Source organism: Micromys minutus (genome assembly GCF_963924665.1).
Source record: "Micromys minutus genome assembly, chromosome: 5".
In the NCBI taxonomy this organism is placed as follows: domain Eukaryota; kingdom Metazoa; phylum Chordata; class Mammalia; order Rodentia; family Muridae; genus Micromys; species Micromys minutus.
Window position 1 is genome coordinate 56,372,966 of NC_137974.1, and position 72,089 is coordinate 56,445,054.

The 72,089-nt window shown below is 46.3% G+C and overlaps 1 protein-coding gene across 1 annotated transcript; it reads left to right on the forward strand.

The window, feature by feature from the left end:
- Positions 1–15,931: 15,931 nt before the first annotated feature.
- LOC308421146 (natural cytotoxicity triggering receptor 2-like) lies at positions 15,932–24,644 on the forward strand (the record flags this gene model as incomplete). Its single annotated transcript, XM_080917444.1, has 5 exons — positions 15,932–15,989; positions 16,231–16,563; positions 18,076–18,130; positions 19,841–19,971; positions 24,539–24,644. The coding sequence occupies 5 exons, from the start codon at positions 15,932–15,934 to the stop codon at positions 24,625–24,627; spliced, it is 666 nt and encodes a 221-aa protein (XP_080773570.1). The 3' UTR covers positions 24,628–24,644.
- Between the last annotated feature and the right edge of the window lie 47,445 nt (positions 24,645–72,089).

Consider the following 72,089-nt stretch of genomic DNA (forward strand, 5'->3'; position numbering starts at 1 on the left):
ATGATTGTATTTTAAATAAATAAATAAACAGAGTTCATTAAGACTAAGAAGTTTTACAATTGTTGCTTTATACCATGTGGCCATCTTACAAGCCATATCCTACATCCAAGTGGTTGCCAGCCAAGAAGATGAGCCATATGGTCGCTATTTAAAAAACATTTGTTTTCTTAATAGCTCTATGTATGCATTTTTAAAAATTAGTTGTATCCAAGTTACATACACATATACCCTAAACAAGTTTAATTACATAGAGAGAGAGAGAGAGAGAGAGAGAGAGAGAGAGAGAGAGAGAGACAGAGACAGAGACAGAGACAGAGAGAGAGAGATGGCCATGTATAGAATTTTAGTTATAAGCCTTTTGTTATAAGTGTAAAGCCCGATTTTATTGCAGATTATATAGATGCTTTAACCACACCCAATGATCTTACAAATCAATCCTGATATACAGACTGTTTATATAATGGTCTTAGATTTCTTGAGAGCAGAATGGAAGGAAATCATAAAGATTTCTGAGAGAGGAAGTAGATGTTGAGGCAGGAACAAGGGCATCGTTTTCTTTAGACTGCTTCCTGGTGTCTGGAGGTGATGGCTTCCCTGGGAACCCTAAGAAAATTGGGAGAGCTGGCTTTTAACTTAGGATCCAGGCTCTGTGGGACCATCTGGGAATAGGAAATTGCAGGCCTCACAGAAACAGTCTGTGAGGCTGGACCACCTATGGCTAGCTGCTTTGAAGCTGTCTTATATGTAGATTTTGAGGAACCATCTGGACCTGGCAGAATACTGGGACAGATGTGTGTGCACGTGCGTGCAAAGGTAAATCTTGTCAGAGCTGTTTTAACTTTATTGGTGTTTGGTCATTTTGCTCTGAAAACACACATTTTGCTCTGAAAACTTTTAAAAGTGACAGTGTAGGGACATTTTAATATTAACACATATGTAAAATGAATGTATACAAATCAGGTTATGCTCTAAGGTTGGTGCTCTAAGTCTAAGCATGTGAAAAACATCCACCAGACTATGTTTTTAAGAATTATTTATTTTCTGTACATGGTACACTATAACTGTCTTCAGACACACCAGAAGAGGGCATCAGATCTCATTACAAATGGTTGTTGAGCCACCATATGGTTGCTGTGAATTTATTTATTTATTTAATTTATGTGAATACATTGTCACTGCCTTCAGACACACCAGAAAAGAGCATTAGATCTCATTACAGATGGTTGTGAGCCACCATGTGGTTGCTGGAAATTGAACTCGAGACCTCTGGAAAAGCAGCCAGTGCTCTTAACCACTGAGCCATCTTTTTAAGTCTATTTTTTATCTTTAATTGGCTTTAATCTTAAGCTACTCTTTTAAAATCAATTTAGACTGCATAACCAAAATCTAATAGAGGGTTACATATAACAAACCCATCTGTGCCATATGGAAAAATGGAATGTAATAATAAGTTATGAGGACCAGGTAGCAAAAATGACCCATTGGCTACTGCAAAGATACCTGTGTCTCCTCAACCTACCCCTCTTATAGTCAGAAGATTAGAAATAAAAGTTTTGAGCCTTATTATCTATATACTTACTATAAGTACCATAACCAGTAATAGATCCACAGCATTCAAAAGATTTTTAGACTGACAAATTATCACCCCTCTTTCAGCCATTCTCCTGTTGTTCCCACAGAGAAGAACCAGCATTCATCTTCCTTACTGTCCTTCTAGTCTCTTCCTTTGCACCTTCCATCAGCAGCCAAGATTTTCTGCAGGTCCCCCATGGTCAAATCTGATCTTTATTAAATTTGAAGGAATTCATGGCTTTTCATTTTCTGTGGAAATAAAGGCATAGTCTCTTCCCCAACACATTGCCAACTTCCATTCTGAGGCTGACACATCCTTAGAGTATGTAGGTTGATCTAATTTTGCATTTCTTTCTAAACTCCTGTGCTTTTCAGCAGCTGTGCTGCCTGTATCACCAACATTTAAAAGATCTAGCATTAACAAAGCATCATGTAATCTATCACTGAGAAATCTCATATCCCTCTTCTGTTTTATAAGTGTCTCCTTGAAAGTGTAGTTACAACTTTGTATGATTGTTTGACCTGTAGCATTGTAGAGTATACCTGTAATATGCTTTATGTTATAATATGTAAAAAGTTGTTTCATTTTATTGGATGTATACACTAGAGAATTGTCAGTTTTAATTCATAAAGGTATCCCAATAATGTCTGTCACTTCTTTTAAATGTGTAATTATAGAACCAGCCTTTTCAGAACTCAAGGCAAAAATCCATTAGAAACCTGAATAGATATCTATTGTATGATGAATGTACTTTATTTTTCCAAATTCTGCAAAATAAAAGATATTTATTTGCCAAATTTTATTTTCTTGAGTATCTTTAGGGTTGCTTCCAGCATGTAATGGAGCTTGATTACCCAGAGAACAAGTAGGAGAATTTTTTAATTTGCTTGGCTTGCTGCCAGATTATAGAATTTTTTAAGCTACAATTTACATTATGTCTTTTATACAATTTTGAAGCTTCTGGTATATTTCCTATTAATTATTGATCTGTCTTCCCATTTCCTAGTGCCAATGGGCCTGGCAGACAAACCCATATGAGACCAAATATGGGTTGTATAAATATGTAGTTGTATAAATAACAAATTAGTTCTGAATCATTTGGAATGAGTTCAGCATTGTCTATATGTAAAACAACTCTTTCTGCATATTGATAGTCAGTAACTATAATAAAGGATTCTGGAAAAATCTAATAGAACCATGAGAACAGCATATAGTTCTGATATTTGAACTGAACATGTGGGCTTTGAATTACTTCACTTATATTTCCTGACTTATAACCCATCATTCCAAATTTATTGGCATCTGTATAAAAGGTAGGAGGAGCTATAAAAATTGGTGTTCCTCTAACTATATGAGGAAGAATCCAACTCTTTTTATAAACTGAAGTTGTTTGCTTTGGGGGTAATGTTTGTTAATTTCTTCCAAAAATTACTGAAAGCTTTTTGCAGATCTTCATTGATTACCCATATTGAGGTAATTTCAGCATTTATATAAGGCACTATAATCTCCACTGGATCCGCTCTTTATAATTGAAAAAGTCTTATTCTTCCTTTCACAATTAAATAAGAGTCATTTTTGTATAGATTTATTTTTTTACTCTGTTCATGTTCCCAAAAAATTTATTCTATGATATTACCTTCTCTCTGCATAAGAATTTCTGTGGGAGAATGAGTAGAAGATAAAATTTCTCAAGTACAATCAAGCTTGGGAATCCAAGCAATTCATACATTCATCTAGTAATCTGCTTTCTACAGAGCCAGTTGTCTCTGGGAGATAATTTTCTTGGAAAATTAAATTCAATCCAAATTTCCTTGTAAAATTTGAGTAAGTTACTTAACTTTTGAGTAGTTAAACCAATGATGGTGTGTAGCCAATAACTTCTAGCAAATTTTGAAAATCATTAAGAGTTTGAAACTAATCACTTCAGATCTGTAATTTCTGTGGTTAAATTTTCTTATATTATATTCTTACATAACTTACCTTATATTCTAGATAGTTGATAGAATGTCCTCTTTGTATTTTGGGGGTGCTCAGGAGCAATTTGTAATCATCCACAAGGCAACTTGGCAACTTTTTTTTTACTTCAACAAACTTTTTTCTATGTTATCTGTATTGCAATCAACCAGCAAGATATCAACCAGATAATGATAAATTATAGATTGAGGAAATTGTGTACATATCATTTCTAATGGTTGTTGTACAAAATAATGGCACAAGTGGGGCTTTAACATTGCTTGTGGCAAAACTTTCTATTGATATTTTTCACAGGCTGTTTATTGTTAAATGTGGGCATAGTGAAAACAAATTTTTCTCTGTCTTGTTCTTGTATGGCTATAATAAGAAAACAACCTTTTAATTCAATCACCTTAATAGGCCATGCCTTAGGTAACAAAGAAGGTAAGAGGAATCCAGGTTGTAGAGAACCCATATGCTGAATTGCCTTATTTGTAGCTCTTAAATCAGTCAACATCTTTTGTTTTCCAGAATTCCAGAAAACAAGTATTTTGACAAACATCTAAAAATCTCATATTCTACCCATTGGAAATGCTCTGTCCCTGTTAAGTGGGTTCTCTGTAAGTTTGGAGTAGTGCTGTCTGTCCTATCAGGCACTAATTTTTCTTCTTGGAGTTTAATAATAAAGACACAGAGCCATCTGTGTAGTGCAAGGCTGTTAGCCTCTTTGCTGGAGCAGTTCCTCGGCTACCCATCTAGACTGTACCCAACTTTCTGCCCTGCTCCTCTTCTGTCCCTCTGCCCTAGCTGCAGCCATCAGCTCTGTATTCAATACAGACCACACTGCTCCCTCATACAAAAAAAGCTATTAGCACAGTGAGAGAGCTTCCACAGGTTACACACTCTGAACCAGTCAGCAGCAGCACAGCAATCCCTGCCCATCTCTTAGTGTAGCTAGTGCTTACATATAGTCTCCACCCTTACGTTTTAGTGTCTGTGGTACAAGATCGTTGCCCGTATGCTATCAAAGGTAAGTGTAAACACCAAACCAGCCACAAACCCTTACCTACAATGGTGTCTCTTGCAAGACATGCTAAGGCAGTGGTGGCACAATGACAGTGGGAATAACCAACTGATAACTGATTTGACTTAAGACTCACTCCACAATAGAGTGCTCAGGCCCACCACTGCTTGGGTAACTAAAAACCTGAGACTAGAAGGCCCAGAGACCTAGATTAATACCAAATAATACCAGTCTTTTTAAAAAAAAATAGTGGTAAAATGACTCCTGATGACATTCTGCTCTACTCATATACATCAGTGCCTTGTTCAGAAATCATCAGAAAATCTTCCTTCTGCAGCAGATGAAAGCAAATATAGAGACCTGCAGCCAGATACTATGCAGAGAGGGAGACCTTAGAATACACAGCTCTATATGGAATGTCTCCATCAAATCCTTCATCTCAGAACTCAGGGAACAAATGGAAGGAGAGGCAGAAAGAGTATAAGAGCCAGAGTAGGGAGGACATCAAGAAAACAAGGTCCCCTAAATCAACAATGGCAAATCTCATATGATCACGCAGAGACTAAAACAGCATGCACAGAGCCTGCACAGAGCCTGCACAGGTCTGCACAGGTCCTTTGTACTTGTGTTATGGCTTCTGGTTTAGTGATTACATGAGAGTCCTGAGGGTGTGAACAAGTGGGTCTTGTGCCTTCTCTTGGCCTCTTTTCCTTTTATTGGATTTTTTTGTCCAACTTCTATGTAACAGCTTTTGTTTTTTTATATTTTATTTTGTCATATTTTTAATTAATGGTTTTAATTAATTAATTAAAACCTAGCCATTAGGGTAAAGATTAATAACTGAACTGTCTTATATACCTGCTGGGAGAAGGAAAAAATGATTTTTTTCTCAATAGAATGACACAGGGCATATCAACCACTCCAGGGCAGGCCTCCTGTTCAGGAGAAGTTGACCAATACACAATAGACTGTGGCTTTTATTTGGTTACAGTTTGGTAATGGTTTGTTGTAGCTGCTGGTTGGTTGGTTTCTTTTGTGTTTTCATGTGTGTTTGTGTATGTGTTTGTGTGTCTTCTTGATTTTAGGGAATTTTTATTGTTGTATGTATCTTTTGTTTGTGTTTTAAAAAGAACTTAAAGTTGGAGGGTCATGAGGGGAGAGCATCTAGAAGGGCTTAAGGGAAGGAAAAAATATAATAAAAATATACTTAAATTTAAAATCGGTTCAATAATAAAAACTGAAATAAAAATAATTACCACTGGACCTGATTTTTTTAGAAATTGCTGTTTGCTACTTTTTTATTTTTGCTTTTGCAACATTTTATCAAGTATGGTGTCTCACGTACTATTCTATTTGATTTTATTTGTCTCATATTTATAAATTTCTCCCCGCAAAGAAAACCCCAATCATGTTCCAACTTTAGTTGCAAGACCCTAGGTAACAAATGGTGTAGTAAAACTTGGGCCTAAAGTATGGGTGTTGTTTTCTCTACACTGTTCATACCAAATCTCCAATGTCAATGTCACCTAAAATACACAACATTTGATTTCTAGAAGCATTTTTCTATGTTTTGTCGAAATTCCTTAATATACTAAAACTTACAAAGCTGTATTCCTGAGCTTTTTCTCTGATTATCAGTAATAAAGATTTGTAATAGATTTTGACTGTCTACTTTAGTATGGACCACTAGATAATGCCAAGACATTCATTCATCTAGTGCATTCATCCATCAAGCATTCTGTGGTTAGAATGATATTTTTAATATAAAATGAATAGATTCTTAGTGAGTAATGGAATTTGATTTTTTCTTTATTTTTTTCTTAAAGCCTGCTGTCTTCTACTTTTTAATTTTTATTCTTAAATTTTTTACATTTCAAATGTTATTCCCTTTCCCTGTTTCCCTCTTTCCCACTTCCACCTCCTCCCCCAGCTTCTATGAGGGTGTTCTGCCTCCCACCCACCATCTCCCACCTCACTACGCTTGAATTTCCCTACACTGGGAAAATGAGCCTTCACAGGACCAAGGGCTTCTCATCCTATTGACAGCAGACAATGCCACCCTCTGCTGCATATGGGGCTGGAGTCATGGGTCTCTCCATGTGTAGTCTTTGGCTGGTAGTTTAATCCCTAGGAGCTCTGGGGGTTCTGGTTGGACTCCAGGGAACATAATAACCCTAATAAAAATGAGGAACAAAACTAAACAAAAAATTCTCAACTGAGGAATATTAGATGACTGAGAAGCACCTAAAGAAATGTTCAACATCCTTAGTCACCAGGGAAATGCAAATCAAAACAACCCTGAGATTCCACCTCACACCAGTCAGAATGGCTAAGATCAAAAACTCAGGTGACAGCAGATGCTGGTGAGGATGTGGAGAAAGAGGAACACTCCTCCATTGTTGGTGGAATTGCAAGCTGGTACAACCACTGTGGAAATCTGTGTAGCGGTTCCTCAAAAAATCGGACATAATGCTACCTGAGGACCCAGCTGTACCACTCCTGAGCATATACTCAAAAGATGCTTCAACATATAACAAGGACACATGCTCCACTGTGTTCATAGCATCTTTATTTATAATTGTTAGAAGCTGTAAAGAACCCAGATGTCCTTCAACAGAGGAGTGGATACAGAAAATGTGATACATTTACACAATGGAGTACGACTTACCTTTTTAAAATGATGATTTCATGAAAATCCTAGGCAAATGGATGGAACTAGAAATATCATCCTGAGTGAGCGTCTTAGTCAGGGTTTCCATTCCTGCACAAAATATTATGACCAAGAAGCAAGTTTGGGAGGAAAGTGTTTATTCAGCTTACACTTCCATATCAATGTTCATCACCAGAGGAAGTCAGGACTGGAACTCAAGCAGGTCAGGAAGCAGAAGCTGATGCAGAGCCTGTGGAGAAATGTCACTTACTGGCTTGCTTCCCATGGCTTGCTCAGCTTGCTTTCTTATAGAACCCAGGTCTACCAGCCCAGGGATGGCACCACCCAAAATGGGCTGGGCCCTCCCCCTTGATCACTAGTTGAGAAAATGCCTTACAGCTGGATCTCATGGAGGCATTTCCTCAACTGAGGCTCCTTTCTCTGTGATAACTCCAGCTTGTGTCAAGTTGACACAAAACCAGCCAGTACAGTGAGGTAACCCAATAACCAAAGAAGACACATGGTATGCACTCACTGATAAGTGAATATTAGCCCAAAAGCTCAGAATACTCAAGATACAATTTACATACCTTATGAAGCTCAAGAAGAAGGAAAACAAATGTGTGTATGTTTCAGTCCTTCTTAGAAGGGGGAACAAAATACTCATGAGAGGAAATACAGGGACAAAGAGTGGAGCAGAGACTGAAGGAAAGGCCATCCAGAGACTGCCTCACATGGGAATCCATCCCATATGCAGCCACCAAACCCAGTCACTATTGCTGATACCAAAAAGTGCTTGTTGACAGGAACCTAATATGGATGTCTCCTGAGAGGCTCTTCCAGAACCATACAGATACAGTTGAGGATGCTTGCAGCTAACCATCAGACTGAACATGGGGACCCCAATGGAGGAGCTAGAGAAAGGACTGAAGGAGCTAAAGAGGTTTGCAACCATAGGAAGAACAACAGTTTGCTACTTTTCTTATTTGATACAGGCGATGTTCTCCTTTGGATAGTGTTGAGCTGACAGCTTTGGGGAAACTCAAGAAAAGGGGCTGCTTTCTCTCAGGCTGTGGAATTCAAAGTTTCCCCTTTTGGAAACTCAACCCATAATGCAAAGCAACCTGTATTGACGTGAGCTGTGTAGACTTTAGGACCTTATTCAGAGCCTGGTAGCCAGCTTCAAAGTTCACTGTGAATATGGAAGTATAGTGATGAGCTTTAGAGCGCACAGCAGAACCTACACCAGGGTCACAGGCTAAGGAGAGAGATCAAGAGGAAAAACCGTACGTCCAGGCTCCAGGGGCTACCCTGGGTGGATACACAGAAGCAGGGAGGGCTCAGTGCCCCAGCCATGGCTTTTCAGAGGCCCCACCAAACCACAGTTACTTCCATTTCCCTCTTTCACACAGAGTGGATGGTATTCATAGTTGGCCAAAGTTTTCCCCAGCCCTCTCTTTGATGCCCACCTGGACAAGCTAATGGTATTCTAGAGCCTCCTGGGTTTTCTACCTTCAATTATTGTTACCAGAAAAAAAATGGGCTGACTTTGTATTTGCTGACCACCTAGGCAGCCATGTCCTTGTCTCCCTGAGGGGTCGGGGTCAGCACTTTGTTTGTTTTCTTTTAGTGCTGAGAATAGAACCCAGGATCCTGCATATGTCAGGCAAATACTCTGATGTACCCACAGAGATGTTTCCTCAGCCACAACTGTCACCATCATCACCACCAAAATCATATCACCATATCATCATCACCATCATCACCACTGTAACACAATCACCATCATTATCACATCACCACCATTGTCATCACTATCATCATCATCACCACCACCATCACCACCACTATCATCACCATCACCATCACTACATCACACCACCATCATCACCACCATCACCATCATCACCATCACCACCACTATCATCACCATCACCATCATCACCACCATCACCACCACCATCATCACCACCGTCATTACCACCATCACCACCACTATCATCACCATTACCACCACTATCATCACCATCACCAGCATCACCACCATCATCACCACCATCATCACCACCATCATCACCACCGCCACCACCACACTGGCCCTTACAGATACTATAGAAGCCATTTATACAACCTCTGGTGTCTTCAGTGGATCAGGAACATTGGGTTTACTTTTCCCATTAGTTACTTTCTCATTGATGTGACAAGATACCCAATGGCAGCAATGTACAGGTGTAGTTGACCCAATTTAAACTTCTCTCCATCTGGCTTACAAATGATTGAGACTCAAATGGTTTGTTTTATTTGGCTTTGACAATCACTGGGGGTTAACCCTTAATGCACATTCCTACCTGCCGACCTGGCTACCTCCCCAGAGGTGTACCCCAAACACTTGCTGTTTCTCCTGACCATATGCTCATGGTCTACCTCCACTAGTGGCTGCTTCCTCTCTCTCCTATCTGTCTTCCTTCCTCTGCAACCCCCACCTGGGTAATTCAAAATCTGCCTACCTCTTATCTCTCCAGTAATTTCCTATAGCCATTTTTAAGATGGAATAAGGACAGCAACCCAACCACAAAACCTTCCATTGAAAATGTGTCCTGTCTACAAGATCTGCAGGGACAAAGATAGAGCAGAGATTGAGGGAATGCCTGCCCCAAATTGAGACCCATCTCATGGGTAAGAACCATTCACTGACATTACTAATGATACTCTGTTATGCTTACAGACAGAAGCATACTAAAACTATCCTCTGAGAGGCTCCACCCAGCAGCTAATGGAAAGAGAGGCAGAGACCCACAACTGAACATTAGATAGAGTTCAGAAAATCTTATGGAAGAGTGGTGGGAAGGATTGAGGGACCTAGAGAAGACATAGACTCCACAGAAAGACTAACAGAATCAACTAACATGTACCCTTGGGGACTCCCAGAGACTGAGCTACTAACCAATGAGTGAGTACAGCCTGGACCTAGGGCCCTGCACATATGTAGCAGTTGTATAGCTTGGTTTTCACATGAGTCCTCCAACGACTAGAGCAGGGGCTACCCCTGAATCTGTTGCCTGCCTACAGGAGCCTAATATAACTGTCCACTGAGAGGACATATCCAACAGCTGATGGAAATAATTTTAAAGTAAGGAATAAGGTTCACACAACAAAAGCTGGTAAATATGAGAAGTCACTTGGAGGCAGCTAGATCCGTGGGTACCTAATTTAGCATCACAACACATAGCTGCAGACCAAGCCTCAATAGTTCCCTTTCTTGTCGCAATAAAAGGGCTCTTTCTCTTATAAACAACATATGGTAGGAACAATTATGAAACAATTATGAAAATTATTAGGTAATAGTTCTATTCAAAAAGTCCAGTCTGTTTATATTTGGCAACACAGAAGAAAGTATTCTGTTGTCTATACTGTCCTGGCGAGTTCAAAGTTCTGTATTTAAATCAATTTCTATCCTAACTTGCATTATCAAATGAAAAAAGTCTTCTTAGACCTTTAACATCTTAAATAATAAACAACTTAAGCTTATAGTAAGACTATCTTGTCTTAAACTATATCAGAGACTTGAGAAGCAAAAAAAAAAAAAAAAAAAAAAAAAAAAAAAAAAAAAAAAAAAACCTTATCTGAGTATACAGAAAGTGCAGGCAAGTACTTCTGAAATTATACCAATGACAGACAATGGCTGCCTAGACAACTGCCCAGCATCTAAAACATTAGAACAGCATAGTCGAGGAAGTGTTTTGTGTGTCCAGGGGAGAAAGGAGAAGGCAGGAGCTGGAAACTGGCCACATTGTGTCCACAGTCAGGAGGGAGAGATGAACATGAATTCTCAGTTCCCTTTATCCCTTTTGTTCATGCAGTGGTACTGCCTATGCCTAGGAAGTCTTCCTACTGAAAATACCCTGATCTAGAAACTCCCTCACAGATGTGGCCAGAGATCGGTGACCTAGATGACTCTAGTACTAATCATATCTTCAATCAAGCCAAGGTCCAGACTCATGGTAACCAATGAGGCTTGAAACCAGGATAAACCAAGGAGTGAAGTATCAAAGGGACAGCTGCAGCAGGCCAAGTAGGCTAGGCTTGATCACCAATGCCCAGGTTAAAAACACTCACCTACCTCGCCACAGAGATGCTGGAGCTCTGTGATAAAGGCTGGATTATCAGTTGCTGTGACAAAGCTCCATTGTTGGGAGCCATCTGATCCAAGGCTTCCCCTGAAGCTCTATTGCACTGAGAAGGAATGGAGTTCCTTATCTAACACTAGGAACATGCCTAGCAAAGTCATCAATATTCTTCAGTCAGGACCTTAGGGGAGGTGTGATTTTTGTCAAATGACCTTTGGACACAACTTTTCCTCACAAGTAGCTGTGGTTATTAGTCCTAGTGCTACTATGAAATCTGTCTGTGGTACACTTGATATCCTGTATTGCTTTTAGGCAACATTATTTGATTAGCTTCCTACTGACTTCATCCTATTGTATGACAGCTTTCTGCTGACTCTGCCCCATTTTCCCTCTGCAACACATATAAAAACTGCTGTTCTGACTAATAAAGTTGTCTGACATAAGCCATCAGCTTCTGAAAGACCTGCTAATCCCAGTTTTCCTATCTTCTGTACTTCTATCCTTCCTTGTCGACCTGCTCAGAAACATGCACAGAAGCCTGCTGGTCCAGGTCACACCATGGCAAAGGCAACTATAAAAGAAAGAGTTTATTTGGGCTTACCAATCTGAAGAGATGAGAGTCCACTGACAGAGAAGCTCGGCAGCATGCAGCAGGCTGGAGCAGGATGCTGCAAGCTCACATTTTGGTCCACAAGCAAGAAGCTGACAGAGGGAACTCACAGTAGGGTAAGATCAAGGAAGTTGGCAATTAGCTTTAACTCAATGCCCACCCCCTGTGACATACATCCTCCAGCAAGGCATCCTCTAAAACTGTCCCAAACAGCACTCCCAACTGAGTGCCAAGTGTTCAAATGCCTGAGACTACAGAGAACATCTCACTCAAACCACTACAGTGGCCTCTTCAGTGAGACCACCTTGTGAGGAGTTAATGTGCAATGGTACTGACATCCAGGCCTGAGTTCAAATCTCTGATGCAACCCTTCCTGTCAGTGTGACTACAATGAGTCACTGTCCCTCTCTGATACTGTGTCCCCTTCCAGACAGGAACATGGAGAGAAGCCCCTGGATAACACAGTCTAGGGCACAGGCATGTGCATGTCAATTGCATGAGCACAGATCTGTATCTAGAGAGGCAGAGCAGGCAGGGAAGGGAAGTCAGCCAGCTCTGGCCTCAGTCCAACAGTGACTGAGGAAGAGAAGGCACAGAACAGTTGCTTACACAACTAGACCCTCACACAGGGTCAGAGGCTATGGTACAGGAGGCAGGACAAGCTTGAGTCCTTCAGGAAAAGTTACCTTGGAGATGCTGCAAGCTCAGGATGGTCAGGCTCCATGGAGGAGTTTCTCTGTGTGGTCCAGTGCATGGGCTGTTGTCAGGAGGTGGGTGATGGCTGCAGGAGGTAATAGAAATGTGGGTGCAGAGACTGCACAGTCCTGACCTTAGCAAGGCTGCCCCCCAAAGCAGCTATGTGGACAGAGAAGAACAGCAACTGGTCCCAGCTGATGGGTGCATGGACGTCTTCAGTGAAGAAGTTAGGGGAGTGTGAGAGTGATTCCCACACACTCATGTGTGTTCACACGGGGGTGGGGTTCTGTAAGCCAGGAAAGCATGAGAGCTGCTTACTGCAATCCCTCCCCACATGGGAACTCTGTGGTAAGGACACTGGAAACAGAGGAGTGCTGCAGACACCCATTTCCTCAGCTCCTGCAATGTGCCTGGCTTCTCTTTTCTCAAACCCCAGCCCAGGCTCCTTCCTCTTCCTGCCTTTCTTTCTTGAGCCCCAGCAGAATCAGAACCAAGGTAAAGTTAGGTCTGGGAGGGGCATAAGTGTAGGTTGATGTCTACATACAGGTGAGGACTGGCACTAGTTAGGTCAAGGCGCTACATGATTGGACAGTAGAGAGTGGTGTGAAAACAATGTTTTGGTAGGCCGGAGAGGAGAATCAACATGGGAAAAGAGGATGACCCATCTCCGTCCCCCTGGCTCTGAGTAACCAAGGGTAGATATGTATACTTTCTAGGGATTGATTACTCTAAGTCAATTTATCTTATCTAGGTAGGCGATTTATATCTTTGTCAACTGGTTGTAAGCTTGTTGTGTTGATGGATTGTGGATTGAGAACTTAACATATAAATCTGTTTGCTAAATAATAGGTTGTTGAGTCATGGTCTAGCTGAGCTGTGGCAAGTGTGAGCTAAGTTCTCAGCTGGTAGAGAAGCACTTGAGGAGAGCAGTTCCAGTGGGTGCTCAGGAAATGGTAGCCAAAGTTCCAGACAAACAGCTGGGAGAGGGCGTTGCTAAAGGCTGTAGGGACTGAACACCCCTGAACAGGCTGTTTTGGTGGTGGTGGTGCTGATGGTTTTTATTTCTGTGTTTTGCACACAAGGAGCAGGTGGAGCAATCCTGGGGCCACAGCTGTGTGTTCTCCCATAGAGTTTACACAGTGGCTGCGGAATGCATACCTTGCTCTGCTTACTGGGAAGGATGCTGCTAGGTCTGTCCTCAGCATCCTTGGACTTTCTACTCCATGTGGTGAGGAGTCACCTCAGCTAGCCCTTCAGCTGCAGAATGTCACCTTGCCAATGCCCAACTCTCTCTAGACACCCTGGCTTGGGACTATCAGGTTGACACTGGTATCTAAAGGCTTGTCAATTTGATCAAAGGCTTTCCTACCTGCCAAGCCTCCCCACAGGGTGTCCTTGGTGTCTGCACCACAGCCCACTCCTCTGTCCCTTTCTTCTGTAGAAAATTAAGTTTTTAGGAGCTCTGAGACTTTTCCAAAACACCTATTTTTGAGGACAAAATTTACTGGCAGACAGCCACAAGTTCTCATAAGAAAAGTTCAAATATCCACCATCATCAGCCTAAGCCCCTCAAAGTATTTGAAAAATGTATAAACTGAATTCTAAAAATGTAAAAATAACATTTTAGTAGACAGCTAATAATGGCCAGGCTATGCTGACCAAGCTAAGACAAAACTACAAAAAATAAAAATAAAAATAAATGCTTTCAGAATAGCTCCCCATGAATCTTCCTATACTGGATTCTAAGAAGAACAGCAAATTGTCAACAACCTTACTGTCAACGTTTCTCCCGCCTTCCTCTCCCCTTTCTGACCAATTATGCTGCTACTTTGCTGACCAGTCACAATGTAGTAGTTCACCCTTCACAGAAAGGTATAAAAGATGTATGCTTTTGGAATTCGGGGTTGACTCTCCCTGTGTGGCTGAGCAACCCCACATGCGTCGGATCAAAAACAAACCTCTTGCCATTGCAGCAATCTATTGTCAAGTTGTGTTCTGTGAATGATGCACCTAGGCTGAGACCTTTGGGAGTCCAACACTTACTTCCCCAGAGCCTTTCACAAGTCCTGTGACAATCTGGATTAGCCCTTGCTCCATAGCATCCTACCTGAAACGCTTCACTGTCATTTAAAGGCTACCCCATTATTACAGGGTTTTTACATTTTATTTTGATTTTTGTTTATTTTGAGACCGGGCCTTATGTAGCCCTGCCTGAACTTGCTATGTAGCCAAGGATAGGCCCGACCTCCCCATCCTGGTGCCTCCACCTCCGAAGTCTGAGATCATAGTCAGGCGCCATCATGTCTGGTTTGCTCCTTATGATCTGATAAAATGAACAGCCCATAGCTGTTGATATTTCATAGCTCATGCAATGACTTTAAGTTTTTCTCTCTGTGGAGCTGAGGGCACAACTGTTGGAAATTGGGTCTCTCCTTCCAGCCTGTGGTCCTGGGGCTCAAACTCGGGTTCTCAGTCTTGGCAGCAAGTGTCCTTACCTGCTGAACCATCTCACTGCCTGTGACAGCTCTTTTAAAAGTGTGTTTGATGACTACATCAACTTCTTAGCTGTGAGTGGAATGTGTTGGGAAGCTAGGTGTATGCGGGTAACAGGGGCCTGGGGCTCTCCTTTACCTTTCCTCATTCTGAAGTCTTTCTTCATGCCCAGTTTTCCCATCCCCCACCCTGACCAGACTCCTGCACACACACACACACACACACACACACACACACACACACACAAATGTTCCTCACTTCCTGAGAATAAATACCCATCTCCTTCCCTCTCATGGCCTCTGCTCCACATGGGACAGGTGGGCTGGTGGGAAGGGTCTGGCCCCTGAGGTTAAGCTGGACTTGGAGTTGTGTCCAGGTCTCCAAAGGGCCTCTGGCTCTCACCTACCTTCAGTGGGTACATTCTGAGTGGAGAACAGAGACTTTAAGCTGAAGAGGAAGTGGGAGAATGTGGGTTGTGGGGAGGAGAAATGAGCTCTCTTACCTCACTCTGGTTTCCTCTCAGGCTTTCTCAGATCTCCTCAGCCCTGGCCTTACGAGGCAGGAGATCACAGAGTCTCTGGGAGCCTTTATCTAGTTCAGCAGGGGTCTAGACTCAAAGCCTATGCTGGAGAATTCACAGGACCACCCAGGCTTGCCCAGTTTTCTTCTTTTCCACAAAGGTCTTTACCTTCTCAGCAGTTCATGCCAGACTGGCTGTGGTGGCTCCTGAGTCCTGCCCAGGCCTGCTCTCCTCTCTTCAGAACATCCCTCCCTTCTTGTTTCCAATTCCAGCTCAGGAGGACTGATGTCCTGGGAGGCCACATACCTGCTCTCCCCAATCCTGCTGCTGCTCCTGGCCTCAGGTGAGCACAGGGGACAAGGACAGAGGGAAGGAACCAGGTCGAGGAGAGAACAGGGAGTAGGAGGTGTGCACAGGGGGCTCTGGCTTGGGAAGGCAGAATACATGGGGGGTTGTGGCCAGCCACTGTCCGTAAGCAAATTCTGAGCATAGACACAAAGAGGGTCTCTCCCTGGGAACGGAACCCATTTCCTCCGGCTGCTGCAGAGGATGGGGGCTCTCTGACATGAGGCTTGTATTCCCAGGCTCCTGGGCACAGAACCTGATGTTACTTCGAGAACAAGAGGGCAAGACTGTTTCTGTGCAATGTGGGTATCCTCCCAGATACAACCTCAGTGTGAAGACCTGGTGTAAGAAAACATCAGAAGACTCTTGTCTACCCTTAGTGTCTAGTGCCAACACAGGTGCCGAGAAGCTAAGATTCTTCATCCAGGAATCTTCTAAGTTTCACTTGTTTACTGTCATCATGACTGAGCTCAAGATGAGTGACTCGGGCATCTATCACTGTGCGATCTTTAAAGAACAGTACAGTTCAATCATCACTATTCTCAGCAGTGTCCACCTGGAGGTGTTAAAAGGTGAGCTTCCCCCTTCTATGTGCCTTTCAAGCCTTCCTGAGTCACAAGGCTCCAAAGTTGGAGAGGACTCAAGAAACTGCTTCCTCTCATAGAGAGTTTCTCCATCTGTGTGTCGAGAGCCCTAGAGGGGTCTCATATCAGATATTTACACTGCAATTCATAATAGTAGCAAAATTACAATTATGAAATAGCAACAAAATATCCTCATGGTTGGGGTTCACCACAACTTGAGGAACTGTATTAAAGGCCAACAGCATTAGAAAGTTTGAGAATTACTTCTCTAGTAGCTCCAAACTGGGGCACAAAGAAAGACCCCTCTCCTAAAGCCATCAGCTTGTTAAGTTTGGGGCCAACCTTAAGACCCAGGCTTGCTGGCCTCTTGGGAGAAACTGGTAAGAACCAGTTTCTCTGAAGACTTTTGCTGCTGTTGCTAAGAGAAATCTTCCATTTGTTTTTGAAACATTCATTTAGTTATAATTGTACGTGTGTGCATGCTCATGCTGTGGTGAACATGCCAATTGTTCTTTCGAGACTCAATTCTCTCCTTCTACCATGTGGGCTAAATTTAGGTCATCAGGCTTGGCAGTGATTGCCTTCATCAGCTGAGCTATTTCAACTATACCATTAATTTCCTTCAAGTATCCACAGCCTTCCATTCCTGAGTATACATTGCCTGTAATTCCATCAGAACCTTCTCCAGGGCCAGTGGGCTCTGGCACACAGACACCTCAGAGCAGATGGAGGCGGTCACCAAGTAGGATGACAAAGAGAAGTCAGAGAGAGAGTGAGGAAGACTCGGGATATGAGTCGTCCTCTTCCTGGGTCCACTATTAAGAACCTGTGAGCTTTGGGATGGTAGTCCTGGGACCTCCACTGGTTCCCAGAACCTTCAAAGCTCATTCTGAAAACTGCAGAGATGTCAGGTTCCTTGTATTTGTCTGTGATATTCAGAGCTTCAACAGTGCCCACTCCATGCTGCCTAGACATCTGGTTAAGTGGGTACCTGTACTGGCTGGTTTTGTGTCAACTTGACACAAGCTAGAGTTATCACAGAGAAAGGAGCCTTAGTTGAGAAAATGCCTCCATGAGATTCAGCTGTAAGGCATTTTTTCAACTAGTGATCAAGGGGAGAGGGCCCAGCCCATTGTGGGTGGTACCATCTCTGGGCTGGTAGACCTGGATTTTATAAGAAAGCAGGCTGAGCAAGACAGGGGAAGCAAGCCAGTAAGTAACATTCCTCCATGGCCTCTGCATCAGCTCCTGCTTCCTGACCTGCTTGAGTTCCAGTCCTGACTTCTTTTGGTGATAAACAGCAATGTGGAAGTGTAAGCTGAATGAACCCTTTCCTCCCCAACTTGCTTCTTGGTCATGATGTTTTGTGCCGGAATAGAAGCCCTAAGACAGTACCTGAAGGTCATTTCCCATCTGAGTTTGACCCCGCCCCCATCCATTCCATGTAAGAGAGACATTGTGGATTATGGTAATTTAAATGAAACTGGTTGGTCCCCATAGGCTCCTATGGAATGGCACTAGTAGGAGGTGTGGCCTTGTTGGAGGATGTTGAAGCGTGGGCTTGAGGTTTCAGATGCTCAGCCGGTCCAGCTCTTTCTTCCTGCTGCCTTCAGATCCAGATGTAGAGCTCTCAGCTTTTTCTCCAGCACCATGTCTGCCCGCACACCCCTGTTAGTTCCTCCATGGTGATCATGGACTAAACGTCTGAACTGTAAGCCAGCCCCAGGGAATTGTTTTCCTTTGTAAGAGTTGCCATGGTCATGGTGTCTCTTCACAGCAATGGAAGACCTAAGACAGGTGTCAAAAGTGTGTGGTGTGTTCAAATACAGTAGACGTAGGGTTGGAGAGAGCTCTGCTAGTGCAGGACCTGCCTTGCACATGTGAGGTCTAGCCTCAGTACTAACGTTAAAAAGCCTGTATTGGTGGCCTGCACTAATAATAGATCCTTGGGGCACACTGACCTGCCAGCCTAGCTGAATCAGCAAATTTCAAGAGGAAGGCGAGACACTCTGCCTCAAAAAGTAAGGAATCCTGGAGGATGACACCAGAGGTTGACATCTAACCTCTACATGCATGTGCACCCTCATACATGTATATCCACACTCACATGACAATGTGTGTGCACACACAGGGATCATTTACCGAGTTTGAGTTCCATCAGTCACATGTCGTGTGGCTCTTGCAACTAAAAACTGAAACAAGGCACAATCTTGAGAAATCTATCTGAGCTCTGAGGAAAACCAATTCTTACATAGTTCAGCCATTCTCTCGAGATTACAAAGAACAAGCTGTAAGTGTGCAGAGAGAGCTAGGTCAGGGAAGGATTCAGCAGCCTGGCTTTCTCCCAGAATTTTCATCTGAGGTCCGTTTCAGGACAGCAGTAAGTAGGGGATCCTATACATGGATTCCCCGTGAGTAGCACAGTTCAGTAAAAGGTGAACAGTAGATGTGGAAAATAATTGGGTTCCATTTCCCAAATCTCTACTTAGAAATTACATTCTTAGAAAGCCTCCTGCAATCTACCCTCCTTCTCTCAATATGCCATCAGCGTCACTATGATGGGCTTCTAAACTGTGCACCTTGGGCTTTGCTGTGGGAATAAATAAAGCCTTATTTCAAGTGCAAACCAAGTCCCCACTATGAAATTCTGAATTATCTAAGAAAGAGTGCATGTTTGCTGGACTCTACATCCTACCGAGTAACAGTGGATGTGTCAGGGACAGAAGAGAGGAAAGTAACAGACCTCACTTCCTAGAACCAGGAGAGTCTGTGCCAAGCACAAGGCAGGCTCAGCTGAAATTTCCAGTAAAGGACAACTTGAGAGTGACGTGACTTACAGAACAGTGTCAGGGAGAGGTTGGGGTTGGTGGAGAGTGAGTAGCAGGCAAGAGAATTCCCACAACCCACACAGCCCGAGAAGTCTTTCCTCAGGCCTCTTCCTACCCTTCATCCCTGTCTCCTTCCGTTCCTTTTACTGTCTCTGACTCAGGATGACTTTACACTGTTTCTTAGGATTTTAGCCAAAGAAAACCTTGCTTCTTAGATGGTCGTGTTCCTTTCCCTCAGCTCCGTTTCTCTTCACCTACTCACCTGTCCATCTGTCCGTCAATCCATCCATCTATCCCTCCATCTATCTATCCACCCATCCATCGACCCACCCATCCGTTATCTATCTACCCGTTCATCTATCTACCCCCTGTGTCTTCTAGCAGGTTCTTCAGACATGTCCTCTCCTGACATCATTCCTACTACAAGATTGACTGAGCTTCCCGACCTCACTACCACAAAATGCTCACCCAGTGACACAACCACCACCCAACCCCAACCCAAGTCCCCTGCTGTTGTTTCCTCTCCTGACCTTGGAGTCACCATCACAAACGGGACAGACACTGACAGGTATGCTTTCTTGGCTCCTGGTTTGGACACCCTTCATTTCTTCGTCCTTGTGTTGAGAGGATGTGGGGGTGAGGATGTGGGGTGGGTGGAGCAGGATCAGACTTGAGTCACCTCAGTCTGTGTGGAGGTGACTGGCTGCGTAGGTGGCTCCGGTCCTCTCCAGCTCAGTTCTCATGTTTCTTACACTTCAGTAGGAGGGTGGAAATGGCATTTTTGAGAAACGCTATTAGTCCTGCCAAGCCAGAAGCAGGAGGATTCTTATGTCAGATCTCTGTCGGTTACAGGTCAGCCTAGTGTAAGTTCCAGGACAGCCAGAGCTACATAGAGCAACTCTATCTAAAATACACACATACATACATACATACATACATAATCATTATTAAACATTATTTCCTACTCCTCAGAATCATAATTTCAATAGACACACGTTTCCACCAATAAGAAAATGTCATAAGCCCACAGTAATATGCTTTCTCTTTATCTGTTTTTATTTTAAAATCTTCTGTTGTTGTTTTCTGAGACAGAACTTTTCTGTGTAGCCCTGGCTGTCCTTGAACTCATTTTGTAGACCAGGTTGGCCTTGAACTCATAGTCACACATCTTCCTTGCCAGTGCAGGGCAAATTTTTAAAATCTTTTATCCCAACAAAATTTCTGCATTTTTGATCATTTATATGACTCTGCATACATTAAACATACAAGCTATCTTCTAAATACCAGAATTTTCAGGGCTAGAGAAATGACTGGGCAGTTAAGAGCACCAGCCGTGCTTCCCAGCCCCCACATGGTATATCAAAGTCATCTGTATTCCCAGCCTCTGCATCCTCTTCTGGCTTTCATGGGCAGACACTTCACCTACATAGTACACCAACATATCAGAATAAATGACATCTCAAAAAATATTTTAAAAAACATTGTGAATTTAAAAAAACATGATCCACAATGTTGAGATGGGGTTTATTACTGCAGTGTGACCATCTTGGGTTCAGTATATTAAAACAGTTCCTGTAGAGCAGAACGTATGGCTCAGAACATGGGCTAAGGATGCACAAGGCTCTGGTTCCATCCTCAGCACCAAGAAAAACATATTCCTAGTAAAATAGGTGTGCTGTGTTTATGGTATTCACTCCTCTGTGAGTGTAGACTCTTGTTCCAGGCTTGGAGGCAGACATAATATTTCCCCTTTCTTCAAGGTGTTTGCTTGGTACCAGCTCAAGTGCCTTGGCATGGAGCAGAGACTTATTCAGCCTTCATGGACTAAAGACTAAATAACATGTGAAATCTAGTGAAAGTCAGCATTTATCTTTCTTTTCTTTTTAAAAATATCAACTTTTCAGTGTGTGTGTGTTTGTGTGTGTTTGTGTGTGTGCATGTGTGTGTGTGTCTGTGTGTGTCTGTGTGTGTGTGTGTCTGTGTGTGTGTGTCTGTGTGAGTGTGTGTGTGTGTGTAAATTGTACAGCTGAGTTTAGGTGCCTGCATAAGCTGCAAAAGGCATCTGATCCCTTGGAGTTAGAGTTACAGGAAACTGTGAGCTGTCCAATGTGGCTTCTGAAAATTGAACTCAGGACCTCTGGAAGAGCAGTATATGCTCTTAACTACTGCAACATCCTTCCAGTAGTTACTTTTTCTTCCTTGCCTTTATTTTCAAGGCTCAGTAGGCAGGCATCCTGCTCACATTCTGAATACTGGTACACCTCTTCTGTCCGAGAACTTTACACACCTTGGGAATTATTCAGCAATACTGATTACTGTTGGTCAGTGTCCAGGCAGGACAGCAGCATCCATCCCAGCTGTCCGTATAGGGAAAGGTTGGGATTCGATGAGCGCTTTGCCCAGGGAACTGAAGAGCAAATCTCCTTCCTGCCCTGCTGATGGGCAGGCATTGCAGGGAGTCCCATCTCCTGTGTCAGGGGATTCCTCATAGGCAGGGCATGGGAAAGTAAACCTCATGAAAATGTTTTAGGAAGTAATCTTTGGCAGAGTCATTAGGGAAGCGAGGCTGGGCAGGGAAGAAAATCAATTAAGGGTCACAAACAGGGCCAGTTTCCCAGGAGTACTATAGGCCAGGTCCTGCAAAAGAGTCTGGTGAACACCTGACCTTGCTTCTGTCAGAGGCAGAAGGGCTGGAGTATACATATTCCTGCCTCCAGTCATTGGGTGAGGGAAGCCCTAAGCAATGCATGGGTACATGGGGTCCCACCACCTAAGGGGCCCCACAGTCTGTGTGAGCCCCTGAAAGAGATCGGTGAAGATATGCTGTGAAGGGGTTGTGCCCTGAAGCCAAGGGCATGACAATAGCTCAGAGCTCCAAGAAACACAACAAAACACTGGCAGCTTAGACTTTGGAATCACTGCAGTTAGCAAAGGCCAGAAGCAGGGTTTTTCTAGCAGCAGGTTCCTCTGGGTGCAGAGGCTGGCACCAAGGAAGGTACTGTGGCAACCACAAGATGAGACAAGAGCCAGCCTCCCTATATTGGCTGCCTCTCTAGCACTGTCAGCTGCTGAACTTACCAAGTGCCCTTGGGGATATTGTCGCCCTGATAGGAAACTGGACAGGAGACTGGAGTGGAAGTAAGCACACGGGCTTGTTACCCCCGTCTACCAGCGTTTGCATGAGGACATGAACTGCTTTCAAGATTCCTGTTTTGATTTATTCTTTAATTGAGCTCAATTCTATTTTCTAGTAATTCCATGGTACCTCCCCATATCTTATCTATCTATCTATCTATCTATCTATCAACTATCAATCATTTCTATATCTCTATATGTCTATGGTGTAGCATGTACTAGTTGTGTTTCTAACCTCCCTGCTACCCAAGGGCCAATCAGGGAACCAGCCAATGGTCACTCCACCCAAGATCTCACGTGGCTGATGGCTCTCTTTCCTCCAAAGCATGGTAAATTCCTTTTCCCTCGTCCTGTGTCTCCTAGCCTGACTGCCTGCAGAAACTTAAAAGTCCTGCCTCCTCTGCCCAACCATTGGCTGCTGACATCTATATTGATCCATCAGAATAAATTGGTGAACAGCACCTTTAGAGTTTCTCACCAGATTCCCAATCAAAACATCAGAACCATCCCTCCCACTATATATCCATACATCTATCTGATCTATATCTCTATATCTATCCAATCTCTATATCTACACCTCTACACTTCTACATGCCCATATATCTAATCAATACCCATGGTTGGAGCAGAGTTGTATCTGGACTCAGACCACCAGAACTTACACTGCTCTGTATAACTGCACTATGTGTCATTCATCTTTGCCTAGGTCAGTAAGCAGGTCACTGATCAAGCCACTGCATCCTACTTATTTATTTAGACAAGGTCTCATTCTGTGGCCCATGCTGTCTGAAGATCAGTGATCTTCTGGCCTCAGCCTACCCAGTGCTGAAATCATGGGCATGAGCCATGTCTGGCTTTGTAGACACTAAGTTCTTATAATTAGAGGGTGTAAGGGCCTGGTGCTTACACATAAGCGCTTTGGGAGCCAGGAGTGTTAAACTCACACTATTGTCTCTTCAAAGGGAGAGACGAAAGCCTGTCTTCTGACAGAAATTTGGGAATGGTAAACTCTGCCCTCATGACCTATGTGGTTAAGTCACACCTGCCCGGCTGCCCCTCCCCAACCCCAACTGTTTCCTTTGTCCCTTTCCCAAGATCCTTATCATGACATATCAGTCAGTAGAACCCTTCTTCATGGAAGATGTCATGTGCACTTTGAAACAAGTTCCAATGCTATTGCTTTCTTTAAGCTTTGTTGTATGCACAGAATTGAGTTCATTAGAGTCAGGAAACTCTTTGTCCTGAATTGTGCTATAGATAAGTTTGCCTAAATGAACTGCTCGGGGACAGACTTGAGAAGTGTCAACTGACACCAGCTACTGGACCTGGTGACTCCATTTTCCTTCTTGCCTCACAGATGGATAGTCTGCTGGCTGTGGAATTCACAGAGACTTCCACAATTTTATGGCATTAATACTCCATGTGGCCTCCCGTGATTCCTTGTCACCTGCTCCTTTTGTCCCTGTGTCCTTTCATGCAGAGACCTTGTGTCCTCGTCTGCTTCCCTATCTGCCAGGGTCAGGCATGGCTCTCCCTCCTCTGTGGGTCTCTTTCTTACATCTATTGCTCTCTACCTGGAACTTGGAGAAACATGTTGCTAAACTCATGACAAAGCCAACCTTTTCAGTGAGGTTGGGTTCTTCATGGTTTCTGGGTGGGAAAATGAGGATAAAGGTGCAGTGACTGTCCCCAGAAGAGGATCAGGTTGCTGACCACAGGGATCATGTTCCTACATGTGGGTTTCATTCATTCCACAGAGAAGCCAAGATGCTGGGTTAGTCCTTCCTCTTTTACACATCTCCTGGACCTGAGATCAGTGCTCTTTAGTGTATACATGTCTAATTTGTTAGTCTAAGAAGTGACCCTCTACACAGCACAGGGCCAGAGGCTGTGGGGAAGCTGCAGGAAGGACCCAGTTTGAAAGATTCTGTAGGAAGAAATCACTAGATTCTGCACTGTAACTGGCCATTGCACCAACCTTCAATCTCCTCTCTCCGCAGTGTCTCCACATACAGCTTTGTTGTTCCCGTGGTCTGCGGACTCCTCAGCAAGACCCTGGTTTTCAGTGTCTTATTCGTTGTCACACTGAGATCATTTAGATGACAGACCTTGAAGTCACAATAGTGACTTCTGACCTTCAGCCACATCTACCTTAAAGGAGGCACTGAGTTCGGAGGCTAAGGAGGTACTGTGACATGAATAATGCCTGTAATCATGGGTGACATCTAAGGCTCAGGATGTTTTCAGCTGGTCCTGCCCACTCTCCTCATCTCATCCACCATCTTGGGGATGTTCACTGCACCATCAGAGAAAGGAAACAATTCCCAGCACACTCTGGTCATTGCCCCTAAATAGGTGGGTTTGTCTGAAATAAAGACAGAGACCAGCGCTTCTGCCTGTCTCCTTTTGTGGGAGTCATGAAGAGTGCAGCTCACCACGGATATTTCCACCCTTTGTCCTTCCCTTTTCTGAACAGTAAGCAGTAAGTACAGTTCTGGTCATCTGGGCGGGGCCCTTGCTCGTGAAGCAGCCTGCTCTCCTGCCTCTGGGGGTCAGACACTCAGATTTCTGCCTTCATCTGTGGTCCTCTGAACACTCCCAACCATGAACCAAGAAGACAAGAACCCCACCTGGACAGTAATGCAACTGGAAGAGGGAAATCAAGTTAAGCTGCATGCTGTTGCCTCGGAAACACCTGGAGTAGAAGATGGCATTCACAGGATTGGATCAGAACAAGGCATCAACATGCTGTGTGTGTTTTATCATTGACCTCTCAGTGCAACCCATGAGGGTCAAGGTGTATGTGATCAGGGAGAGGCCATCATTCCTAGCAGGAATGAAATGAGAGTTCCTTGATGAAGGGCTCCAGAGGCGGGGAGATGGAGAGCCAGGGTCTGCTGCTGGCTGAATGTGTTTTTGCCTGGACTGATACAGAGTCCAACATGGCAAGGGTCCCAACCCAAGCTGTTACTCCATGTTCCTCTACCTCCCATGCCCCTGCTTTCACCTCTCAGTCCCCTCCCAGTGCTTTCCCTGGGACACATCAACATGTTCTTGTTTCTACCTCTTTGGTCTCTACAAACTGGTCCCATCGGTGGGAAAAGAATGGTACATTAGGTCATTCTGCTTTAGCAATGGCTGGAGCTAAGGTTCCCAAGAGCAAACCCATCACCCCATAGCATCCAGCTCACGTGATCTCACCCAGAAGGCTGACTAGTGTCTGGACCACTCACCTCAGGTCAGGAAAGCACGTTCCTGTCAGAGAGGCTTCCCCCTTATCCTGTGAGGATCCTAGGTCTTAAGGCATGCTTCTGTCACACAAGGATGGTTCATTGTGAACATGGGTTTCTGTGTAACTCCACCCTGGGGTAGCATTGATGAGGCACAGGGTATTTATTTACAGTTCTATAACATCTATTGTGTTGGGAGAGTCCTCAGTGGAATTAACTTTATGTTGGTGCTCTGGGTGGGTCTTTGGAGAATTGGTATGATTTCTTTTTCTCTGCCTAAAGAACCAAGCGTTACTTCCTGGGCTTTTCCACCCAGGACTTCTCTCTTCTCTGAAGTAATAACTCTGAGTATTCTTGTTTATTAATAAACACCTGAGTCATACACTTCAGCTTGTTCTCCGACTAGCTCTGAATTTATTATCCCTTTAATTCTAACCTGAGTTCAGCCATGTGGCTGGTTTTCTCCCCTTGTCTTCTTATGTCTGAGTTTCCAGGGCAAATCTCTGACACCTTTATTTCCCATAATTCCCCCTGCTCCCCCTTTGCTCTCTCACTCACTTTCTCTCTTTGTCCCACCTCCTATTTCCTGCCTCAGCTCACTGGTCACAGGTTTCTTTATTGACAGGTGATGGTGCCTATAAGAGACTCTCTCCACACCAAGCAGCAGGCTATGGTAAGGCCAAGGCCCAGTTGCTGTAGTGCTTGTTATACAAACTTGAGAACCCAAGATCAATGCACAGAAACCACTTGGAAATGGTTATGCTGGTTACGGTGTGGCAGGCTTTAACCCCACTTCTTCCACAGATACCAGTCATTTCCTGGGTTTTGCTGGCCTGCAGGCTAGGATACTTGGCTAGCATGGGAGCCTGTGTCAAAGAAGAAAGTGTATGCCTCTTGAGGAGTAGCATCCAAAGTTGACCACTGGTCTGCATACATGTTCTTTAAAATGCTAAGGGACAAATTGAAGAAGACATCTAAGAGACCTCCTGTGCACATGGCTTGGTAACATTTACATGGTGGACATGGCCATTTTACCAAAGGCAATCTACAGATTGAATGCAGTTCCTGTCAAAAGTCCAATGCAACTCTTCAAGTAAATTGGATAAAAAAAAAAATCTTAAAATTCATATGAAAGCATATAGACCCCTGTAGAGCCAAAACAATCCTGAACAAGAAAAACACTACCAGAGGTATCACTGTCTCTGATAACAAGTTATACTACTTGTTGCTGGTACAAACAAACAAACAACCACAAGGAAATGGATTCACTGATCAACAGAATAAACTCAAGCACCCAGAAAAACATCCATACACCTATGGCAACCTGGTTGCTGATAAAGATGCCAAAGCACACACTTGGGAGGGGGGAGAGGGAAGCACCTTTAATATGTGATATTAGAGAAACTGGTTATCTATATGTGATAAAGGAAATTTGACCCTTCTCTCACTCTATACATAAGCCAGTCAATTCCAAATGGCTTGAATATCTCAATATTAAACCCAAAACTCTGAAATGTCTAGAGGAAAACATTGGGTGTACACCATGGGATATAGGCTCAGGTAAGAACTTTCTAGATAGAACCCTGATCATGCAGGAAATGGTACCAACAGCCAACTGTGGGACCTTATGAAGTTAAAAGGCTCATTCATTGTAAAGGGAACTTAACCAACTGAAGCAGAAGCCTACTAAATGGGAAGCAATTATTTCCAGTCAGGCATCTGACAGAGGGTTTCTGTCTAGACTATACCAAGAACTAAAAAGATTACAACAGTAACAACCCAATGTAAAAACAGTAGAACTAAACAGAGAGTTCTCAGAAAAGTATAAATGACTACAAAGTGGGTTTTTTAAAAGATTTTATTTCTATTTTCCACTGTGTGTGTTTGTGTAATTTGTGTGTGGATGTGTGCACATGACTGAAATATCCATGGTGACCGGAAGACTGCATTGGATTCCCCAGATCTGGAGTTACAGGCAGTTGTGAGCTACCTGATTTGGTTCTTGGAAAGTGAACTCAATCCTCTGTAAGAACAATAAGTGGTCTTAACCATTGAGCCACCTCTCCAACCCACTCCGGAATATTAAATTGTTCAAAGTCACTAGCTATCTGGAAAATGCAAATTAAATCTGTATTGAGATTTCTTCTTGGCCCAATCAGAAGAGCTAAGATTAGGAAAATAAGCATTAGGGAGGGTGTGAGGAAAGAGGAACCTGCATTCACTCATCTTTGGGAGTTCCAACTGCTGTAGTCACTATGGGAATTATCATGACTCCCCAAAAAGCTAGAAATGCACTTGCCATGTGGCCCAACTATGCCATTCCTGGGCATATGCCTAACAGGTACTATGTCATGTTATACAAGGGAGACATGGGCTCATTCCTGTCCACTGCTGCTCTATCCACGATAACTAGGACAGAGAAATGGCCTAGATGTCTATCAACTGATGGCTGAATAACAAATGTGTCTGTATACAATGGAATTCCATTCAGTTATAAAGAAAAATCCAATTATGAAAATTTTAGGTAAATGGGTGGAACTGGAAAAATTACACCTCATGAGGTAGCCCTGGCCCAGGGAGATAAACACAGCATGTTCTCTCTCATGTGTGAGTTTCACTGTCAAATCTTTGGAACTGTGTGCTTGCCTTGGGGTGTCTGTTGAAGACAGGAGGTAAGAAAGCAGCCTGGAAGAAAGACATTATGGGAGAAGGGATGGTGGGACACAGGTTATGAAGGAAGAAATGGGAGGCTTCGGAGAGGAGGGGAATGAAAGGGTAGCAAAGAAGAAATGGTAACCAACCAATGAGAATATCTGAAAGCCATATTGAAACCTATTATTTTATGAAGTGGAAGTTTCTGGTTTCTTTAAAAACTCAGTTGTATCACACAATGTTTTTCTGGAAGCTATTTTGTGAGAGGGTGTTTGATGTTTTGCTGAGAGCAGACCCTTGAGAGGGTGTGTGATGTTTAGAAAGAGTAAAAGTAGAACCCCACAGGCAGTGAGGGGATGCTCTTGCATTGCTATACAGTGCAACACTTTACTGGTCTTCACTGGTCTTTGCTGGTCTTTATTGGTGTCTTAGTCAGGGTTTCTATTCCTGCACAAACATCATGACCAAGAAGCAAGTTGGGGAAGAAAGGGTTTATTCAGCTTACACTTCCACATTGCTGTTCATCACCAAAGAAAATCAGGACTGGAACTCAAGTAAGTCAGGAAGCAGGAGCTGATGCAGAGGCCATGGAGGGATGATACTTACTGGCTGGCTTCCCCTGGCTTGCTCAACCTGCTTTCTTATAGAATCCAGGTCTACCAGCCCAGGCATGGCACCACCCACAATTGGCTGGACCCTCTCCCTCATTGATCACTAGTTGAGAAAATGCCTTACAGCTAAATCTCACGGAGGCATTTCCTCAAGGAGGCTCCGTTCTCTGTGATAACTCCAACTTGTGTCAAGTTGACACAAAACCAGCCCATACAATTGGTCTTCATTGGTCTTCACTTTGTCGAGAGAAACTCGGCAAAGAACTTCTCATGGTATTCTTGCTGATTCTGGCTACTTCTGCTGACTTCTGCCAATTTCACAGCCTTGCTGTTTCTATTAGATCATGCCTCTGCTAATAATTCATGTTTGGTGTTTGCTATTAGAGTGTACAGCTGGTATTTTGAAAACAAAAATTGGAATCACCGCCAAGGATCTACTTCTAAACAGATCCACCCCACCTCTGTCCTATAAACTTTCTATCCCTTCTTTCTTCCTCAGATCTTCACACATACACTATGGCATGCTCAAGAGCACACACACACACACACACACACACACACACACACACATACACACGGGATAACTAAACATAAAAAAGTTCAAGGTCACCCTCAGCTATGTAGAAGTTTGAAGCAACCCTAGGTATAGAAGACTGTCTAAAACCAAAACCAAAACAGGACCACTGAGATTGTTCTTTGGGTAAAGGCATCACTTACTAAACATAATGGCCTGATTTCTATCCCACAGACTCACATAGTGTAGGAAGAGACATGACTCCTGTTCATGTCTTAACTTTCAAGAGTTGGTTCTCTCCACCAAGTGGGTCCTGGGCATTGATAAGGCTTCCAGTCTTGGTGGCAAGTACCTTTACCTTCTGAGCCCTCTTTCTAGCCTGACCTTGAACTTCTGATCTCCTGCTACCACCTCCTGAGTGCTGCCATCTTCAAGATGGACCGCCATAATCATTTTAGAGAGTTCTGTGGGTTAGATCCAGGAGTGTGTGTGCATGGTCGGCAGGCCACCTTTCCTCAAACGGCCTGCCTCGTCTCACCGTGTTCTTCCTAGAAGGGCAGAGCATGTCTTACTCAGCCGCACATGCAATTATCTTTGACCTAAGACCTTCCCTGCCCCCATCATTATCCTTCCATTCCCATCATTCCAAAGAGAAGGGTGGGTTTGCATTTGTTTTAATCATTTCTATCTTGAATACATCTTATTAATGTTGCCAACACAAATTCCTTCCAGGGGAAATTTGCTTTTCCCTAGCCATATCTCCTATTTCTACCAAAACAATCATGATATTGTACTTCTTTAAAAAAAAAAAAAAAAAAAAAAAAACTTGTTTTTACATGAGGTCTAATAATCTTCCAAATAGGAATGAAAGTTTTAATTATAATTGTGATGATTTTTAAACGTATGCATTGTATTTTTTGAGTAATATCTAACTTTTCATCCTTGTAAAGTATGAGCTGCCATTTCCACCTGTACAGTTGCTGGCGCTAATAATTAGAGGTTCTAGAGCTAGGTTTATAGCTATCTGGTAGACCACCAGCTTAACCCATCCAGAAGTGATGCTACCCACAATGGGCTGGGTTGCCTTACATCAATTATTAATCAAGAAAATGCACCACAGATTCACCCATGGGCCAATCTAATGCAGACAATTCCTCAACTGAGTTTCATGACTCCCAGATATGTCTAGGTTTATGTCATGTTGACAAAAGCCAACCAACACAGGGATCAAGAAAATATAATAACTCTCTCCCCTCCCTTCCCCTTCCCTTCTTTCCTCTCTCCTCCCCTCCATTCCCCCCTTTCCTTAAAACTTTTTGTAGATTTACTTATTTATTTCATTATTAATATGAGTATATGTTGCACTATGCGCATGCCCAAGGCCTTTAAAGATGGTGTCACAAAGGGCGTTGGCCCCCGGAACTGGAGTTACAGTCACCAGCTACCATGTGACTGCTGGGAACCAACTCAGGTCCTCTGCATGAACAAGTGCTCCTAACCATTGAGCTAGCTCGCTAGCCTGGTAAAATTATCTCCTTTTTCCTCAATTGTTGAGTAGCAGACAAACTCAGATGCTATGCACCTAAGGTAAATGCTGTCACCAAGGTATATGTTCACATGTCAGTGTGCAAGATCCTGAAGAATCCAGAAGAGGGCATTGGATCCCTGGAGCTGGGGTTACAGACATAGGTTTTGGAGCTGAACTTAGGTAAGGGTAGTGTAGTCTCATAACCACTGAGCCAGTTCTCCAGGACTTGGCCCTGACCTGGTTAGGTTTGGTTTTGCTTTTCTGTTTGTTTGTTTGCTTGCTTGCTTGCTTGCTTGCTTGGTTTGGTGTTTTGTTTTTAGCTTGGGGATTTGTTTTGTTTTGCTTTGCTTGGTTGGTTTTCTGTTTGGGGGTGTTTTGTTTTGTTGAGACGAGATCTTATCACGTGGCTGGAGCTGACCTTAAACTTACAATCCCCCTGCCTTAGCCTACCCAATGTATGGACTACACCATCATAGTTAGTGTCCACCCTCCCTTGGAACCTAGCTTTTATTTTTAAATTGGTGAGTCCACTCTTTAGAATAAACAGAAACAAGTTAAGCTTTTAGCCAAGCCATGGTAGTGCAAGCCTTTAATCCAAGCACTCAGGAGGCAGAGGCAGGCAAAGCTATGAGTTTGAGGCAAGCCTGGTCTACAGAGTGAGTTTCAGGACAGCCAGAGCTACACAGAGAAACCCTGTCTTGGAAAAACCTAAACTAAAGATGTGGTACTTCCCTTAATAGGCCTATATGGAGAAGATAAATGCACATTTTAAATAAAAAACTAGAATGCTCATGTAGCCAAGGATGATTTTGAACTTCTAGTCCCCCCCCCACCTCCTCCCTTGTGCTACGATCACAGGTGTGTGCCACCATGCCTGGTTGATATGCTACTGGGATACCAAGTGATTTATGTCTCCATTATGATTTTACATTTAAAAATGTTCACTGGGCACCAAACTTTTACATACAATACCTCAAAAATCCTCACAGTGACCTTGCAAGATAGGTGATGTTTCTACATGTAGATTTGCAAGTGACAGAGTGAAACTCAGTGGGCCTGATTGATCACAGACGTGCTCAAAAGGTGTGTTCACAGGTGTGCTCACAGGTGTGTTCACAGGTGTGTTCACAGGTGTGCTCACAGGTGTGCTCACAGGTGTGCTCATAGCTGTGCATCTTACAGCTTTCATTACATTGGCCTGTGTAGACTGACTCAAGATGATTTGAGCCACACTAGAACAGTGTCTTAGGTTTGGTGCTTGTTTTATTTTATTTTATTTTGTTTTGCCTTGCTTTGTTTCCCTGTTGCTCTGATAAAAGATGCTAACAAAAGCAATTTAAAGAAGAAAGGGTTTATTTTGACTTATAATTTTCAAAGGGTACAATCATCTTAGCAGGGAAGAAATGTTGGCTTCCCTTAGCAGGGAAGGAGCAGGCCACATCAGCTGCTAGCTGGAGGCTGGCTGGTCACATTGCATGTACACTCAGGAGGCAGAGAAGGAACACAAGGTGATACCCAGCTATAGAATCTCAAAGCCAAAGTGACCTGATTTACCCAGAGAGACTCCACCCATAAAGGTTCCACAGCCTTCCCAAACCAAATTGTCAGCTGTGGACTAGGTGTGCAAACACACTCTGGAAAGGGGATGAGTCACGTTCAAACCACAATACATGGTTGCCCTGAGACCCTCAAGACGCCCGGAAGGTCTTAGAAACAACATTCACATGGTGTCTCTCTTCTTCTCTGGGTATTTGAAAACATAAGACACAACTGAAGTCTGCATGGCCAGCCCAGACTGACACAGGGGCCCTCTGAGAGTCTTGGCAGAACCTGGCCCTCCTCTTTCCTCTCCCTAGCAGGAGCCTGTCTGTCGACTTGTCTTCAGCCCCAGTGACTGGGCCGTGGCAGCCAGCAATGTCCTCAGCATCCCCTTTTTTCAGATTCCCTATTGGATACCCACAGCCTTTGTCCTAACCTCAGGTCCTGGGCCAAGCGTGTTCAAATCTCTCCCCGCACTCATCTCTCCTGTATGGTTGCTCTCACAGGCTTTCACCCTCACCATCTCTCAGGGAAGCCTCTCACCTCTTCAGAGAACAGAAAGACCACACCCTGCTTTGTGGCTGCCATACCCACACATCCCCAGACCCCCCAAAGCCATTCACTGTTCAGTTTTTGACCCACTTTTTTCCTCACTTAACCTCACTGACCATATAAAGCATTGTTTAATATATTCAAAATAGTATATTTATTACACAAGTAATTTCCATGTCTGTACCTAGCAGCACTTCAAACAAACACTTAAGTGTTGATCATGTAAACAGAAGCTCTGGAGATCTAACACCCTTCTGACCTCCACGGGCACCTGCAGTCACATGCACATACCCTACAGCCACACACATACATACACATAAACAAATAGTAAAAATAAACCTTTAATAAAAATCCTAACCAATCCAGTAATGGTCAGCATCATTTCCCAATCTGAATGTCTCAAGTAGACTCATCGTTCTAAAAGCCTAGTCGGGCTTTTGGATCCCCCACCCCCCAACATTCCTCCTTTTGCCCGTTCCTTTGCCCTTTCTCTGTCACCAAAGCTACAGGGAGCAGGACACTGCAGTGAACTTAGAGGCAAGTCTTAGACAAGATCCAATTACCAACTCTGAGAGATACCATTAACAGATAGAGTGGCAGCGCCCCTTGTGGCTCAACAGGAAATTACATCCAGCCTCACCATCCAGTCTAATATTGTGTGAGAATGAGTTAGCTGGTTTTCTTCATAGTGGTTTGGTCTGGTCTGGTTTGGTCAGGTCTGGCCTGGTCTGGTCTAGCCTGGTCTGGTCTGGTCTGGCCTGGTCTGGTCTGATTTTTGTTATTGCTCTGAGACATGTTCTCACATAGCCCAGGCTGGTCTACAACTAGTTATGCAACTAAGGCTGTTCTTTCTGCCTCCACCTCCCAAATCCTAAGATTATAAGCCTGTGCATCATGACAGGTAAATCCCATGGCTTCAGGCATGCTAGGAAGCACTCTACCCATTGCACCTCCTTAACTCTGTAACTTAAAGTCCTTTTAAAAACTGAATCAATAAAAAAAAAAAAAAAAAAAAAAAAAAAAGACTCAAGTCTTTCTTCTATTTAGGCTCATGTCTCTGGTGTGCACAGGCAGTAGACTTGGACATGCACCCAGGTTCCTGGGCCTCCTCTCCCCTGCTCCTTTGCTTCATCCTCTTTCTGTCTCCTCTGAGAAACCCCCACCACAGGATCTCTTTATATGCCCTCACCTTTTCCAAAAGCCCTACCTACACATCTCTCTTGGAATTGACTCTATATACCCTCCTCTCCTTCCACCATTCCCCAATACCAACAACGCTTCCCAGGATGGAAGTATTACATTGACCCACCAAACAACCTGGCCATGAAGTCTCTGATCAACCTTGGAATCAGTGAGTGACTAGACATTCTGGCCATAAAGTCTCTGACCATCCCTGGAATCAGTGACCAAACTAGAAATTCTGGCCATAAAGTCTCTGACCATCCCTGGAATCAGTGATCAACTAGACAGCCTGGCCATAAAGTCTCTGACCATCCCTGGAATCTGCGACCCACAAGACAGCCTGGACACAGAGCATCTGACCACCCCTAGAGCCAAAGAACCTTGGAGTACATGATTAGACCTCAAAATGCCTGGCCCTGCAGTTCAATTTCAAGTAATTTTCCTTGGCTCTAGATGCAGGCAGACTGGAGCCTTTTAAAAAAGGGCACAAGGGAGAGTGTCCCGCGCAACCGTCTCACCAGCAAGAACGACACGGCACACAAAATAGGATTCTTCTGTGGTAAAGCTTTAATGCTCTCGAGAAGCAGAGCATAAGCTTACATCAAGTAGAAGTGAAGACGAAGAAGATCCCGAACTATCTAGCCCATCCCCTTATAAAGGGATCAGTCCTCGCCTTGGACGTGGAGCCCCCTGATTGGTTGAAACTCATCAGGCCCTATGACGCCACGGGAGAGGCAGAGCTCAAGGAGTGGAAAGTTACCCAGCACGTGCGCACATGACTTGTTTACTGCTAACTCCAGCCGGATGTCAGCACCATCTTGTAATGGAGAATGTGCAGGCGGCACCCCACAGGAGAGAGGTCAATGAGAAAGGCCAGGGACTTGACACTTGCTTCCTCTGACCTAGAAGCTCCTCCCCTAGGGAATTCCAGCGTAGATGGCAGCTGGGTACAAGAGAGAGCAACTTCTCTTGTGCCCACCCCAGGTCTGGACCTTTCTTGTCTATTATTACAGAGATACTGGAAGAGGCACCAGAGCCAAGCCTCCTCCCCAGCCATGTTCAGTTCCCTCTCCACCTGTCCCTCTGCCTGTCCCAGCAGCTGCAGGGAAAGGGTCCCATGGCCTGCAGGTTCCCACTCTCACCTCTGCTGCTGTTGCTGTTTCCCCGGTGAGGAGGGGAAAGGGAGTAGTGGGAACTGCGGCTGGAGGTAGCACTGTGGCCAGAGGCCAGGTGTGGGGCCAATTCTGTGCGTACTACAAGCCCTGGGCCTCGTTCTCCAGATTCACATGCACACTCAAAGGTGCCAATCATTCAAATAGGGGCGGGGCTGACATTCTCTGTGAAGCGCCTGTACCCACCCATGAGTAGGACCTAAGGGAAGGAAGTCGGGGCTGGATGAGACCAGCTTTTATATGCATCAGGTTACCCCAGAGCTCCAGCCCCTAGTCACAGGCATCTCAGTTCTCAAACTGGGATGACCCAAGTGCTGGCTTTCTCTTTAACCATCACCATGGATGGTGTGAAAGACTTCAGGTACTACTAGTGTACCATAATGCATGATTCCAGCTGCTCTATCACCCTGACCTCCAAATTCCACCTGCTAGCATCTCCGGGTGGCCCCTTTCCCTACCCTCCAGGGGAGGTTCTTTGCCTCCCTTAGAGGTCTTCTAGTCAGACTTCCTGGGAAGGCTACTGAGAACAGGACTTTGGGGACTCAAGTAGATGTGCATACTCCGCCACCTCAACCGTCTATGACTAACAAGGATGCAGCCGGTGACTTTCAGCGCTGCTCAGACAGACCAGCTGGACATGCTGAGCAGGCTGAACCTATAGTCGCTGGTCACATGGAACCCAGGCTGCTTCCATGCATTCTGCACATAGCAGATCTTCAGTAAATATGCGTTCACAGGCTTCCAAGAAACTCTTACCTAGAACATCCTGTGGCAGTGTGCGCTTACTTGTACTGGGGCCAGGACTGTCCACTCCTCCTGGTGCAGATGATAGTCATTTAGAGAGAGCCTCCAAAGTCCTCCATGCCTAGATGGTACTGAGGAAGCAAGAGCCCCCAAAGTCAGAGGGGTCTTGTGACTGGGGGGAAAAGATCAAAGAGAAAATTGAAGTGGGAAATTTCTGGGTTTTTTAGAGACTTAGTTGTGTCGTGTGATGTTTTGAGCTTGTTTGTTTGTTTGTTTGTTTGTTGGAAACTGTCCTATAAGAGGATGTTTTGTTACAACCAGACATGTAATGTTTTTCTGGCTCTCATCCCAATCTCCTACCGGTAGCCCCAGAATGGAGGAACCAGTGCAGTCTTTGTGGTTCCCACTACAATCGCCACCTCTACAGGGTGAGTTCTGAACAGGACCTGACCCACCCAAGCCTATCATGGGGGCTGGCAGACAAGACCACCACTCTTCCCCGTCTTGGCCCTTTGTCCTCCCAGGCTGCAGAACTCTACCCTGGACTCTGGCCCTGCAACCCTCAGCACCTGGTCACCAAAATCCTGGTGCTGTTAGCCTTGCTCCCCAGGTGCATGGCTGGGGTGCAGAGAGCAACTTCTGCCACAGAGGCTCAGAGCAGAAGTCTGCCAAAAAACAGAGGTGAGAAAAAAGTATTGATAGCCATGGGCTGGTAAGATGGCTCAGCAGATAAGAACACTGGCTACTCTTCTGAAGTCTGGAGTTCAGTTCCCTGCAACCACATGGTGGCTCACAATTCATAGAGGTATCTGATGCCCTCTGCTGGCGTGTAGCTGTACACGCACACATAGCACTCCTCTTTTTAAAATGCATAAATAAATTTTTAAGAAAGTTTTAGTCAGTGAAGCAGGCCTTTAATCAGCACTTGGGAGGCAGAGCTAGATAGATATCTGAGTTTGAGGCCAGCCTAGGACAGCCAAGGCTACAAATAAATAAATAAATAAATAAAAATAAAGCAAAAATAAATAATAAATAAATAAATAAATAAATAAAAGATATTAAAACAGATAGATAGATGGATGGATAGATAGCCTTTCAGGTCTGAGGCATTCTGCCTCTATCTTTAAGAACAAATCTGTAGGCAGGTGTTTCCCTCACACTTCTGTCCCCTGTGCCCACCCCCCACCACAACCAGAAAGTGCCCCACACACACACTGCCCACTTCTTCAGGAACACACAAGCCCAGAAAGTAGTCCTAAGTTCTGAGTGAGAGGGTAGTAGCCACAGGAGGAAATAAGTCACAAGCTTAGGAAGAGAGGACATGTAGAAAAACATATATGGGGTTGGGTAAAAGGTACAAGCCAGCTTAAAAAGAGGTGAAGAGAGTCATAGCAGGCCAGGGGAAGCATTGCTGAGGGCATACCTGTGGGAAGAAAGGGCACACCTGTGGGGAGAAAGGACACACCTGTGGGAAGAAAGGGCACACCTGTGGGGAGAAAGGACACACCTGTGGGAAGAAAGGGCACACCTGTGGGAAGAAAGGGAACACCTGTAGGAAGAAAGGGCACACCTGTGAAGAGAAAGAGCACACCTGTGGCCACCAAGAACAGGTGTGACTTGATTCAATAGTTCTTCATCCTGGGGGCCTTAAGAAAGCCATGTGGGTTACACAGGCATTTCCTGAAGGCATCTGACACAGCACAGGCCACAAGTCCCAAGATGGTGGCCTGTCTCCCTCAGGCTAGAGCTCCCAGGAGCTCCTCCCTACCCTGAATTACACATCTTCAAGAAAAGTCTAGAACTTAATCCAAAGTCCGGGGCTACACTGCTCAATACAGACCTGAATCCTTCCTATTAACCTCTTGTTATTAAATTTGGGGGAGACACAACCTGTGCCCCGAGTCAAGTTCAGCCATCCATTCCCAATTTAAAAAAGAAAGAAAAGTTAATGGTGAAAAGCAGAAACAGATTTATTCCATGTGGCCATCTGGAAAGAAAGACAATGAGATCCAAGATATCTCCAGCCTAAGTCCCCCTTTGAGGTCCTAAAGTAAGGCTGATGCGCACGTGGAAGCAGCCTCGCCCTCCATTGACCCCACTAGGCCCCCATCTCCTCCTGTAGAGTGGTCTGACAAGTCCTTAGAACTCTGGGGACCCCCTCCAAGCCAGCCCTAGCCATCTCCCAGCATGAGATTCCTGGGAAATTCCCATTTCTTTGGGGTCCATTGTTTAGTCTGATAGTAACACTGAGGGACAAACGTCTCTCTAACACCTCCCTGGGAGCTAGCGCCTTCTGATGAGGAAGCAGAGCCCAGACTCTGTCCACATCCTGAGTCATGAATGGTCATTCTCACATCCCTTAATAAAAGAAAAGCTTTGGACAAAATCCATGCAGCAGACTTCTTTGTGATATTACGGTGTGTCTGTTTTGTGATTCCCGTTGGTTTGTTTTGTTGGCCTTACACAGAAGCTCAGTCCGAACTGACGGGCCTCCTGTTGATTGGTCCGGAGGCATGCTCAGCTACTCCTGTGTTCCATGTGCACCCCTCCCCCGTTGTCCTGCCACCACCAACACAGCTGCAAGCTCTAGACAGAAGGATCCTTTCGAATCTCAGGGGTTCTGCCCAGCTCTGCCCTCCTATGAGGTTATTTCATCTTTTTTCTCCAATATATGTGTCTCTGCATTAGACCTTTAAGCCTCTGATTTTTGTCATCTTTTCTCTCCTTTTCTAGTTGTCATTCAGGTTTTTGTACATCTCAGGGGCTTGTTCTTTGTTTGGGGGCACATGAGTGCAGTGCCTGCAGAGGCCAGAAGAGGGCAGCAGATCCTCTAGAGCTAGAATTGTGAGCCACCATGTGGGTTTTGGAAACCAAACTCCAGTCCTTTGCAAGAGTTGCACTGGTCTTAAGCACTGAGCTATCTCTCTGACCCCTCTGTGTTCACGAGATGGGGGTCTCATGTAGCCTGGGCTGGCTTGAAATTTGCTATGTAAAGGAGGCCTATCTTGAATTCCTGACCATCCTGCCTCTGTTGGACGATAGACATGATCCTTGCTAAGCGTTCATCAGTACCTTCTGGAACAAGGCTTCGAACCCTACTCTGGCTTTTGCACACCAGTGCTGGTCATTTCTGCTGTCCACCTTTCTCTTCCCAGAATGTTCCCTTTTACAGCATGCCTGTGTGGTGTAGACACAGCATGTTGTCTTCGGCAACATTAAAGCGTTAACGTTTGGTTTGTTCTTGTTTTGTTCTTGAGGCAGGGTTTTCATGTTGCTCAGACTGGACCTGAACTCCCTACAAAGACAATTTTGACCTTGAACATCCTCCTGTGTTCCACACCTGGGTCTAACATGTTAGCCCTTGAGCTGGTTTTTAAACTTGGTGCACATCCTTTCTCCTCTGCCTGCCTGTTTGTCTTTTCTCTTCTCATCTACACTCTGTTTTTCTTCAGAACTTTCTGGAAACTCCAGATTCTCAACAGTTCAACAGTTCACAAAGGGAAAGAAAAAGCTCCATCCGTGTGTGTGTGTGTGTGTGTGTGTGTGTGTGTGTGTATGTGTGTGTGTGTGTGTGTGTGATGGGCTCTAGACCGTCCAGGCAGAAAATGGCTCCATTCTTTCTCTGTGACATATCAGTTTACAAACACACACACACACACACACACACACACACACACACAAATACACTCACAAGGCTCTTTGAGAAATAAGCCAGATTCAGGCTTCTAGGGAACCTAGGAAAAGGATAATCTCGTGCCTAGGGTCTGTCCTCATACTGCCTCGATTACTGTCCCTCTGGAGTGCATGGAGCGCTGAGGGACCTGCCTCTAAAGGGATTCTTCTGAGAGACTCACCTCAAACTTTCTGAAGGGAGAAAGTGAGAGAAAAGAGACGGGATGTAGGCTACTGACCTTCCATTGATGCTTCAGGAGGGTGGAATCTGGAAATCCTGCTTATTTAGGAAGCAGCCCCAGGCCTCTCCGTCCACAGCCTCCGTGTCTTTGCTGGGTTTTGAGGCACCTGGAGCCTCCACTTGCTCCTGTGGCTTTCTCATCCTGCTTTCTTACAGAACCCAGGACCACCAGCCCAGGGTGGCCCCGCCCCATCGATCCCTAATTAAGGAAATGCCCTTTAGGCTTATATACAGTCCTGTCTCATAGACGGTTTTCTCAACTGAGGCTCCCTCCTCTCTGCTAACTGTAGATTGTGCCACATTGACATAAAATTATCCAACACGCTGCTCTTCCTCAAATCCGTTAACTTTGCCTCTCAAACACACCGTCCTCACTGAGAGCCATGGCCCTCCCAGTTTCTCTGGACTCAACCCTTCTGTTCTCACAGAGACTGGCATCTCCTGGGAGGACATTGTTTCTTCTTGTGACATTTTGTTTTGGTTTGCTCTGTTGTGTATGCGTGTGTATGCTTGTGTGTGTGCAAGTACACTTGGAATGTGGATATATGTGCATGTATGCGTGTGCACAGACCAGAAGACAATCTTGGCTGTCATCCCCCAGGTACCATCCAGCTTGGTTTTGGAGATAGGATCTCTTGCAGGCCTGGAGCTTGCTGATTAGACTAGGCTGGTTGTCCAGAAAGCCCTGGTGGTCCACCCATCTCCACTGCCCAGTGCTGGGATGGAAAACATGCCACCACACAGTTTTAATGTGTGTGGATTCTGGAGATCAAATTTAGGTCTCATGTTTGCAAGACCAGCACTTCGCCAGCTGAGCAATCTCTCTCACCTACGGCCACCAGAATGCAGGACACCTCATTGTTCTTTCTTGTTATGTAATCAGACTCCGGCATAAGCAGCAACAATGTCATTGCCACGCCCATGCCTTCTAGGTGCTCCTTGTTCATTCTCACAGGCCTGGAACTCTGTCCTCTTGCTGCTCCTTCCCATAATCCTCGAGGACCTTGGGTCTGTGCAGACTCATTAACCATCCTCCCCAGCCCCTGGCCCTCCATTCCTTATCTCTTTCCTTGGTCATCTTCCTGACCCACCCCACCCCCACCATTCAGAAGGTCAGAATGAGTGACAGCCCAGTTCAAGCTCAGCCCACCCACCACCAGACTTTCTAATTGGATCCCTTTAGCTACCTGCAAGTGTCTCACAAACCCCACAGGACTCCTGACTTCTCTGATCTTACCACCTCACACATCTGTCCTTTCCCTTGAACTCTATGGTCCAACCTCAGAGACACTACAGTATATAGTCTTAATTCCTGGGTCCCTCCCCCTTTTGTTGAAGTTTCTGGTAACAATTGGAAACATGGCGTCATAAAACACCACTCGCCTGACTTTCCTAATGACCTGGATTTGGTCGCCAAGAAGAAAGAAAAGATAGCACGAGAAAAGACATTGAATGTCACACATTTATTAGGCACAAGACAGGAAGAACAAATAACCTAACGTGGCGAGATTATATTCCTACTTGCTTGGCAGGGATAACACTGCATGGAAATTCTGGGAAAGATGGCTGGGCTTAGAACAGAATAGGGCCTGTGGAAAGGATCTACACCTCTCATGGCCTCTTCTGAGACACGGATGATCTCTTTAGCCACAACATTCTGGGGGAGGAACAGATGCCAGGGGCTGCCCCTGGAGGGTATTATAGCAAAGGTCAATAAAGGCCCTCTCCACACCTCTGCTCCCCAGGCACCCTCTATTGGAAGTGCCAGCTTCCAGCCGGCATATTTGAGCGCGGTGTCTCCTCAACCCTCTCTATCACATCAACAACCCAAATGGACAGTAACAGCTGACCACATCCAGGTACGGGTACACAGAGGTTCAGTGGCTGCATGTGGTGCTTGTGCATTCATGCAGCATAAATGTGAGCCCAGGCTGAGGAACAAGACTTGAGACACATATATGTATGTGTACGTGACATGGAATTTGGTCACACCTATTTGCTATGTAGCAAGGAGTCCTTTCTTTAGAGATGTCTAATGAATTATTTAAGGACAAAAAAATGTCAGGATATCTGCTGCGATTTATTTTAAAATACTTCTGCATTTAAAAAAAAAAGTGCATGAAGTTAAAAATACAGAAGTGAGAGGAGCACCTGGTCCCCATGCTCAGGCAACAAAGCCTCAGCATCCTGCTCCTCTATGCTAATTAGACAGATGTCCTGCCCCAGTGGATATTACAGAAAAGAACACACTACCTCCCCCCACCACCACCTCACACCATCTCTCTTTCTCTCTCCCTCTCCCTCTCTCTCTCTCCCTCTCTCTTTCTCTCTCTCTCTCTCCCTCTCTCTCCCTCTCACCCCCACCCTCACCCCCACCCCATGCTAGTAGTTCTAGCAGGCTCAGAACTCTCTAGGTAGACCAGGCTCACTCCTCAAATTCACACATGGCTGTCAGCCTCTGCTTCCCCAGTGCTAGCATTAAAAGGCTGTAAGCTCTGGACAGGAGTGGTCCACCTCCACGTCCGCCTCCTGGTAGCCCTGAGGAACAACACCCCTGGGCTCCTACGAATGTTTTCCTTTCAAAGCCCAGTGATGCAGCCATGTCTCATGCTGCACTGAACTTACCATTGCTCACCAGACCCCTGAAATGATAACCATCGCCCACAAAATTTCCTGGTGGGTTTCAATCTCTTCTTTTGGCAAATTATGCATGAATATTAATAAGGGAAAGATGTGTCTGACCTTCTCATCACTACCTTCTCTTCCTCCCCCTCCCTCCCCCTCCCTCTCCTTCTCCCCACCCCCCACCTTTCCTCCCCCTCCTCCTTTTCAGCAAGCAAGGGAGACCAAGGGAGCTAGTGGTCCAGCCAGGCTTCCTGAACCAACTCCATCACTTCCATCCCAGGCCCCTCACCTCAGCCCATCTTTGCTCTTTACTCCTAGATCTCTCATGCCCAGTCCTGGCCTGAACAGGATCCGGATATAGCTAGATTTGGACCTCCCGTCTACCTTCCCCTTCCTTCTCCTCCCCTCCCTTCCTTTCCAGCCCCATGCCTGTCGGGTATTACAAAGTGTGCTATGGAATTCATGACAGTGTTCACATGCCTAGTCTCCTGTCAGCCTGTCTGTCTTTCTAAGGCAGATGGGACAAAACCAGGACCCAGGAAAGGGTGGGAAATTTGAGTGGACCACAGTTCCCTTCCACAAACTTGCTTAGGGGCTGAGAGAGGAAGTTGGAGGAAGAGGTGACAGAAAACCTAGACGTTCCCTGGGGCTACTGAGGATCGTCAGAACTGAGACATCTCAAGGCCCAAGGGTGCTCCACGCAGTTGGAAGGAAAGGCCTTCTGACCTCACCTCACCTTTACCTGTTTCTTCAGAGACCATTCCCAGGCTGCCCACTTCCTCCAACAAGGCCTTGAGCCTGTCTCAATTCCTCCACCTCAGATATGTCCACGGGCCCTGAGAGGCCAGGCCCAACTCTGAGGAATGACATCACTTCCCTAGGCCCTCACTCAAGAACTCAAGGAGAGGGGCTGCCTGGTAGGTGGACTTCTCTCCTATTGCTTCATCTGGCCTATTTAGGCTGAAGAGAAAGGGAGGCAGGACAGAGCAGGAGAGATGGGCTACACAGCAAAGACACAGCAGGTTATCCTGAGGCCTGTGGAGATCCGGCTAAGCCTAGTCAGGTTCTAGACACCCAGAGATGGATATGTCCCCACAGCCAGCAATTGGCCCCAAGCACACAGCAGGAGTGCATGCCTCCCCCAGGGTCTGCAGACTTGGATCTGGCTCTACCACTCTGCTGAGCTCCAAGGAGTGAGGGAGGGTCTCTTGGTTAAACCTAGTCCTCATCAATCCCTCTGCCTAACTACGCAGCTTGCCCTAGAGAGCCCCTATCTCCAACTCCTCAGAACAGGTTTGTAAGCATTCTCTATCGTGCCCAGTTTTTTATGTGAGTGCTAGGGATCAAGCTGGGGTCTTCATGTTTACACAGCAAGCCCTTTACCTGTGTCATCTTCTCTGTCCCCTGAAAAACAATTCCCACACATGTCAAAAGATACCATAGAAGGCATTTTTTTTTTCAAATAATACTACTTATGATGCTATCCGAAATGCAAAGGGGGTGTGGAGTCAGAAGGCAAGAGGCAACAGCCAGGTAGAAGAAGCAGACAGAAGCGGCCATCCAAAGAAATGTACACAGAAAGTTAACAGATAAAAGACAAGATCAGCTTTATCAGTAAGCTGGGAGATGCCATTTAAAAACAACAAGCAGATCATTCTGCACCCATCAAATTAATAGCAATTTAGAAGATTGGCTATTCCCAGTGGGGATGGGGGCTCTGGGAAAATTCACTTTTGGGAAAGGTCCCAAAAGCTGTTGCAGGGGATAAATTCATGCACCCTTATGAAATCAGTTTAGCCAGACTTACCAAACTATTATTCGTACGTCCACGTCCTGCAGACAACTACACTTCAGTGACAATAGAGAAGCAATGACATGCGCACAAAGAGACAGACATAAAACGCCATTTGTCGTGGCCTTGTTTATAGTAGTCGCGCTGAGAAATCAGTCATTCAACCACAAAGGGAGGAGGAGCCAATACCGAGCCCTTTCCACCAAAGGGTGCCATGTGGGTCTGTGTGCACTCACAGACACAGGTTAGGTCACCAAGGCATACTTGATTTTCAGAAAAACAAAACGGCTAAGTAACATAATACAAGGCCAGCCTGGTCTATATACTGAGTTCCAGGACTGTCAGGGTTGGTTACACAGTGATACCCTGACTCAAAAAGAAAACAGTGTGTGCTGTGTCAGCAGACACCGTGTGTGTGTGTGTGTGTGTGTGTGTGTGTGTGTGTGTGTGTGTACAGGCAATGTTGTATCAGTTGCCTCTCATTGCTGTAACAAAATGCCTTTTGACTCCTCCAATAAGCCTGTGGTTGGGTAGGTCACTAGATACTTGTTGGAGTAGGACAAGGGACACTCCTCTTTAAGCCAGGCATTCTGGAGGCAGGAACAGGTGGACCCTCCAGAAACCCAGCCTTGCCTGGTCCACATGTGGATCTCCAGGTCAGCCAGAGCTACACAGCGAGACATATCTTTTTAAAAACTTGGTTGTTAGGGGTTACGACCCTGGTGTTAGGTAGACATAGTCCTAGGATGGTCTGTATCCAGATATCGCTGAATGTTCTCATCTTTTTCCTGTGACACCTGTTAGGGGAGCTGGGAAGAAGCCTGGCAGTGGCAATGTCATTCGTCCCCACTGGGAGGCAGCAGAGGACGGAGAATGGGTCCCAGCTCTCTGCTGAAGAGGACACCAAGGAGGGATCTCTGGACCCTGCAATTAAAGAAAACCTTAGGAAGATTGTTTCATCTGCTCACCGCCTTCGAGGTTGTAGAAGCGCCCCTGCCCATCCTTTCACTAAGCATCTTGCTTGTGAGAACTTCACCGGTGAGGTTACCCCGGAAACCCGAATCTACCTGAGTTACTCTGATGCCAAACACCTGGCACTTGGCGGGAACCCATAAGTGCCCCCTGCCGCCCTGGCACAGCTCTGCATCTGGTACGAACTCCTGGTGCAGCGGTCCTCGTGGCCACTAGGGGGCGGTGTGGGACCATCTGCCAGGAGCATCCAGGCCTCTGCATGTGGAGGAGCTGTCGCTGCACAAACAGCCTGGATGTCCTTATGAAGGGTGTGTGTGTGTGTGCGCGCGCGCGCGCGCGTGTGCACTTGTGATGCAAGTACAGGGGGGTAGGACCGGCAGGAGTTATAGGATATAAACATCAGACACCCTCAGAATAGGCATCCTGGGATCCTCACTAGTCAGATTCTGAGGCTGGCCTATTTCGAGACCCTACCTGACGTCCAGTTCCAGACTATTTTTCAGAATATATTGTGTGAAGTGCTGGATATCTCCTGCCTAAGATGCTCAATATTCCACACACTGGACCAGAACAATTTGAAACTCATAAGCCTGAAAACCCAAGATAACTTGGTTAAATCTCCTTCATCGTTGTCGATCGTTTTTAAGGAATATAAATCAAATTCCATCATTCCTTCTGCCCCCGTCAGCCCTAGACCTCCCAGCAGGGCCTGCAAAACCCCACACCATCATCTGACTCCACCTGACCTTCAACTGACCTCTAACCTAACTCCTCGGACTGCAGGTCAGACACTCCCACGTGTGACACTGCATTTGAGGTCCTCGCTGCCATCTACCGTGATGTCCCTCCAGAAGTCTGCATGGCCCATCCCTTATTTCACAGTGGGCTCGTTCTTCTCCCCCACATCCTCCCGGCCAAACTTTCTCTCTCCCACAGCAAGAACGTACTGTGGCTAAGAACACATGCAGGTTATTGCTCTTGTGTTGTCTTTCTACCCCAGAGAAAGTGTGAGCACCCCAAGGCCCAGGACTTTATCTTTTCCTCGTGAGCTGTCTGAAAGACAATCACCAAAACCGCTGTTGAATGAATGCATGACCTAGCAAACGTGGACCCACAAGAGGGATTCTGCTGGTGTCTATCCTTTGTCCGTTTGATTCAATATGTGTCAGTGCACTTGGCTGTACCTGCCGTGTGGGATTTTCACATTGTTATTTATTATCAGGAGTGGAGAAATGGGCATAGATGGCCGGACCCAGGAATGGGTGGAAGGGAAAGGTGCCACCCAGCCCTATACAGTCTTTTTTCCCTTTTATGTGGAACAGTGGACATCAGCCGACCAGGTCACCTTGGAGATGCTTCCCTGAAGACGTGACCCGTCCACCCATTCATTTTTCCGGACTTTTATCTCCCAAACGTAGCAGGGTGGGGGCTGCGTTCACAACCACCTTCCTCTGAAGAGTGGCTTGGAAATTTCCAGTCTGCCCCAGCTCCGGAGCAGCTAGGGGTTCCAGAGCTCACCCACTGGGATCACCTGCCTGGGTACCCCGAGAGATGACACTTTCTGTGGTGATCCACAGAGAGTAGAGGTGGAGGGGACCCAGGGCCACAGTAGCCAAGTTACTGGGGAAGATGAGGAGGGCTGCCTTACACAGGGTAACCGGGTCCTGCGGCAGAGAAATGGCAGAGGGCAGCCGCCTCCCAAAGGATCCATTGAGATCCCCTCAGGGAGCTGACCCCTCCCCACCCCTAGCCCAGCTTTGGGTGAGTAACAAGTGAGCAATGAGGTGTGCTGCCAGAGCCAAGAGCGTGCAAGGGCGTTTACACACTCCGGATGGGGGGGTGCACGAGTTTCACAATTTACCGAGTGTTTAGACAGGAAGGTTTAAGTTGGAAAGAGGCGATCCACTCACCAGCACTGTGGGGGGGGGGGGGTTGGAGGGACAGAGGCAGGTGGATCTCTGTGAGTTGGAGGCTAGCCTGATCTACATAGGCAGTTCCAGGACACCAGGGCTACACAGTAAGATCCTGGACAGAGGAGGCAGGGTTGGAGAGAGACAGACAGACAGAAACAGAGACAGACAAAGTGGGTGTTAAGGATAGGCTGGCTTGTGGAAGAGCCTTAATCCTGCTTCTAGGAGAGTCTACAGCAAACTTTTGTCCCCTCCCTCTTCACTCGCTCTGCGCCTCTCCCTCCTTCCCTCTCTCCCTTCCTCTCTCCTGTCTCTGTGTCTCTCTGTGTCTCTCTGTCTCTCTCTGAGTCTGTTTCTCTCTCTCTCTCTCTCTCTCTCTCTCTCTCTCTCTCTCTCTCTCTCTCTCTCTCTCTCTCTCTCTCTCTCTCTCTCTCTCTCTCTCTCTCTCTCTCTCTCTCTCTCTCTCTCGTCTCCAGGGACTGTCTCTCACATTCACTCTCCTTTCCTCTTTGATTTATGCTGCAGAGCGGAACGACCTTCCCTGACCTCATTTTCAAGTCGGTGCGAGCACACCCGGAGCCCGCACCGCACATTCCGGAGAAGGGAGAAGCAGAAGCGCGAGCCACACTCACACACCCACACTCTCAGTCACGGCACACACCGGAGACTCGGACTGCTGGACCCTGCCCAGGCCTCGCGTTCACTCCAGCTCTAACGTCATTATGGACCCAGCCAGGGCTGCGGCCGCTTAAAGAGAACTTCATTAGCATCTTGCTTTGAATATCATTTGCATTTTATTCATCTCCTGTCAAAACGCTCAGAACACTTCCTCGGCCCTGGGTTTTTTCCTTCAGCTAGAGAGTCCTAGGCTCCAAGCAGGTTTCCTGGGGGCCCCACCCTTGCTGTCCGTTCTCCCACACCTGCCATCCTCGCGTGACCACAGTCCCCACGGAAAGGGCTGATCTCCAGACGTCTCGGCGAATTCCAGGCTCTGTTCTAAGAATGCTATTCTAAACCCTTCCAGCATCCACTGAGCAAAGCACTAGGTGGGAGCCCTAGAAGGAGGAGGAAACTGAGTTAACAAAGGTGCTTTGTCCACCAGGTGTTAGAACTAAAAATCGGGAATGATGAACTTAAATCCAAGAAAACGGGACGTCGAAACTAAAAGGCCTCGCCGCTTGGCTGCCCCGCTGCAAGGTCAAACCTAAGGCAACCGCGGCAGAAAGTCTGTTTGCCTTCAAGGAACAAAGTCATCCCCATGCCAGCCACGACCCCTCCCCCAGCCCGGCCGCTGTGGGGGAGGGGGAAGAGCCCATTCCCGGTTTTCCCTTGTCGCCCCGCTGGCCCCTTGTCCTGACCCCTTTCCCAAAGCTCAGAATCGGCCTGGTCCGGTCGCCTTGCTTACGGGGTCGTCTGTGAGTACTGGACAGTTAAGAAAAATAAACACCGTTCCAAACTAAGGCCATTTCTTTCAAGCCGAGCCCCGCCGCCTGCCAGAGAAATGCAAACAGCGGGGGAGGGGGGATCGGCCGGAGCTTGCCCCGACCCCCACCAGCGAGCTGCGGGTGGGAGGGCTGGGCCGGGTAACCTGAGCCTCCGCTCCGGCTCCCCGCGCGTTGCCCTCCTTCTGCCCCTTCGCCCCTGACCCCGCCGGCGACGTGCCCGCCCTCCGCGGCGTCCCCCAACCCGGACGGGACGCCGGGCAGCACAGTGAGTCGCCCGGAGTTGCCCTCTTCCCCTAGTGCGTTCAGCGTGTGAGAACCCCCATTGCTATTGGTCACCCCAGGAGCTCCCCCAGCCTTGCGGCCACCTGGCTCCCATCAACAACGCTCTCCTGCTGTGGCCGCGCACCAGGTCTCAGTGCTAAGGTCATTAAACGCCAGAGAGAGGAGGAGAGGTGACAGGAAGCCTAACAAGGTTGGAGACCGCTTCTACACGTGCCCCGCAATGGAGAAAGACACCGAGGGTAGGGGAAGGCACGGAAAAGGCTCGGCCTGGCACAGCCTGGCCACCATGGGTCGGACCAGGGCAAAGGGTTAGTTAGCATACAACCAGGAGTATTGAACCAAGGATGAACCAGGCTAGTAGCCAGGCTCGCTTTGAGGGCAGTTTATTCAAGATCTTCAAGAACACGCGGCTCGGACCACCAGGGGGAGGATGTCCCCGGGCCGCTCCGAACTCCGCTGGGAGGACGGAAATATAAGTCACCAAGGCCCGACAGCGCCACCCTCGTTTGTATTGCTGTTGGAATGGTTCTAAAGAGGCCAGCGGTTGCTCGTGCGTGAGCGCTGCGGGGGTTGGGGGTAAGAGTTGAGAACCTGGAATCTTGGCAGGATGGAGTCACCTACTCCAGGAGATGCCGCGCTGCGTGGACCTGGCGACCTCGCCAGTCTGTCGCAGAGGCACCGTGGGATTCCCCACACACACACACGCCCTCACTCCCCTTAGGACCACCGTTGAAGTTCTACCGAACCTCAAGGCCTAGTGGATGGGGGAGGGTCGGCGGTGCGCCCGCATCGTTCGAATTGCTTCTCCGCGAAGGTGGCCCGAACTGATTGCTTCGAGAAAAGTTTGGGTGTGAAGCTCCTGCCGGCTTCGGGTCACTTTCCCCAGATTCTGTACCACGTATCTGACCACCTGTCCTAAGTACTGTCTCCCCGCGGGAGCCTGATCCTGCTCCAGTTCCTTGCCTGACTGGCCGGTCAAGCGCTTTCCCCGAGATGTTGCGCGCACAGGCACGCACACGCATTCCTGCACGTTTCTGGGCTCGCTCCCTGGTGGTCCGTGCACCTGCGTTAGGTTAAGGGGCGCATCTCGCTGGCTGCTGAGACTCAGACTCCTTGGCAGTCCCAAGCCTTGACTTTTTTGAGTCTCCGGTACAACCAGAAACCGTCAAGCATGCAGGCCACTCGTTTGCGGGTACGCACCTTTTCCCGCACATATGTGCCCGGCGTTTTAGGGGTTCCCTCCTTGTACTTTGGTTAAGGGAACAGATTTAAGCCCCGGGGAAATTCTCTTTACCTGCTTCTACTGGTGTAATAAAAGAGGGGTGTGTGTGTAAACATCTCTTCCAGAGTCCGGGATCTCTCTAGCTTCCTAAGTCGGTTTCTTTCCTCGTCTGACGCCAAGCAGTCCCACCAGAAAGAATCCATTCATTTGGGATCAAAAGCACTACTTTGGACGCGGGCAATAAATCTGTGCCCCTCAAGTCCTGCTGACCGCTGCTTCTCCTGGACCCTGCGGTGTAGACGCCCTTAAAAGGAGCCCCTGGTGGGATCAGATTTTAAACTCCACCTTAGGGTTCTGGGTCCAGCAGCGTTTGACCGGTCAGACCCTCGATGCCTTTCCTCTAAGTCCGGCTTCCCCTTGTCACCCAACCCCCTGCCCTCGTGCTCAATCTCCGAGCGAGGACGCCGCTGACAGTTAAATTGCAATGTAGGCCGGGCTGGGGGGTAGAAAAGGGACCGCGTGTCTTTAACAGGGCCGTGCAGACAAAGCGTCTATCCTCGGAGCAAGAGAAGCCGGGCGCAGCCTAGCACAGACCTGTCAGCGTGTCTCCCGCGCTTGGGAGAGAGTTTGCGAAGTCATAATTATATCTCTTAACCTGTCTTGCTCTCTGTAGAAGAAGGTCCCATTATATTGAAATGAGATTATTAGCCATCAAATACTTTCTTTCTCAGGAGTTTTTTTTTTTTTTTTTTTTTTTTTTTTTAAATTCAAATACCTTAACGACTTGGCAATCGCATTTCCATCAGATTTAGTTGGCGCCCCAGCCCGGTGCGGGAGCCAGAGCAGGAAAGCAGCTGAGAGGGGAGGGACGAGGGGGTCGAAGAGAAGAGCAACCCGTCACACATCCCTCCCTAGATGGAGTCTCCCGGGCGGGGACTTCTGGGCCCAGAGAGAGGACAGTGAGCAGAGATAAGAGAAGCTGCGCAGACAGGGGAATGTCTTCCATCTCACACATCGCCCGCTCCAATCGTTTCTTTGCAAACGGATTGGAATTTTCAGTAGGGGCGGACCTAGAGGGCAGGACACAGATCAGGCACGGGAAATTCGGTGGCTGGCCAGATAGGTGTGGGGTTTAGGGCACCAGGTGAGGACTACGGCTGGCGTGGGGTTCGCCTGGGCTTGGCTGTTTCCTCTGGAGCCTGGCTTTACACTCCAGCTCCAGCCGGTTTCCCCGTGGATGGAATTTCAGTGTGCAATAAAGGAGTTTTCCCCGCTACGCCCAAGGTCTGTCTGGTTTTACCAAAGATTGTGAGCCCCTTGAGGGAAGAAGCCCATCTTGTTTCCAGACCCTGGAACCCCTGTCCTTACTGCCAACAGAGCGGCCCTCCTCTCCTTAGACGGGGGTGGGGGGAGGAAAGGGGGGATGTAGGAGGATGTGAAGTGGAAGATTTTTCCAGACGGTAATTGTAACGCCCCAGGTTTGTCTTCTGCTGGGGCGAGGGGGAACCAGGCTCCGTGCTTTCTTTGGCTGCAACCCAGACTCAAGGAAAAACTTGGGGTGGGGGAGAAACAGCCTCCAGCCTTACCTCTGCCTCCACTCCACACCCAGTAATTACTTCGCGTTTTTCGGGGGCTGGCATCCAGACCAGCTCCAAATGGCACAGGACCATTTGCTCTATCTACGCCAGCCCTCTTCAGTAAGGAGCGCTTAGGGCCAAATTTGGCTTCTGGGCCAAGTGAAGAGCCCGCACTGCTTTTGAACAGCCTTCCTGGTCTCTGACCCTCCGGGTCTCTCTTGTGTAGAAGAAAGGCTTTACGTGCTTTCCTTGATCTCTGACAGCGTTTTCCTGCAATGAAAGTTCATAGGTTAGTCATGATCATCTGGAAGAGTCTAGAGAATCAATCCTCTCTTCCTGTCTCTTCAGAAGGAGGGGGAGTGGTCACCAAATGTGGCTTTAAAAGCTTCCAGATAAACTCGCTCACAGGTGTGTGTGTGTGTGTGTGTGTGTGTGTGTGTGTGTAAGAGGCCAAAGAACATTGGATCCCCTGGAACTAGAATTATAGATGGTTATGAGCTGCCATGTGGGTGTTGGGAATTGAACCAAGATATTTGGGAAGAGAAGCCAGTGCTCTGAACTATGGATCTACAGACAGAAGCAACTCCTACAGTGGTGAAGTCTGACCCGCTTCCAGCTTGGACTGACCGGATCTGACCTTGCCTGGGAGCTCTACTCTCCATGTTCAGCAGGGTGGGGGAGAAGGCACCGAGGCTGTGGATCTAACTTACTTGGAAAAACAGGGTTCTGTGGGGAAAGTTTTAAAACATACCAAAACTTGACAATGTCATTCTGTAAGGCACAGAATCTTCGTCACTAAGACAAGGTTCATAGCCACGGTGTTTTCAAAAGGGGGGATACTGCCCCCAGGTAACTGCTATGAATGGAAAATGGGGAAACTGAAACAAAGAAATGCTGGAGATGCCCCTATACCCCAGAGAAGATGATAAAATAATGGGGCCACAAGATGCATCATTCTGCGTGGTTGCTCTTTGCCAAGACTGACAACCATCCCCAGACCTAGTGGTGTAAGGAGAAAACCAACTCCCACAAGCTGTCCTCTGACCTCCACACACTCACTGTGGCACACACACACATGCATACATACACGTATGTGCACACATAGGTGCACACAGACACATATACTAAACATAGAAGAAAAAAGATGGAACTAACCCTAGAGAAATATCTCCACAGTTAACACCTACTGCTGCTCTGCAGAGGACCCAGGTTCAGTTCCCGGCACCCACATCAGGTGGCTGGCAACCATTCCAGGGAATCTGCTGCTCTCTTCTGCCCTCTGCTGGCACCTGTGCGAATGTGTTGCACATATATAGAAGCATGCATGCGAGCGCGCGCGCGCGCACACACACACACACACACTCACATAATAAAATGTAAAACCATTTACAAACTTAAAACAACACACAATAATACCAGATACTTACTGAGCACTAGCTATGTGCCCTGTGCCCTTCACAAATACTCTCCCTTTCGCCAGAAGTTTTAAGATAAAAAAGACTTCTAGTTTGGCTGAAGAGAAGGCTTGGCAGTTAAGACTGCTTGCTGTTTCTCCAGAGAATCTGAGTTTACTTCTAAACACCCTTGTCTGGGTGGCTCACAACGACCTGTAACTCCAGCTCCAGAGAATCCAATCTCATTCTAGACTTAGCACATGCACATAACTACACACACTTACACACCACACATACACATAGATACACACAGGCCTACACACATCCCACAGACACACACATGACCCACACTCATACACATAATTAAAAGCAAAACTTTTAAAAAATATTTCAAAATGTAGGCCAGCCACTGTGACATGTGCCTGTAATCTAAGCACATAGAAAATAAGGGCAGAGGGGTTTCGAGCTCAAAGCCAGCCTGGGCTATCTATTGAGACCCTGTCTTCAAAGCCAAGGATTTCAACTGTTAATCAGGAAAGGGGCCCAAACATTCAAATGATAGCAAGTAAAGTCAGTGGAAACGTTAAAGAACTGATTTTTAAAGATTTACTTTATGCCACAAATGTTTTACCTATGTATCTGTGTGCCATATTCATTCATGACTGAAGAGGCCAGAGGAAAACATTGGCTCTCCTGGACCTGCAGTTCCAGAGAGTTGGGAACCACCATGTGGTGCTGGGAACTGAACCGGGGTCCTCTTGCAAAAGCAGAAAGTGTTCTTAACCACTGAGACATCTCTCCAGTACCCCTATAAAGGGTATTTAAGATGAGGTAAAAAAAAAAAAAAGTTATAGCACTGTGATCATGATTACAAATATCTGTGAATACTCTAGAAGTCTGAAAATTGTATACTTTATGTAAAGAAAATGTAAAGCATGTAAATTTCAGTGTAATAACAGTTGTTTAATTTCAAAAGGGTAAACTGGGGCTAGAGAGAATGCTCAGTAGGTAAAAGCACTGGCTGCTTTCCCAAAGTAGCAGGGATGGATTCCTGACATCTACAGAGAGGCTCACAACTTTCTCTAACTACAGTTCTAGAGGATCCTCTGTCCTCTCCGGATCTCTGTAGGTACTGAATACGTATGGTAAACAGACATACTGGCTAAACACACACACTAAATACTACTACTAACAACAACAACAATAATACAAAATTTAAAGGAAAAGTGAAGGGCAGCTGGTGCTGGGGTTTTCCCTATACAACCCATAACCAGTGTTTTAAACTTTCCACACAAAATACAGTGTTCAGGACTGGGGTATGACTCACTGCAAATACGAGAACTTGAGTTCAGATCCCAGAGCACATATAAAGCCAGACATAATCCCTAGAAGATCAGGGGCCAGCCTGGGGCTCTCGGTGGTGAACAAGAGACCTTGTCTCAACATGGAGATGAAAGCTGACACCGAAGGTTGTCCTCTGAACTCAGTACACACAGAAACGAACCATGGTGGTGCCTTACAGACACAGTTTTACAATAGCATCAAAGCTCATCAAAGGCCTACGAAGAAACTATTGAATGTGTCCAATGGAACTGAACTTGAAGGGTAAAGAAGGAAGAAGGAAGAGAGGGGAAGAATAGGAAATGAACATTTAAAACTTTTACACTGGAATAATAAAACAGCGAGAAAATCGAAAGACCCAAGTACAGCAATCTCAGTTTCTGTTACTGTAGCTGCCCAAGCATCCTCTCAGGAAGGGACGCTGGGTAAAGGGAGTCACAGCTAGAGACAGGACAACTCTACCACCACACTCAAATCATCATTCTCTGTGCGCAGCCAGACTCGGTACGATTCCCAGGAAAATCCCAGTAAGTGTGTGTGTGGAAAGAGCCCCAGTGTGTCCCTGATTCCACATCCTCCTGGAACCTGGACACTACAGGAAAACTACCCACTGTGGCTCCTCCCCAGGAATGCTAACCCATGCCTGTAACCCCAGCAATTAGGGAAGAGCAGAAGGATCAATAGATCATGGCCAGCCTCAGATACATACCCAATGCCAGGTCAGCCTGGGCTACATGGGGCCCTAACTCAAGGTTGCAGGGGCTGGAGAGGTGACTCTGTGGTTAAGAGTGCTTGCTGCTCTTGCAAAGGACTCCAGTTCGATTCCCAGCACCCACATTGGGAAACTCACAATGGCCTTGAACCCCAGGCCTAGGGGACCTGGAATCTACACTGGCATCTGCACCCATGTAGGGCCCTTACAATCAGACACACACAACCATAAAGACAAATAAAAATGTATTTTGAAAGATACACTGAGATACAGTATTCTGGAAGTCCCAACTGGATTCACAATGCAGATATAAATATATTCTCGGTTAAAAATAAACAGCTTTATATGTTTACAGTAGACACAGAAAAATCATGATTAATTGAGCAGATGCGTTCATTTCAGTAGAGGTGGCAGAGAGGACTTGGTGTCTTCCACCAGTGATATCGCGGAAGACACTGCCCTGGGGATTCGAACCCCTTCGATATAGATAAAGGTGCTCAAAGCTTGCTCTGGCAAAGGCTTGGGAAGCGGATCGATAAAGCCCTTTGGCCACACGCTCATAGGCACCAGCTGGCGCAGAGGTACTGGATCACGCCACGATAACAGCTGGGACTTGCCCTCAGCTTTTTCCTTCGGGGAGTTGTGGGCAAGCTGAGCTGGAAAGACTGTCTCCCTGGAAACCAGTGTCTTCCTCTCTGATGGCAAGCTGGATGGCACCCGAGAGGCCAGAAGTGAGACCGGATCTGGCCGAGGATGGAGGACCGCTTTTGTCCGCAAGCTGCACCCACACAGACAGACCTTTGAAGCACGTTCCGTGGAGGGACAGAGTTCATTCCCAGGTAAGTGGGGGTGCTGGACGCCCTGGGGCTGTGTCTTCCACCTCAGTCCCTTGTAGAGTCGGGCTTTCCTTTCAAAATGAATGCACAAAGGAATGAATAAATGGCTGGCTGAATGAATGAATGATAGGATAGATAGACAGACAGATAGATAGATGGGTAGGTAGGTAGGTAGATAGATAGATAGATAGATAGATAGATAGATAGATAGATAGATAGATCAGTAGGTAGGTAGGTAGGTAGGTAGGTAGGTAGGTAGGTAGGTAGATAGATAGATAGATAGATAGATAGATAGATAGATAGATAGACAGACAGATAGATCAGTAGGTAGGTAGGTAGGTAGATAGATAGATAGATAGATAGATAGATAGATAGATAGATAGATAGATCAGTAGGTAGGTAGGTAGGTAGGTAGATAGATAGATAGATAGATAAATAGATAGATAGATAGATAGATAGATAGATAGATAGATAGATAGATAGATAGACAGACAGACAGATAGAAAAAATGAAAATCCAGGCTAATTGAAAAAAAGGCTCGGGAGAAAGATAAAAAGGTTCCCCATAACGGGACAGCCCAACCTGACTTCGAACTCATTCTCCATCTTTCCCAAGGACATGCTCTTCTTTCTGCAATGAAAATAGAGGGGCTGATTCTACAAGGTACATGGCTTGGTTTTCTCTACAGAGAGAAATGGGTGGCTGGGGGTAGAGAGCGGGTGATCCATAACTGCAGAGGTCCCAATGGGTTTCCAGAGAAGGAAGGAAGGATGTTGGGACAGAGCCATCTATTCTCTGGAGGGTAAAGTACCTCCAGCAGGTCTTCCAAACACCTCCAGTGGGAGAGCTGGTCAGACTCACTTATGAGTCTTAGATGGGAACTAACATGTGACCGAGGACAAGCCAGGAGAGGTGGCACGAGGAACAGACTGGACATTTCAAGTTCCCTACCTCTAGCACTAGCTTTCTGAGTCCTTGGAAGTCCAAGCAGGACCTGTTGTGAAGGGCCCCACCCCTGCTGTGATGTCACGGGTGATGTCACAGATGGGGATGTTCATAGGGCCCCTGTGTTACATTCCTGAATTCCCTAACTTCTCTCTGGAGTCCACAGGTCGATAGCCAAGGTTATCGGCAGGATTGGCTGCCTCCTGAGGCTCTGAGGCAAAACCTTTTCCACTCCTTTACTCTAGTTGCTGGTGGTGACCATGGATACTGGACATTCTGGCTGGTGCTTTGTGATGATTAGTTTTGTTGTTTTATCTTACATGTGTGTGCTTGAGGGAATGTATTCACATATATGCAGGTGCCCAGGGTGCAGGCTGGAAGCGGGCATTGGATCCTGGAGGTGGAGTTATAGGACTGTCTGACATGAGCCTGGGAAAAACATTCTGATCCTTTGGAAGAGCAGCAAGCACATTTAACCACAGAGCTGTCTCTCTAGTCCATGGTGGTTAGTTTTCATTACTAATGTGACACAATCCAGAGTTTCCTTGGAGGCAGGCTTCTGGCCATGTCACTGAAGGTTTTCTGAACCCTGTTTATTGAGATGGGAAGACTCACCCACTGTGGGTGGCACCATTCCCTAGGAAGAGATTTATGAAGTATATAAGAGTTGAAAAGAGCCAACTTAGTCATACCATGTATGCATTAATTCATTGCACTCTCCTCTTAACTCCAGATGTAATGGACTAGCTGCTCCAAGTACCCACCTTTTTGACTTTCCCACCATGATGAATGGAAATTCAAAATTGTGAGCCAAATAAATCCTTTCTCCCTTAAGTGTTGTCAGGATATTTTATCACAGCAACAGGAAAAGAAACTAAGACAGAGCTTTACTCCAAGCTTTGCCCCCATCACCATATGGTACTTGGATGTTCTTCCACTAGAATTTATACCCATTAATTGGAATTAGAACTACCGTAAATTATTACAATCTTGTCTTTACTCCGGTAATAGCATTTGCCAAAATTTTCTCCAAGTTTTTATTCTGAGGTTCTGAGTGACATGAATTAAAGGGAAAGGAACTATTTATGAAGACACGGACAGGCAAACCTGGAGAGATTGCAGACCTAGAAAGCTGAACACAACCCCAGACCTTCTTGGCATGGAGAAGAATCCACCACGGAAATGGGAGGAAGAGCTATGTAAAGCTGTTTATATGGAGAGAGGTGTGATCAGCTACATAGAGGGGAAAAAAGTGAACCCAGCCATCATTCCCCCTCCTCCTCAGGTCTTTGGCCATCAACTATGGTCCCTGTAGGCCACTTCCCACAGTAACAGAGACACCAATACAGTGAAAATGTCATCAGAGTATTGGCAGCTATATGTCCCAAGAGCAGCCAGCAGACTGAAATGGGCAAGACATGGGCAGAGACCATGAAGAGGAGGAATGTTTCCCTGTACATGGGGAACTCCAGGAACCTCTCTGTGTTAGGACCCCATAGGTAAAGAATGGACCCATCTCCTGGGGTGACATGGGCATGATGAGGTGACATCTGATTCCACACACTGACCCCAACCACATAGAACCATGGTCATGCTTGCTGGCAGATAACCAACTTTGTAGGGGTTTTAATTTTTTGTCAGCTTATCTTTTTATAAAAAAAATCTATGCCTTGTGTGTATTTGGGCATACTTGTGTGCATGTGCATGTTGCACACATGTTTGTGTGTGTGAGTATTGGTGCACACATGCCACAGTGCACATGTGGAGGTCAGAGACGCAGGGGTGCCCCTTCACCTTACACTGTGCTTGAGATGGAGTCTTTTATTAGTTGCCACTGTGTACCCAGGCTGACTAGCCCCTAAGCTTCCAGGGACGCTCCTGTCTGCCCCTCACACACTCCCATATGAAGGTAAATGCCTGTTGCTGCATCTGACTTTTACGTGGATGCTGGGATCCAGACTCAGGTCCTCACACTTGCGCAGCAGGCACGTTCCCCACTGAGCCACCCTCCGATCCTAGTCAGCTATTTTTTTAGAGCTGTTTTAGGTTTTACAGTGTTGACCAAAAGCACAATAAATTCTCACATAATTCATGACCTTCCCACCCACCTTGCCACCGACAACCCACATTAGCAGTTCCCAGAAGATTGGAGCACCCAAGAATCCATAACCCTGGCCTAGTAAAAGGCTTTATTAATGGGCTGGTTCCTGGGCATTCTGGCAAGAGTCACTACATTTAAAACAAAACATTTATTCAAATTATCTGCCATTTGAAACTCTGGATCTCATGTAGCCTAAGGTAGCCTGGGACTTTCTCTGTAGCCCAAGATGACCTGAATTCCAGATCCTCCTGCCTCCACCTCCCAAACTCTGGGATTACACATAAGCACCGTAAACATTGACGCTGATAGTCGTGTTTGTCGCTTACTCTCACATATTTTTTTTATTTTTTTTAATTGTTTTTTCAAGACAGGGTTTCTCTGTGTAGCCCCAGTTGTCTTGGAGCTCATTATATAGACCAAGCTTGTCTCAAACTCAGAGATCCACCTACCTCTGCCTCCCAAGTACTACGATTAAAGGCGTGCACCACCACCACCCAGTTCCTTTCTTTCATTTATTTTTATTGAGACAGGGTGTCATATAGTGCAGACTGGTCTACAATCTACTACGTGGTCAGGGCTGACCTTGAACACCTGATTCTCCTGACTCCAACTCCTGAGTGCTAAATTACAAGCTAGATTATATACTCTCATGTCCAGTTCTCCTCACTCTTTAATTTTTTAATATTTGTTGATTTAACTAATTACTTGTTTTTTATGTATATGAGTACACTGTAGCTGTCAGACACATCAGAAGAGGGCATCAGATCCCATTACAGATGGTGTGAGCCACCATGTGGTTGCTGGGGATTGAACTCAGGACCTCTGGAAGAGCACTCAGTGCTCTTAACCTCTGAGCCGTCTCTCCAGCCCTCTAATATTTAATATGCACAGACAGACAGACAGACAGACAGACAGGAAGGCAGGCAGGCAGGCATGCATACAGACAGACAGACAGACAGACATGAGTATTTTGCTTACATGTGTTCAGGTCACCAAGAACTGGAGTTACTGGTCGTTGTATGTTGCCAGGTGGGTGCTGGGACCTGAATTAACTTCAATCCTCCACAAGGACAGCCAGAGCTCAACCTCTGAGCCACTCTCAGCCTCTCTCTCTCTCTCTCTCTCTCTCTCTCTCTCTCTCTCTCTCTCTCTCTCTCTCTCTCTCTCTCTATCTCTATCTCTATCTCCCAGCCCCACTCTCTCCCCCTCTCTCTAACATTCACCAGGTGTTCCACCAAGCTGCCCTAATCAAAGTCACCTCCTCCTATTCCAACCTCGCGAGCACCGCAGTTTTTCTTCTTGAGGCCCGTGGTTCCCACTGGCACTGAGCATCCTGCTCCTCCAGCCTTATCCTCCTTGGCTAGACCTTCCAGCTTCCTCTTTCCTGATCTCGGAAGGATGGCGTCCCCCGGAGGCTACGTCCTTGGTGTCCCTCTGCTGCCTCTCCACAGGACACCTTCAGTGAGAATGTTCCTTTTCTGCAGCAACAAATCCAGTGGCTGAAAAGAAGAGATTTATTTTATTTATAATGATTTATTTACTTCTTCCCTCACACATCTGGAGGCCAGAAGTCAGAACACCATAGCTCCACACCCCTTGTGGGACTTTAGGGAGGCTTCCTGACTTACTCCTCTAGCTGCTGGTAGCTGCCAACTGTGCTTGCTGTTTCTCTAGTCTGTGTCAACTTGGTCCTCCTCCTGCCTCTGTCTGTATGGCTGTCTTCCCTCTGTGTGTCCACATTCACTTATTCATTCATTCACTTCTCCTCCCCCCTTGTACTGGCTGGTTTTGTGTGTCAACTTGACACAAGCTGGAGTTATCACAGAGAAAGGAGCCTCAGTTGAGGAAATGCCTCTATGAGATCCAGCTGTAAGGCATTTTCTCAACTAGTGATGGAAGGGGAAATGCCTAGCCCATTGTGGGTGCTGCCATCCCTGGGCTGGTAGACCTGGATTCTATAAGAAAGCAGGCTGAGCAAGCCAGGGGAGGCAAATCAGTAAGTAACATCCCTCCATGGCCTCTGCATCAGCTCCTGCTTCCTGACCTCCTTGAGTTCCAGTCCTGACTTCCTTTGGTGATGAACAGCAATGTGGAAGTGTAAGCTGAATAAACCCTTTCCTCCCCAACTTGCTTCTTGGTCATGATGTTTGTGCAGGAATAGAAACCCTAAGACACCCCTCCTCTATTTTTGTTTTGTTTTGAAACAAAGTCTATTTAACCCTGACTGTCCTGAAATTCCCTATGTAGACTAGACCAAGCTGGCCAGGAACTCACAGAAATCTGCCTGTCTCTGCCTCCTGAGTGCTGGATTAAAGATATGGGCCACTATATCTTTATTTATGAACAAACAATAAATAAAATACATTTATTGTTATAATACAATAAATAAGCTTTATATTGTTTAATTGTGTGTCCGTGTGTGTGTGTGTGTGTGTGTGTGTGTGTGTGTGTGTGCACTTGGGCACATGTGCACACAGAGGTCAGAAGAAAGTACCAAATCCCCTGGAGCACGAGTTACAGGTGTCGTGAGCTGCTCAGCGTGAGGACTGTTGGTCAAGTTCTGGTCCTCTGAAAGAACACCAATAACTCAAGCACTGAGCCATCTTTTCAGCTCTGACTCTTATAAAGATTCCAACTGTGGGATTAGGGCACTTTCTAATGCATGATTTCACCTTGATTACATCTGGGACAACCCCTACTTCCCAATCACCTCACACTCACAGGTTCCTGGTAAGCTGAAGTTCTGGAGGAGACATCACTACTCTCAATCCAGGACAGCGGTGTCACTGGGCCTCGTGGCTTCAACACCCATCTAGACATCCCTGACTGTAAAGTCCTCTTCTCTCCTGTTTCTCCACATCATGCCCAGAGTGTCTGTGTTCTGCTGGACTCTCGGTCTTATGGTCCTTCCCTTTCTTCAAAAGAGGCATAATGGGCTGGAGAGATGGCTCAGTAATTAAGAGAACCGGCTGCTGTCCCAGAGGACCTGAGTTCAATTCTCAGCACCCACATGGATCTAGCACCCTCTTCTTGCTTCTGCAGGGGCCAGACACGCACATGATGTCATAAGACACCTACTCATCTAGAATTTAGACATTTCCTCGATAAGAGGTGGCATCTGCAGTGAGGTGACCCACAGGTAAAAGCAGATGGGTTCAATCTCCAGGACCCACAACCCACATGATAAGAAGAGAACCAACTCCCATAATGGCCTCCTGATCTCCACAAATGTGCTGTGGCAGTGCGCCCTGCCCAATCACAAAATAACTCAAGCCAGGTGGTGGTGGTAGCACACACCTTAAATACCAGCACTCGAGAAGCAGGCAGATACGTGTGGGTTCACGACCAGCCTGGTGTGCAGAATAAGTTTTAGAATAGCCAGAACTACATTAAAAAAAAAAAACTGTTTCAAAAACTACAAACCAAACAAAGAGATGGATTCTATTCTTCTTATCTTGAATCTTTGAAGTTTTCTGTGGCTGTGTTCACAGCATTTGATGGGAGGAGGCAGGGCCAATGGGATGGCTTTGGCAGGTAAAAGGTATAGTAAACTGATAACCTTGATGACTGAGTTCAATCCCTGGGATCCTTAGAGTGGACAGAGAAAACCATCTCCCTCAAGGTTGTCCTTTAACATCTACCTACCACACACACACACACACACACACACACACACACACACACACACACACACAAATGTTTTTAAAAAAATAAGGATCAGGTAGTGGTGACACGTGCCTTTGATCCCATAACTCGGAAGGCAGAGGCAGGTGGATCTCTATGAGTAGAGGCTAGCCTGGTCTACAGAATGAGTTCCAGGACAGCCAAGGTTACACAAAGAAACCTTTTCTCAAAAAACAATAAAGAAAGAAAGAAAGAAAGAAAGAAAGAAAGAAAGAAAGAAAGAAAGAAAGAAAGAAAGAAAGAAAGAAAGAAAGAAAGGAGGGAATAAATAGGGGGCTAGAGAGATTCCTCAGCAGTTAAGAGCACTGGCTACTCTTTCAAAGGACCTGGGTTCAATTCCTAGCCCCATATGTTGGCTTACAACTGCCTGTAACTTCAATTCCAAGGGATTCAACATCTCTTCTGGGCCATGTGGATACCCATACCCACAAAATAAAATAAACAAAAGTGAATTAAAGTTACATTAATTTTTTGAAGATATACCAGTGTTAGACTGACTGTGCTACTGTACTTTGGGCCTGTGAGCCTCTTGATATTAGGGAAATTTAAGAATTCTTGCTGGGTACAGTGGGGAGCACCTATAATCCCAGCACTCAGAGGAGAGGAAGAATAGATAGTTCAAGGCCATCCTTGACTTCATATCAAACTGGAGGCCAGCCTAAGCTACATGAAATCACATATCCAGAAAATGCACCTTGGAATCATAATTTTGCAAAGCTATAAAAGTCCAGTGATGTCGCTAGTGAGCATGGGACAGAATAAACCTTTAACAGAAAAAGAAACCTATCCTAGAATATTTCCCAGAAGGCCAAGCAGGAGCCATAGAAGATGCATGGTGCTTTGCTAGACAAAAGACTCTGGGCCCAATAAAGAAACCTCTGTTGCCAAGACTAGCGATGGTCCAGGGACTGCCTCTGTCTGTCAGTCTGCAAGACTGTCTTGCATGGTGGGTAGACGTAGGTGTGTATGTGCGTTAACTCCCCAGTTCCTAGTGTTTGTCCCAGAGAAATCCTGCCAGCCTTGATGGGAAGGACTCACCGCACTGGAAACCTGGACACGGAGCAGAAGTCAGTCATCCTCCTTGGTCAACAATCAAGGCCAGGCCTACAAAGAAAGCAACGAGGATGCCTTGCTCACTCATGTCAGCCCATGTGACTTCCACTTCCCTAGCTGCACGCCTCCTGGGCTCAGCCTGGGCCAGTTGCATTACGTGGCTGTCTGTCAACAGGAAGACTACAATTATGTGCAATCGAGTGGCAGGTCTAATAACTGCCGTAATTTCCAAGTAGTGATGAATGTAATGATATTTTGAGATATCTGCAACAACGGAACGAGATACGGAAATACACACGATTTTCACTGCCAACAGTGTCTCCCTCCCCTCTAATGTCTCTGCAGCTGGTTGGTCAAGGCCCAGGAAAACGAGGCTGTATTCCTGCCAGTCAGTTCCATAGTGTCTTCAGCTTAGAGCATGTGAACTCAGTTTGGGACATTTGTTCCAAAGCCTTGATGCAGGTGAAGGTCCAGGAGACAGTGTGATGGGACATTCCCTGGTGAGATGTGACAAACACATCTGTTAGCCTGGGACAGGGTACTGCCAGCTCAGAGAGGTGATTCCACACAAGTCTGTATTAGCGAAGCATGGGTTAAGTGAGCTTACTCCCAGGAGTACGGCCAAGGGCGAGGGCAAATGCTCTACTCATGAAAGCTGGGTCCCTGGACAACTGAGGCTGGTCAGGAGAGGCTGGTCAGACTGGATCTTTCCTCCCTATCTAAAGCTCATATAACCTTGATGAGGAGTCTTGAGGATTTTCTAATTTTGGGGATTTTTTTTTTTTTTTTTTTTTTTTTTTTTTGTGAAACTTATTTACTTACTAAGTCTGTACACACTTCTTTATTCCCTGAGTTTTATCAGCTCTCTCCAAGAAGAAATGTTTCCCTTCCCAGGATACTCAAAACAAGGTTTGAGGTGTTATGAAATCCTTGTACTTTAGCCCTGCCTGACTTCACCCCACAGCACCTCACAGCACCCCTTTTTCTGGCTGGGTTTACATACACCAAGGCTCAGCACCTCAGTTCCACTAGGGTGTCACCAAGGAGACTAGCCACATGGCTGTACTCCTAGGAGAGGGGAGAGTAACAGCTATCGGCCTATCTGTTGCCTGTGGTGATGGAACAGACCCAGTACCCAACAAGATGTCTGTTCCACAGTGGATAGATTGTAGACATGTGGTTCTTCTCAGTCAAAGCAAATACACAAGAATCTTCACAAGCCAAGACCATAAACTACATCTCACCCCACCCACACCCCCAAAGTACAGGACCATTTGATTCCCTTCAGGAACCAAAGACTGCACCTAGCAACTTACAAAACTTCATTTCAGAGGGATAAAGTTCATGAGCATCATAGTGGGGAGCATAGTAGCAGGCAGGCGGGCAGCAGGCAGGCAGCAGGCAGCAGGCAGGCAGCAGGCAGCAGGCAGCAGGCAGCAGGCAGCAGGCAGCAGGCAGCAGGCAGCAGGCAGCAGGCAGCAGGCAGCAGGCAGGCAGGCAGGCAGGCAGGCAGCAGGCAGGCAGCAGGCAAGCAGCAGGCAAACAGCAGGCAGGCAGCAGGCAGGCAGGCAGGCAGCAGGCAGGCAGGCAGGCAGGCAGCAGGCAGGCAGGCAGCAGGCAAGCAGCAGGCAAACAGCAGGCAGGCAGCAGGCAGGCAGCAGGCAGGCAGGCAGCAGGCAGGCAGCAGGCAGGCAGCAGGCAGGCAGGCAGGATGCTGGAGCAGTAACTGAGAACATTACATCTCGGTCCACAAGCAAAGGCAAAAAGAGCTAACTGGGGGGATGGTTTAGTCTTTTGAAACCTGAAAGCCCGCCCCCAGTGACACACCCCCTCTGCAAGGCCACACCTCCTAATCTTTTCCTAACAGTTACAGCCATAGGAAACCAAGCATTTAGATATGTGAGCCTTGTGGGTGGGTAAAGCAATCTCATTCTAACCACTTCAGACCCCATCTCACTAAGGTGGAGAGTGACCAGAGTGACCAGAGGAAGATACCTAACTAACATCTGTCTTTCATGAACTCTGAGCCTTGAAGCAGAAAAGGATTTCAGGACTAGACAGCATAAAGCAGAGCTGAGATTTCATTAGTTAGAAAGACTTGAGGGAAAAAAAATGCACCAAGAAGAGCGTGTGTGGTGACTTCCCAGGGGAGATTCATAATTATCTCAACATTACCCATGTATACTATGTTGGTGGCTCAAGTTACAACTCAAAGGGTTGCTAAGCAACGCTTTACCCCTCTAGTCTCTCTCTCTCTTTGATAAGTGAGATTATAAAGTGACTGTAGAGCTACCAGAGAAGGAATTATAATCTGATAAGGTGAAACTGGAAACCACTAGGGCTGCAGAGAAGCTTTAAGATGTGATCTTGCTCTGTACTGTTTCCCAGGGTGGGAGCTGGGGGGGGGGGGAGGCAATTGCAGGGACCCTCACTTCTCTGCTGAGTCCAGAGAGAGGGCACACCAGAGAAGCCGCAAGTAGACTCTGGAGTGAGGCGATCTCTCTGTTCTTGTGTTCCTGAAACCTTGCCTGTCTTCTTATCCTTCCTCCATCGAAACACTTTATTTTATTTTATTAAATTTGTTTATTTTATCTTATGTGCACGGATGTTTCACCTGCACGTATGTGTGTGTACTGTGCACATTCCAGATGCCCTCAGAGGTCAGAAAGGGGTGTCAGATCCCCCGGGGGTGGAGTTACAGTGAGCCAAGATGTGGGCGCTTGGACTCAAACAGGTCACCTGGGAGATCACCCACTGTCCCTAACCGCTGAGCAATCTCTGCTGCCCCCTTAATTTTTTTATTCCATTTTTGTTTATCGTGAACAAGGGTGGTGCATGGATGTCACAGTGCACATGTAGACATCAGAGGACAACTTATAAAGTTGGTTCTCTCCTTCCACCTCATGTGTCCTGGGGGAGGGAACTCAGTCATCAGACTTGGCAGCAAGCACCTTTACCTACTGAGCCATCTTGCTGGCTGCAGAGCACTCTCCCTTTCTTTAATGGAGTAAGGTGTTAGCTACCCCACTCTAGAGTCACAAATGAAAGCCAGTGCAGAGCTATAAGTTTGGGTTTTGACAGTCTACATTATCAAAATAAGGTTTGAAGGAATGGGTCACAACACACATGTGGGGCACACATACACACACACACACACACACACACACACACACACACATCTTTCCTTTTGTTGCTTTGCCCTGCCTCTTTGAGCTATCTTCTGTTTGGAATAACACTCCCTCTACCAGATCATGTCTGATCATTTACACAATGTTCAGGAGACTCAAGGGCAGTGAGACAGAGGTAGGAACAGAGTGGGAGTTATTGTCAGCTTGCTTGGGACCCTTTCCTGTCTCTGAGACCTTAGTAGGTATGAAAGCCTAAAAATTCAAAAGACCCGTCGATGAGGACAGGAGGGTGGCTCATCAGTGAAGAGCACTTACTGCTCTCGCAGGGGACCCAGATCCTGCCCACACACCCAGCATGGCAGCTCACAACAAAGTGAAAATTTCTGGTTTCTCTGGAGACTCAGTTATGACATGTGCTGTTTTTCTGGAAGCTGTCTTATGAGAGGATGTTTTGCTGAGGCAAACCTTTGAGAGGATTTGTGATGTTTGAAAAGAGTATAAGTAGAACCTAACAGACAATGAACGACTTTCGTTGGTTTGCCTTCCAGTGCTTTGCTGGTCTTCACTGGTCTTCGCTTTTCCTGACTTCATAGAACTTCTTGTGTATTCTGGCTGACTCTTGCCACTTCCACAGGAGCCTCACAGTTTCCTCTAGATTGAGCCGCGGCTGTTGACTCATGTTTGGTGTTTGCCGGTTGAGAAGATGGTTCCGTGATAAAGAGCACTTGCTGCTCTTCCACGGGAGACCAGTCTTTAGTTCCCAGCATGCACTTTGGGTGACTCCAGGTCTCAGAGATCTAGCACCCTCTTCTGACACCAGACCACAAATGTGCACATGCATGTACACAGGCATGCACATACAGATGATTTTAATTTTTTAAGGTGCTTTTAAGGACTGGTCTATTATGAGTTCAGAGCAACTATTGATTATCAGAAGCTGAGGAGAGCATGAGGGAGAAATGGCTGATGGGTCCAAGGTCACAGTTAAATAGAAAAGATAAGTTCTGGTGACCTCCAAAAGTGACTGAAGCAGACAATAGTGTCCTATACAACAATATTTCAAACTGGAAAAGGAGCTGTTTGGTACCGTGTCTGCTGTGCAGGCATGAGAGAGGCCTGAGTTCAATCCCTCGAACCCACTTAGGTATCAGCCAGTGTGGTGGCTTGAATATGCTTAGACCAGGGAGTATTAGGAGGTGTGGCCTTGTTGGAGTGGGTGTGGCCTTGTTGGAGGAAGTGTATCACTGTGGGGTAAGCTTTAAAGCCCTCATCCTAGCTCCCTGGAAGCCAGTCTTTTCCTAGTGAGCTTAAAGTGAAGGTATAGAACTTTCAGCTCCTCCTGCACCATGCCTGCCTGCAGGCTGCCATGTTCCTGCCTTGATGACAATAAACTGAACCTCTGTAGCTATAGGTCAGTCCCAATTGAATCCTGTCCTTGTAAGAGATGCCTCGGTCATTGTGTCTGTTCACAGCAGTAAAACCCTAACTAAGATACCCAGGTGTGGATCGACAGGCTTCCCAGCATGGGCAGAGATGAGTGAATCCCTGAGGCTTTCTGGACAGATAGCTTAGCTGAGTTGAAGAATTCCAGTCAGTAAGAGACAGTGTCTCAAAAAAAAAAAAAAAAAAAAACGAAGACATTCAAGGGAATGATATCCAAGGATCCAAGGTTGACCACTGGCCTCCACATGCATGTAAACACACAATTACCAACACTCTAATGCACACCGGTGCACGCACATGCACACACACGCACACACAATTTTTAATGATCTCACCACAAAGAAATAACAAATATTTAAGGTAATAAACTTTACCCGATTTGATCAGTACACAGTGCATATATGGAAGTTCTCTGATGTGCCTCACTAAACTGCCAAATTATCATATGTCAGTCTAGACAAAGTCAGGAAGCTCCTCAGTTTGGGGTGTGTCAGCCCCAGGACTTCCGGGCACACATTCTCATCAGGACCAATCCACATTCAGGGAAGACAGGTGTGTCCACCTTCGAGTCAGAGGGGAAGCAGAGCAGCTTCGACCACAAAGGGGAAAGGAGTCTGTGGGGACACAGAAGCTTCTGAGGTCGACAAAGCACGGAGCATGCGCACAGCTCTAGGTAGAGCCCTGCACAGCCATAAATCAACAGCATCTAGATTTATGTGGTGTGAGCAGACTTCTTTTCTGAGGCGTGGAAATTTTGTCACTTTAGTTTATTTTGGAAGTATGTGGGCATCACATGCATTTGAAGATCAGAGTACACAATTTGTGGGTATTGGTTCGCTCCTTTTATTACGGGATCTGGGGACTGAACTCGGGTCATCAGGCTTGGTTGGCAGCAAGCACCCTTGTCAACTTGGCCACCTCAGCAGCCTTGACCAGGGCTTCTGATGCGTGTGCTCTGTCTGACTCCTGTGCCCATTCTGGTCATAATCCAGGCCAGGATGTGGAAGAGAAGAAGCATGTGCTATTGTGGGTGACACATCGGTGACATCAAGGCTGAACCTCAAATCCAGCTGGCATGGCCAGTTAAGATGGAAATTATGCAACTGGGCCTACTGACATATGCTTTTAATACCAGTATTCCGGATGCAGAGGCAGGAGACTCTGTGAGTTCAAGGCCAGCCTGGGCTACAGAGCAAGTTCTAGGACAGTCAAGGCTACGCGGAGAAACCCTGTTTCAGGGTGGGTGGGGGTGGGACATAGGAATTATACTAACTTTCAGAGAAGGAATTGGTTCATGTGTAGTGGCTCACACAGCCCAGTGGTAGGGGCAGATAAACACTCTGGGAAGAAGTTGGCAAGTCAGTAAGCCGGCAAAAGCTGCTGTGGAACAAGGTAGACTATACGCAGAACTATAAAATAAGAAAGGAAAAATATTTTCCTCTTCTAGTTCAAATTTTTCTTTTTCATTTCTTCCTTCCTCCTTTCTTTCTCTCTTTCTTAGACAGGGTCTCACTATGTAGCTATGAACGCCCAGGATCCCAGGATGTAGAGCAGCCTGGCCTCCCGAGATGCAGGGTAAGGGTGTGTGCCCCTCAGATCATTGCGCATCCCCACTGCCTAGCAGCTCCCTCAGTTCCCACACTAACCCCAGCCAGGACACATACCTCACTCTCACCTCACAAGAAGTTGTGTGTGTGTGTGTGTGTGTGTGTGTGCGTGCATGTGTGCATGTCTGTATGTGGTTGTGTGTATGTGTCTCTGTTCTCTGTGTGTTATGTCTGTGTGTATCTGTGTGAATCCATGTGTGTGTGCATGTATGCATGTGTCTGTATGTGGTTGTGTGTGTATATCTGTGAATGTATGTGTCTGTTGTGTATGTGTGTGTGTTGTGTCTGTGTGCATGTAGTATCTGTGTGTATGTGTGTTCATTTGTGTGTGTGTGTATTCGTGTGTCTGCATGTGGTTGTGTGTGTGTGTGTTGTGTCTGCGTGCATGTGCATGTGGTATCTATGTGTCTATGTGTGTGCATGTGTGTATGCATGTATGTGTGTGCCTGTATGTGGTTGTGTATATGTGTCTGCTTGTGTCTGTATGTGTCGTGTCTGTGTATGTTGTGTCTGCGTGCATGTGGTTGTGTGTGTCTATGCATGTGTTGTGTCTGTGTACCTGTATGTATTTGTGTCTGTGTGCTTGTGCACGTGGATCTGTGTATGCATGTGTCTGTCTGTGCCTGTGCGTCTGTGTGTATGTGTGTGTCTGAGTCTGTGTGTGACTGCATATGTATGTACATACATGTAGAAGTCAGAGTCAGCCTCAGGCATCACTCAGTAGCAGCCGTCCACTTATTGTTGAGTCAAGGGCCCTCACTGGTGTGGAACTCACTGATGATCTTTATGTCTCTGCATTCCTGGTGCTGCAATATAAGTATTGGGTGCTGCCAAGTTTATAAGGATGTAACTATATACACTCACACATGACACACACATACACTAAATAGGACTTCTAAAACTTAAAAAAAAAAAAAAAAAAAAAAAACTGTCACAATATAATACAAGACAGCATAACAGCCGCCTGAGAGAAAATACCTAAGAAGCAGCAGTTGGTGTCTTCTAACGTGGCCTACATCAGGCTCCCTAGAGGCAAAGCCTGGGTTTAACATGCTCATTTTCCTGAAGGCTCTAAGCAGTGTTGGCTGAAATGATCTGAGCTTAGGAATGCTTGGAGACTTTCAGAGCCGATGTTCCCAGGAGTAGGAGGAGCCAGAGCGGGAGTTTGGAGTAATAAGACAGGGAGATGCTGAAACATCAGTCTCTGGCTGCTGAGGGGTAGCAGCCACAGGATCATGACTGACCTCTGTACAAAGTCAAACCCCTCCTCCCTCCAATACTGAGGAAACCTCACCTTAGCCCTCCCTGGTTCTGCCTGCCTTGGTGAGTCCCTTTGCTTTGTCCCCTGGCACTCCTTTCTGAGATGGGGCAGCTCCTGACACCCTCCTTCCAGAGCCACACACAAATGTTACCACTGGGAAAAGAAAGCACAGAAAATAAAACAAGCTAATTAGGCACCGTGGCTTCTTGCGCTAGCCTCAGTGGTTGGGGCTTCTCCCTCAAATACTTGCTCCCCATCTGTGGCCTCAGATTCCTGAATGTGTCCAAATGAAGCTTATCCCAGAAAAGTGAGTCTTTCAGAAAAAAACACACCCTTAAACTGACAGCGGGATTTAACTTTGCAAAGAGCACTTCAAGTCTAAGTATTCCAAGTGCTTCAAAATGTCTTCAAATATCTACTTAAAGAAAAAAGGATTCTGAAGAGCTCCAGAATTTGCCAACGCTCTCCCACCCTAGGTTGACCTTCTAACGTTGTCATGTCCACAGGACGATGCGGTTTGGAGCTGAGAAAAACATGGCGCCCTTATGTCAAATCACCTCCAACACACTCACCTCTGCTGACCT